Source organism: Eschscholzia californica, unplaced genomic scaffold (genome assembly GCF_041429995.1).
Source record: "Eschscholzia californica isolate CP2 unplaced genomic scaffold, dmEscCali1.0.p SCAF_3, whole genome shotgun sequence".
Classification (NCBI taxonomy): domain Eukaryota; kingdom Viridiplantae; phylum Streptophyta; class Magnoliopsida; order Ranunculales; family Papaveraceae; genus Eschscholzia; species Eschscholzia californica.
The window spans coordinates 52204230-52273878 of NW_028238420.1; the positions used below are offsets into that span (position 1 = coordinate 52204230).

The window sequence follows — 69649 nt, forward strand, 5'->3', positions numbered from 1 at the left end:
TTTTTCTTCAAGAACATCTAGGAGTTACTTATATCTCGGTTTTATATTTTTGAACTTGGAATGGGGACTTGAATTCTTACTAAGATGGGCGACACTGAGACTACCACAATGCATAAATATTGTCTTATTTCATACTAAGTTCTTTTAACAGTGAGTCTCTTCTTTCATCAAAAGAAAAAACAGTCAGTCTCTTCTTCATTCATTCTTAAGACACCTCTTAGATACTTACGAACAGGGGTGGGGCTAGTAAGGGTAAGGGGCTTGTGGGGGCGCGTGGCCCCACAAGCCCCAATACCTCCCCTTAACACTAATCCAAAATAAAGACCTCTGTATTTTATTTTATTTTGCAAGAAGTCCACTTTAATCAAATAGATTTATAGTCCATGGAAAAATAGTAATCCACTTCACAAAAAAGTCTTTCTTCATACGTGAAATGATATGGGACAAGAAATTTCGAGCTTATAGTCCAAAAACCGGACCCTAAACACACATTTAGTCCTCTCTAATCCTAAAAAAGGTTTGTAAACCAAAATATTACTGTAAATAGATATCTAGTCCATTTGTATCCATCTCGAGAGAAAACACAACTTCCTAGAATACATATTCAATCATAATACCTAAACTAACTTTCCTTATATATATAAACTGATTTTCCTTCAAAATCCTTAAATATCCGTTTTCATTTTTATCTTCCACCTTCTCTCTCCAATCACGATTCTATAAAACGCAACCATTATCTTAATTCTTCTCCAAAACGGAAACCTGTTATTTTTCTCTCTCTAAACGAATCATTTATTCAACCTCCAGTTTTTAGTCTCGAAATCTGCTTCATCTTAATTAGACCAGCTGAAAACTCTATCGTTTATTTGATTTCCATCATCTAAGATTCAAACATGTGTTGTTTGTTTGCTTTACTTTGTTTTTATATTTGTATCTGAAATTGTGGAATTCTTTTTCTTCAAAAGTTTGAACTAAATTACTTTAGAAATATAATTAAGAACATAATGAAATTTATCTATGTATTCTTATGATCATTCAACAAATTTCGTCCAAGATTGTAATTTTCAAAATGTGATATGTAAACTATAGTGTATGACGAACCGTTTTTTCATTAAGTCGATTTAGAAGGAATATGATACAGTAAATTAAAACATAATGTGTTAATAGATATTGTTTGATTTATTTACTTATGTGAGTTTCTCCTATTTAAAAGTGCCCTCAGAGAAGAAAATTTATGGCTTCCGCTGCAGCCCTTTTATATAGCATTAAGGATTTCCTAAACCTAAACAAACGCTAATTAACAACTTCTAATAAATAATATACTAGTTTCCTAAAAGTATAAAACTGCTAAAACTAATAATTCTTTACTAAAAAAAATAGGAAGCTACTAAAATAACTTGATTTGATGATTCTTTTGAAAAATCTCTCTGCATCAGTTTCCTCCACTTAAAAAATATTCGTCTCGAGTTTACTAATTGACTTGAACATTATCTTCATTGGTACTCCCTTGATATATCTTTTTCGTAAATTATGCATAGGAATCACCAAACTTTCAGATTTGACTAAAGACTTTACTAGGTCACAAAATATTTTCTATTTATAATTGTGTTGTGACTCAAACTCTCTTTTCAACTTGTGTTGATGATGAGGATATTCATTAAAAACTACAAACTTCGATGAAGACTTTTCAATAAAAATACTTATCAGCCCATGTGAGAAACAACCTGAGATTCACAAAACATTGAAAACGGGTCTTCATGTGAAGGAGATTCAATTAGACTGAAGTCTGACTTGCAGAGTTTCTCACCTTCCTTTGATTCAACTTCCTGAACGACTTTCTTTCACTCAATTTTCTGAACCACTTCCTCTAACTCAATTTCTTGAATAACTTCTTCAAAAACAAATCCCTTATCATGTAAATTGATATCAGGAGACTTTTTTGTATTGAAGCGAGGTTGCTCTTCTCTTTGAAATTCAGAGTTCTTATAGTCTCGCTCCCAATTAGCTTCAACTTTTAAAGTCAAGTTGTATGCGCCTTGAATTGTCCACATGGTTACTAACCCCACATTTTCTCCCAAACTATATCTCAAGTTTAATATCAACCCGTTCAAAAATCGATCTATTAAAACATTACCAGGTTCAGTAAGTTTTTTATATTGTTTCTTTGAGTCACCTTTGAAACTCCTCATAATATTCGTCCACTGAATGCAACCTTTACAGTTTTGGTATATCTTTAACAAGTGTGGTTGATAATCAGGAGGTAAGAACCACTCCTTTAAGTTCTCTTTCATAGAGGGTCAACTTTGATTGGAGTCTTTCTTTGTCTCATCCTTAGAAGTTGTAATTGATCTCACCAATCTGCGACACTCTCTGTAAGTCTATAAGCAATGAAATAACTAATTGCTCACTGGAAATAGTAACTGAGATAATGACTTATCGTTCAACCTTATCTAGCCAATCGAAGAACTCTTCCATAGTTAAATACCCATCCAAAATTAGTATCTTTTCATTTCTTATACTCATTATACGTGGGTCCCCTTGAACTGAAAAATTGTTACCATGATAGTATTTTTTCCATATTAATTGATTGATAACAAAATAAGAAAAATAATGTGATTCTTTTTTTTTAACCAACTTTAGATGAATCTTTGGCAAATCAATCGATGATTTCTAAAGTGAAATTCGTGTAGATGATATCGAACTAGGCAAACCCTCACTCTTGATGCCAAGAGAGGAACGAAAAACTCTGAAAAAAATTAGATCTTCGTCAAAAACTTATGAAACTTTGAAAAGCCTTGAGATCTTCGTTTAAGACTTATAAAACCCGAAACTAACAAGAACAAATCAAATACTTAATTTTCTTAATCAAAGTTATAAACTAAACAACCACTGAAAGGCCATTAAAGGTTTTCTAAACCTAAATGAATTCTAATTAAGAACTTCTAATAAATAAAATACTAATTTTCTAAGAATATAAAACTGCTAAAACTAATGATTCTCTACTAAAGAAATAGGTAGAAATAGGTAGTTACCAACTAAGGAAGGTGCAACAACACTTACGAAGATGTATAAATCCGCCAAAGAGGAAGTGAAATTTTTAGTTGAATAATGTAGAGATGTTTTTAGCAAAAAAAAGGGAAGTACATACGAATGACTTGTAACACTTCAGAAGAGAGACAAGCATGCCTAATACAATAAATAGGAAAAAGTAGACCGTAAAAGAGAATTCTGACTAACAATCCGACACTAACATGTAAACAGCGAACCAAGACGGATTTGAACCGCCAACCTCTCAAGCCACCAGGGCTCGAGCGCTCTTCCTATTTTGAGCTATTGGTCCATCACAGTATATAGATACCTTTCCTTGGTGCTGGCAATTGACCATTCACCTCTTCGACATCCGCTTGTATCCCCTACTTGCTGACCAACTTGGAATGCAATTTGCATTTAAAATTTAAATTCACAGGTACAGCTGCTAGATTCTCCACAGATAAACATGATATGTGAAACTACAAACCATTACTTCATTAAATATGTCACATGGGCAAGTTCTGTTTTCCCAGTGCAAAATTGTTGTTTCTTTCCCAAAGAGATAAATGAAGTAGTGTTGTTATGAACCCCCAAGGAGGACCTCGGGCCCATCAATAGGTAGAACAATTGAGCTGGGACTGTAATGAAGTTCAGACCAAATAGAGATTTGGCCGATTTGAGAATCCTCAATGCCAACACTGTTGGTCAAACCAAGAGATTTTAATATTAAACTTAGGTTATAACATTTAGTATGATTTGAACATAAAAATAAGGTTATAACATATTTAGTACAATAATATACCAATGTACTTGCAAAAATGAGTTAATGCAATCAGGTGAAGAGAAAATGGAATTACTAAATTAACCAAACTAAATGGCAGTACGCCAATTACTTCCATCAATATCAATGCTGGTTCTAGCATCAAAAGTTGCATCAAAAGTTCCGAATTATACCTACATAAAAACACCACAATCCACAATTGTCGGGTGCGAGGGACAATCTGCTTGATCTCCAGCTGATGCCAACCCTCTTCAAACCAATTCCTGCTTCCACCATAAGACTTCCTAGCAAGGTGAATGGTAACCAGGGTTGAAAGACATGCATAATATAAGACCCCACATCAAAGTTTAATATATCGAAACTAATAACAAGAGGTCATTAGCTGATAATAAGTCCCACTAGAGACAATCCAGACCCTTCTCCAACACAAAAAACCACACCACATTCCGGGTACAAAATATTTCCGCATATGACCACCCAATGGTACAATGACAATCAAGCAGTGTTTCCTTCAGCTGCTACAAATCTTCAAAGCCCTATTATTGGATTATGCTCTACAAATCTTCAAAGCCCTATTATTGGATTATGCAGTTCTTCCATTCAAGAATGCTATATATTGAGTTTCATTCTTGGAGTTTCCCACAAATTGGATAACTTCACAACTTCTCCCTTCAATTAAAAGACTCAACATACTACAAAGAAACCCAGACTCATCTCTCCTTAAAGAACAATAACAACTACCCAATATATACAAACAAGTACATGACAATGTCAACAACATTCTTCTTATCCACCCAAAGATAATAAAATAGTATAATAGAGTTCCAAGTGAAGCAAATAAAATTTAGCAAAATAATGTAAAATGAACAGAAAATAAATAGATGGAATATAAATGGGAGAAGAATTGGCAATAGTTCTTCGAAGTAATTTTAATCTTTCTTAAATAGACTTTCGAGTGATAGTGCATGGATTGAATAATTAGATACTAGGTTGTGTGAACCCAAAATTTGAAGCAACAATCAAAATGAAAGCCAAGTGCGAGGCCAAGTTATGAATTTAAATAAGAAACATGTGGCTTACCCATGGTTATTCAGTTAGGCGAGTAAAATTGGTAATAGCATAAGGTTAAATTCGCATATTTGTATAGGGTTAAATAATAAATTAACTACCTTTTGCCCTACTTTGAATTTTGACCCATTAGATCTATCTCCAAATTCTTACTGCCATACTGGTAATGGAAGTTAGGTATCGGGATTAATAACTTTTTTTTTTTTGATGAAGGGGATTAATAACTTGACATGTTGCGTGACTTTAAAAGGACGTAAATAAAGATAGGCTGATTAGTTTTATACCTTTATGGTGGCCGGAGTAGATCGGAATCAGGTAAATCTTGAGAGAACCATTCGCCGGAGGTATTTTGAACCATATCTAATGGAAACGTTGATGTTGTCGTGTGGAGGGTGAAAACTGAAGTAAAGAAGACACACACACAAAGAGAGGAGAGATCCCGGGCAAAAAAAACCCCGTACCATCTCCCCTCTCAAAGAAAAATAGATATTTTTATTATGTATGTGTTTTGACCTGCCAAGCAAGCGCACCTGACATGGCAAAGGTCTCTAATGACAATCAAGAAATACGATCTGAATTTTCTCTTGGAAGCCAAGCCAACCAGATTTCATGTTTGCATCAAGATCTGATAGATCTACCTCGCCAACAAAGATCCAAAGACACAACTTCTTCTCCCAATAAACGGAATAGTTTTGACTCCATCAGATCTGTATCGACCTGCAAAATCAACATCGCCAAACAAAAATCGTGGAAGAAACTAAACGAAAACAAAACCAATGATCAAAGCAAAATAAACAAAAAAAACCTTCAAAATTCGTCTATCAAAAGTGATTAGAATCAGATGGAAAATCGGCAGAAGTTGAACACAGGTTTGCAAACGCAAGAAAATTTAGGATGAAGGCGACGTGAAAAAACTAGTATCAGATTATAGATCGCCGGTTGATTTAGGTGAATAGAAAGAGAAATCGAGAAAAAGATTGAAACGATTCAATAGATCTAAGAAGAACGGAGCAAAGAAGAGGCTGAGGAATAAAAGGTGTGAGATGAAACAAGGAGGGAACCCTAATTTATTGAAGAGGCAAAGTGAAACGACGGATACGATTAAGCGGTGTAGTTCAGAATCGACGGCTAATACCTGACTAACGTGGTTTAGTTTATTCCTTTCTTTTCGTGGAGGCGGTTGAAATAAATCGACGGCTCCTATTATTATCAACATTTCAGAGCAACGGATGCTTGACTCGTAGCTGCGTGGATTTTTTTTTCTTCTTTTTTTAGTTGAACACATCGTAGCTGCGTGGTTGGCAAGCAATTTTGTTTGCTTTATACAAGTGGGGTGAGTGGCCAAAACTAACGGCATTATCTTGGATGCAACATTCAATCTTTAGAAATTCTGACTGTCACGAGATATCTTCGAAAGACCTTAAGGAGGGTAGTGGATTGAGATTTTCATAGACAAAATGTCTCGTAGACATTTCAAGACAATTCGGATGACTTATTATATAGACAACATGTCTTCGTAGACATTTTCAAAACATTGAGTTTGTAGACAAAAAGTCTTTATAGACATTTCAAGATATTTGATCCATACACAAAATGTCCTCGAGACATTTCAAGATCTTGAGTCAATTGACAAATATATGTAATGCATATTATATTTGTACTAATCAAAATATATTTTTCGACTTTCATAGACATCTGTGAATATTTGTGGACATTAATTGACATTTATTATTTTAATATTATTATTATTGTTTAATCACATGAAATAATATATTTATAGAGTTAATTCCTATTTGGCCCCCTACTTTGTGACCAACTTCCTTTATGACCCCTTTTTTTCGTAAATTCAAATATGGCCCCCTATTGTTAACACCGTCAGTTAACTTTAGTGGTTAACTCTTTTGTTTCCATTATTGCCCTTGTTATGAAAGAGATTTGGAAATTCAAATTTAGCCCCTTTTTTAATATGGGTCAATTAAAAAAAATTAATCATTTTGGACAAAGTTAAGGGGCCAAAATGAAATTCGATCTAAAAACACTTAAATACCTCATTTTTCCCTCTCTCTCTCTCATCCACATCACCAAAACTAGACACCTCATCATCTTCTCCGTTGAAGGTCGCCGGTCGGCCAAAATTTCCGGCGACCTTTAAATTAAAAAAAAAATAATAATTTTCTCTATTGTTCTTCCATCTCTCTCTCTTCTTCTTTCCCTCTATCTCTCTCATTCTAAAAAAAAACCAGACCGAGTCTGGTATCAACCAGGCCTTGAAGGTCTGGTTTACCATTACAACCAGACCTTCAAGGTCTGGTTATTCCGACGAAGGGGTTCCTCCCCTTCGCCGGAATATAAAGAGATGAGAGAGAGAGAGTTTTTTTTTTTTTGAAAATGAGAGAGAGAGGGACATAAGAAGAGAGAGAGAGAAATATGAAGGAGAGAGAGATGGAAGACCCCTTCGCCGGAATATAAAGAGATGAGAGAGAGAGAGTTTTTTTTTTTGAAAATGAGAGAGAGAGGGACATAAGAAGAGAGAGAGAGAAATATGAAGGAGAGAGAGATGGAAGAACAAAAGAGATAAAGTTCATTTTTTTTTAATTTTGAAGGTCGCCGGAAATTTTGGCCGGTCGGCGACTTTCAACGGAGAAGATGATGAGGTGTCTGGTTTTGGTGATGTGGATGAGAGAGAGAGGGAAAGATGAGGTATTTAAGTATTTTTAGATCGAATTTCATTTTGGCCCCTTAACTTTGTCCAAAATGATTGATTTTTTTTTTGAATTGACCCATATTAAAAAGGGGGTCAATGAATTTCCAAATCTCTTTTATAACAAGGGCAATAATGGAAACAAAAGAGTTAACCACTAAAGTTAACTGACGGTGTTAACAAAAGGGGGGTCATATTTGAATTTACAAAAAAAAGGGGCCATAAAGGAAGTTGGTCACAAAGTAGGGGGCCAAATAGGAATTAACTCATATTTATACTAACATTTCAAAAATATATTTTTCTACTTTCATAGACATCTGTGAATATTTGTGGACATTGATGGACATTTGGTAGAGATTTACAATTTTAATATTATTTTTATTGAGTTTCTAAATAATTAATTATTTATTTACAAAAATAACTTAGTCACATAAGTAAATAAGATAAGTTTTGAGTTTTGCATAGGAGATACAAAAAAATTGAGGATCTCTATTTTCGACACATAAGAGTGAAAATCTCCATTGAAACTTGACACATAAGATAAATATAAATTTTTTTGAATTTTGCATCGGAGATGCTCTAAGCCTATCAAAATCTCTATAATTTAGTGATGTAACTAGTGACTCTTCAAAATTCACAAATCTCTAAATTATAGAGATTCAGAGATGCTCTTAACGACATCCTAGTCGGGAAATAAAGACAGACTTGTTTGTTTCGTGGGAACGCAAACTTGGAAACTTGATTTTCAGTAAGGATAAAAAGTGAGAAAGTCAATTTTCCATCGTAAAAAGGGCCTACTTTTTGGGAAAACAAAAAAAAACAACCCGCAATACAAAATTTTAGAGGAAAATTTTTAGATTTTGTCAAATTTTATAGAGTACAAAAGTTTAAAAGGACATTCTAATTGTTGTCGAATTTTTCGGGGTAGCAGAACTTTTTCCTCTTTCTCATCTCTTACCATCCATTCCAAGTAATCCATTTCCGACTGACGACACCACCATTTCCCTTCCCCCTTTTTTCTTCCTTTTTTCCTCCCTTACTTGTTTCTCTTTCCTTTTTCCTTTCTTTTCTCCTACTATTCGTTCTAGGTAACGAGTAGGAGAGAAAGAGAGAGGAATGAAGGAGATAGAATATTATGGTGATGGGAGGTGATGGTGGTGGTTAGAGGAGAAAAATCTAAAAACAAAATATTATAGGTTGTCAGCCATGGTTGTTGCTGACAACCATTATGAGAATGGAGAAGAAATGGTGGAATGGTTAGGGGAAAAAAACCACAAAATCCAATTAAAAATTTATACTCCAATAACTTTTTTTGGGTTCGCCGAAGTGCCATGGAAAAAGGTTGTAAAAAAAGTCCATAAATTTTCCCACTAAAATGGGAAAACGAATACCCCATGTTCACAGGAAAAACAATCTTTATCCTCCCGTGCTTTTCTCTCTACTTCGTTTTTATCTCTCTAACACCCAGCTCTCTCAGTATCTAGATTTCCCTTTCTCAATCTCTGATCTTCTTCCTTTCACAATCTCTGATCTTCTTCCTCTTTCAATCTCTGATCTTTTTCCTTTCTCAATCTCAAGATTTCCCTTTCTCAATCTCAAGATTTCCCTTTCTCAACACCCATAGCAATTGTACAATTAATTCTTCAATCGTTCATTGAATGGCATCAGAGATTGAGAGAGAGGAAGAAGATCAGAGATTGAGAGAGGTAATTATTTGTTGAAAGCAGTGATCACATCTAGCCTTCCAGGGATTAGAGGATGAATACTCTGGTTACTTAATCTTATTTATCTATCTCAACGACAACAACAAAAAGTACAATTGCTATGGGTGTTGCTCACAACCTCGACCATAACACTAAACCCATGCATCTTATCAACGAAACATTCGCTTATAATTATTAAAGTCTAGCATGACCAACACTTCGGTAGTTTGGAAAATGATAGACCCTTTGTGGTGGGGGGTCTGTGCGGGAGCACGACCCGCACCCCCACCATAGACCGAACTGCTTGATCCAAGTTGAGAATTATATTTAGAGTCGATTGACAGAAAAAGTCAAACAAGGGCCATATTAGCAATTGGTCATCATTTATTAAACGACTTAATAATTCGTGCACAAAAACAAAAAAGTTGAATTCATTAATTGTACCCCCTTAAATTTCAAAATTTGCTTCTTCCTTGAAATTATCCAAGTAAAAACCCTATGATGAAAGTGAGACTACAGAAATAATCTCTCACTGATTGCGGAAACAATAGGTAGTGAGTTCAAAAGTGAGTGGAGAGCTTGACATTTCTATCGGAGTTAGCTGCTGGGGCGTTATAAGTCCAAGATCACCCGAAAAAGGGTAGCGAGTACACATCATCGAATGTGTCTTTCAATTTCCCAATTAGGTATCGGGCAAAGAAGAAATAAAACAAAAAAGAATTAAAAGAGTAGAAAAAAAGTAAAGGATGAATTTTCTGAATACTGATGGAAGAAGAATGGTGGAAAAAGAGTCTTAGGAAGGAAGTTCTTGAAAATAGTGGCCTTTGCTTAGATTAGAAAAAAAGTCAGGGTACTCATCAACCTGCTACTGAAATGAAATCTAATAGCTGACGTTCACGTCAATCTTTCAGAAAAACATTCAACTCACTTTGACAGACCCATCTCACCTATACTAGATATCAACATTTCTCTTACTCTCTCTCTCTCCCTCTATACCTGTAAATACAATACACAATGAAGAAGAACATATTGAGACAGAGAGAGAGAGAGAGAGAGTTTGTGTTTCAAACCGAACGACGTATATGTCTTTCTGCATGAATAAGAAAGTATAATTTCGAGCGTCGCTGTTTGCTCCTGTTAATATAATCAAAAGCCTGAGTAATCCCATAAAAGTAAATGTGAAGGTAGAGAGAGTTTGCAGATGACGAGAAGATCTGATTTTACAGAGAAGCTGTTAGGTGATCTTCGGCGAAGAAAGGAATGTATGACTACATATCAGGAGTCTAAAGGTTCAAACCAAATATCTGCTGGTAAGTTTAAGAAAAAATACTAATCCGCAGAAAATTGACTTTTGAAATTCATATTTCGTGTTAGTTTGGGCTACTATTTTGTTTAAAGATCTCAGCTTGTTCTTAAACATATATGGCCTTTCTACTGTTAATCGTTATATTGCGGCCTTGTGGGCGTTCATATAATATCCTTGTCTCTGACCCATGAATAATCCGACACTTCTGATACCATCTAACCGCATGAATATATCACACGACTTGGGCCTGTGCAATGGCATGGATGGCGCGACGCCCAGAACAAGTTCCCATTTCGGTCACTTATCAGTGTCATGAATACCTCGAGGGAATAGTATTACAGGGTAATCTAGGAATAACATAATGAATGATAAGTGAGAGAGATCCATTGTTCGCCTTGTCCACTCTTAATGGTTATTTGAAAATTTGGTTGACAGATAAGTATCGAAGCTTCAAGCAGCCTTCTCAAGAATCAAGACAAATAAATTTTCATGAAAATGTAAGTCTTTTTACAATTTTCTACTCTTAACTCATATCTAAAACTACGAGAGGAAATATTGGGTCAAAAAGCTATATACTGACTTGTAATTGTTGCAGAGTGGTTCTAACACACGGTACATGAACAAATGGTCCGGGAAAGGACATAATAGATCATTTTCTATAGATGAATCTTCGAAAGAGATGGTTCTAGCAGGTAGAAGTCATACCTCTGAAAGTATAGCTGATTTGTCCATGGCTGTTGCTTTTGCTCTGAAGAACAACGGGACACACAGGAAGATGGGATCATCAGTTACCTCCATGTCAAGTTTCCTGCAACAAGTTGGAAGATCAGTTGATCTAGCAGAGATGGACAGAAACAGGTCAATTTTGCCTTCAAACAGTCAATTCCCTACCCTTTCAAATCTGCACATTAAGGAGATCTCGAACGGTGCCCAGAAGTTGAATCAGATTCTCAGCGCCTGCTATAATGGCCTCAATTTTGATAAGCAAACGGGACAAGAGCTTCTAAAAGGAGCCATGGATTTGGAAGAATCGTTAAGAATGCTCTTAAACCTGCAAGAAGCTTCTGAGTACATGGTTGGGCATCATCGAAAGCAACGGGCTAAATTGATCGAAGTTGAAGACGACAATAGCGAGGCCATTGAAGAAGTTGACACACAAAAGAAATTTGACCCGCCGGTATTCTCCTTCGACCGACCCTCCAGAATCTCTCTTAAAGATGTCGGAAATGTAAGGAAGACTACTCTCCTTGAGCAAAGAGAGCTAGCATCTTCTCCTTCAGATGGGCCAAAGATCGCTTCTGGAAAACTCGCTCCAAGTCCTTCAAATGTGGGTTCTCATAGGAGGTCAGTTAGCTGCAGTTCAGTTTCTAGTCCTGCTACAATATCTAAAAAGAACTTGGGTTCTGATTGTCGACAAGAAAAGAAGAGAATCCCAAGTGTTATCGCAAAGCTTATGGGACTAGAAGAACTTCCAGCAGTTAAAGAGACTCAAATTGATTCACTTAATGAGGTTAAGAAAGAAACAACTGCAGGCAAGGAATCAAAGAAAATTTCGCACGAAAATAGAAACCAAGCTGAATCTGTTTTAATGAGTTCTGAGACGAAATCCGGCAGGCAGAAAGTGGTAGGCACCAACAACTTCGTAACTATGGATACTACTTACACGGATCATGCAGACACAATCTCGATGACTCAAAATTCCGTCCTCAAGGAAGCTGCTCAAGAAGAAAAACAGCATTTGAATGATAACATTTGTAAACAGGGAAAGAAGATAGCACAGGATAGATCAAATCTGAAGTTACAAAAAGGCGCAGGAACAAATGGTACCAAAAGGAAACAAGAGACACGTATGATTCTGGAAATGCCACTGCCACATACTAAGCAAGGGAAAACATTAATGAAGGAAACTATGCACCAGAAAGAAAAGAGAACTGCAAACGACAATAGGCTTTTAACAGTCAGCAAGGAACAGAAGCTCCCAAATGACAAGCTATATCCACATGATTCGCTTCGAAAATCTGAAAAACGGGATATAAAACTTCAAACAACGAAGAAAGAGCAGCAAAGAGTGAGAAACAAATTCCACATTATAAAACCAAAGGGAATGGATAAAGTGATGTTGAATATAAATTCAACAAAATCTACCCATGATGTCATGAATTTACAGATGAAGACCCCAAATATGAGCCCTACTACGACCAGTAAAAATCCTAAACAAGCTGATGATGCGCTGCCCGAAGTGTTAATTAGCAGTCACCATGAAAATCGAATCAGTCCCGGAAATAGTAACAACCTCAATTTGAACAAGAAAAAATCAGTGAAAGAGAACATAGAAAAGCAGAGACCTACTCCGGAAAACGCCGGAACTGATTTTGAAAGAGTAGCTGGTCCAATCACAAAAGTAGAGATTACAAAGCCAATTCACAACCAATGCTTTTCAAGTAAGGTAGATAACACTGAAACACCTAAAAATGTGATCCCAAGAGAGATAGAGGACGAAGGGAAGCCAGAAAGTTACTCATCAGTTCTGCAAGAAATCAACCGGACAAGGCACAAGAGAAATGACAAAAAAGTAAGCATTACTGTCTCCAAAGAAGAAGCTAGCATGCAACTGGATTTAACACATGATATGCAGAAAAATGTTGAACCCATTACAACTCTGAGCAACTACATGCCAGAAGAAAGAGAAAGGCTGCGAGAACCAGAGATCATCAATTTAAACTCAAATGTAAGCTCCTCGCTATCAAGTAGAAAAGTAGTAACAGATTATACTTCTGTGTCCCTAATTTGCATTGGTCTCTTCCTTAAGCTTTGTCAACTGTTTTGCAGATTCAACAAATGGTCGAAGAAGTTTCTGATTCCCGGGACGCTTCAACGAAGTCTCATTGTGATGATAAAGAATTTAAGAGTTCTGACATTTTAACTCAAATCAAAGGTAATTACAATTTTATCAGTGACACTCAAAAGCATCTAACCCAATTCCTAAAGACTCTTAAAATTTATTTCATTGCTTTAACCAGTTAAAAAAGAGGGATCAAAGAGAGGGGAAAAGGATTTAAGATGCAAAATCAATTAAATAAAAGAATGAAAATATTTCTAACTACTTTAATTTTTCTGAGCTGCAAATCCTCTTCTCCAGTTTAAAATTTAGTTCCAGCTAACCAAAAAAAAAAAATCTAAAAAGGTCTGGCAAGATAAAATGCCTACAACTCTTGCATTTTTGCGCAGTAAAAGCAAAGCAAAAGACTAGGACCATCACTTACTTGCCTTTTCTTATTCTGGGTGTTCAATATCTATAATCGACATTTCGGTGTCAACCTAATCTCAAATAAGAAACCTAATATGGTTATTGGTTATATATAAGTAACTACATATTAAAACAGGAAAAACGAATATAAAAGACATTTTTGTTGATGTTACAGGGCTCAACGAGAATAGCAAGATAGGCGTCTTCGAATCCTCAGGAAAAGAGCAACAGAAAAGTCCAAAATCTGTAGCACCACGTTCACTTACAGAGAATGAAATCCACCTAATGCAGATACTAGTTAAGAGTCAATTATTTCTTAATGCAGCTGAGGCGCTCTTCAAACTTCAGATACCTATCAGTATTCTCCATGCTAGTGCCCAAATTTGTCAAGATGAAGATACTAAGCTCCTTTTAGACTGTGGATATGAAGTGATGAAAAGGAAAGGCCGAAGGAAAGAACTCACTTTATATCCTAGCTCAAGCATCTCTATTAGTTCTAAGAAGGTGGAATGCTTGAACGACTTGGTTATGGAGCTATACGAAGACCTCAAAACATTTAAGTTCTTTGCAGAGAACCTGAACTTTGAATATGATGCTGCAGATTGTATTTATAAGATGCTCCAGAAAGATATCTATAACAACACTCCAGATGTGAACTCTATGTGGGATTTGGGTTGGAATGACACAATGTTTGCATGTATTGAAAAAGAAGAAGTCATACGGGACGTGGAGAAGTATGTGCTCAATGGACTTCTCAACGAAGTCACGAAGGATTTCTTACACATACGCGTCGTTATCTAATAAACGATTACAAATTTGTGAACCATCCAAGTGAGCAGAGTTTTTCATTCCATTTCTCATAAAAACGTTTTTTCCTCGTATTTAGCAATTTTATGAAAGTAGTGCTTCTGCTTTGTTTGGCTTAAGTGAAATGTTAGGTTCCTTGAGCATTTTTAGGGTTTCAAAGGAAATGCATCTACTACTTAGAATTCAATGAAAGCTTACTCCGTTTTATCTACATATAAAGCATGTTTTATTTTGTACAAGCATTACTATGAATCAATAATGAGATTCAAACTTTGATAAATCCTCCAACATTCATACCTTCTCTGAAATCCAAAATTTGACCATAAAATCTTTTCAATCCTCAGTTGAAGAAAAGGGTAAGTCACCTCCCTCCAGATATATATTGAATTATCCTAATCACCTGTAGAGAAACAGAAAACCTTCTCAACATTTTTATAGAAAAAGAGTTTGAAGGATCTAACATAAACCCTAAAATCAAATAAAACGAATGTACTACACCAAATCTATGAAATTGATTGTCTTTCCTAAAATTGAATTTCGTAGAAGATATATCAAGAAAAGAGTGGGGAATAAGCCCACTGGAAATACAACGCCACATCTCTCTCTCTCTCTCTCTCTCTCTCTCTCTCTCTCTCTCTCTCTTCAACTTTCATCTTCTCTCTCTAGTTTCCTCACTCGCGTCGACGAGACTATCGGGAAGACGAAACTGGGTAAGCAGATGGCAAGCATTAGATCTCCCAGATGATAATCCAACGGCAAATATTGACTGTTCTAACTACCTTAAAGTAGTATTTGTTGTACGGTATCATTAGCTAAACCTGTCGAAATCCGAGTTAACACGGGGAAGGAAGCGAGTCATAGTTTCTCTCTTTTTTAGCGCGAAATGGTATTGCTTTTCTTCAGTTAGACGATCATAACGGCCGATATTTACCAGGCTCCAAGCGTATACTTCGTCATTTTCGCAGAGTTAGAGAGAGAGAGAGAGAATTAGAGAGAGAAGAATCGAAATAATGAGAGAGAAAGAGAGGGAGAGAGATCTAGAACTTCTAATTCCGGTTGCTGGTGCGGTTTCTGAATCTTCTTCACCGTTAATATCTTCTTCGCCTTCTTCTCCGTTTCATCATACTGGCAGAGAGGTTACCTCTAATCATTTCATCATTTTTATTATTTTGAGATCTAATGTTGAGATTATTACCGTCTATTACATCAATTTAATAGGTTTTTTTGTTCCGATTCAAGTTTTTTTGTTGGATTCAATTAGGGTTATGTTTTCGATCAGCTTGTTTAGGAAAATTACAAAAATTCATTTTTGAATTCGTTTATCTGATTGAAATACGATGGACTTCAGTCTTCAATCTTAGCTATCTTTAGATGAACTAATTTGGATAATATCTAGTGTAAGATCATCTCAAATCCAGGCTTAATTATGTGGTTAAACACTTACTTTTTAAAGACCCTAATTTTGCCAAAAGGTAAGAATAGCTATCGAACAAGTATAAGTAATCAATCTTTTGGATGATTCTGCTAAATGAGGTGAAGAGATGTTGATGATGCTACACCCAATATTGTTGTTATTCTCGAATCTTTTCTTGAAGTTGAACAGAAAAGATTTGGTTATGTTCTTGTATAGGCGTTTTCTAAAGTGATTAGGAGCTGGACGTGGAAGAAGTTTCTTACAGGATGGTAAATTTCTTTAATACTTCGCTACGTTTTTGTTTTATCTTTATATTTCTAGATCGTATTATAATTCTCTCTGACGAAGATAAATTTTCTGAAGTACTCTAGTTGTAAGTTGTATAATGTGTCTACCTACAAACTATAAGAAAATTAGACCATACATATAGAAGCTTTTACTTCCTCTCTGCTAAGGCATAATGTTTTCTCAAAATAACATGGTAGTGCATTGTGTAGGGAGTTGAAAACCGTAATATGATATTGAATTGGGCTACTCGACTACCCTACGAGAACTCATCTGTTAATACTACGACAGTAGGCCATATGGCACAAGGGTTTAGCAATAGTTCACTTTGTTATAACGTTCCATCTTTTTCAAATCGCTTCACACGTCTGCGAGCCCCCTTATACCTACCAATACTCTGGTAAGTGTTAGATATTTTTATGCAAAAAAAAAGAGAAGTATCTGAAACTTGGTTGTGTAACAGAATATGGGACAGTAAGTCAAAAGTGTGTATGATATCTCGTGATGCCTCCTCTAGTTATGCTTCTCTCAGGTGATAAAGGTGTCAGTTACTAGTCGCAGGGCTCATGACGGAGAAATGCTTTTTCTTTTATTGTTGTTGAGATTATGCAATTAGATGTACTGTGAGGCAAAGAATTACACAAGTAGTGATGCTAAAGCTTCCCATCATACAATTGTTAGAGACCAAACTAAGAACCCTTTTCTTAATCGAAGTTATATCACTTCGATGTTTCATATGTTTGGAATTGTTTTTATATTCTCTTCTTGTATAATTTAATTTTAATCTTGATATGTTTTTGTTGTGTGAGTAGGTCCTCTCTGACCTCTTACAATTAAGAAAAAGAAGTGCTTCACATTTTCTATGTTATCTTTGTCATTGTTTTCCAGTGTCATTCTTCTTCCAATTGCCATCACATTCTACATTACTTGGGGGTTCTTTAACTTTGTGGATGGATTCTTCTCACCAATCTATTCTCACCTTGGGATTAATATATTTGGTATTGATATTCTGCTCTTGACTCTATATTACTTCAGTTTCCAGAGTCAGTATTGGAATTATTGAACTATGTATTTTACTGTGTAAAAGATCTCCCTTAAGTTTCTGTTGATCATTATCAATTTTGCAAACTTAGATTTTTATAATTACTTAATCCGAATTAGATCTGTATGTAAATTAGTGTTTGGCATGGATTTTTTGTGTACTTGTATATCTTTGATTTAGCTAGATTTAAAGCCAGTATTCATCTTCATACACGAGTTTCAGACTGTCGGCTAAAAATTGGGGGAGTCTGAATTAAGAGAAGATGAGTCGTTGTAGAATCTGATTTCGTTACCGAGACAAATGGATGAATTAACAAATGCTACCTATATTATCTCCCATTCTTGAAGAAAAACAATCTCAGTTACAACGGATCTGAACTGAATAAATACCATTAACATGGTTAAACAAGAGATTATCTGAACTGAATAAATACCATTAACATGGTTAAACAAGAGATGGAAATCTCTTGTATGTTGCCTTTTCTAATTAGAAGGAAATTTTATCTTGTATTATATGAATGAATTTCATAGCAATGTAATCATCATTGAAGTTCTTATTTTGTGTTTTGTGTTTTGCGTTCGGGATTTGGTGAAGTGCAGGTCTTGGATTTATCACTTCGGTCACTTTCATCTTCTTAGTTGGTGTTTTCATGTCTTCATGGTGGGGACCTTCTGTTCTTGGTCTTGGGGAACTATTCATTAAAAAGATGCCATTTGTGAGCTACATATACACATCCTCAAAACAAATAAGCTCAGCAATATCACCAGGTTAACACTTTCATTTCATGAACTATAACCACGTTCCTCTATTTTCCCTAGACTCCTTTATGTATTATATGGTATTCTTGCAGATCAGAACTCTCATGCCTTTAAGGAAGTGGCTATCATAAGACATCCACGTATTGGGGAATATGCTTTTGGCTTCATCACATCGACCGTGATTCTTCAGAGGAACGCTATTGAAGAGGAGTTGTGCTGTGTATATATTCCTTCCAACCACCTATATGTAGGAGACATTATACTCATCAGCTCAAATGATATTATAAGGCCGAATTTATCTGTTCGAGAAGGAATCGGTAAGTATTCCGAACTAAACCAGTTTTACATGCATTGATGCAACACGTGTCTCCGTATTATCCACATTTCCCATATTTAACACCACAAGGGTCAACAGAACCCAGTTCTACATGTTACAAGTTTTATCTGACATGGGCCTAGCCTATGGCACAGACCAGTCCATGCTTCTCTACTTTACCCGCCAAGACGTCAAGCCCACCAAAAGGCCTCGCCAGTATGAAAAACTAGACACTACCTTGTAACCCATGTCTGGAAGGTTTTCCAGCTCACATTGCAAGGTTCTAAGTTGACCTGGTTAGGTGGAGAAACCTGGATGGATTAGACCACTCCATGCTTCTCTACTTTATCAGCCAAGGCGTCAAGCCCACCAAAAGGCCTAGCCAATATGAAAAACTAGACACTACCTTGTAAGTTTTAACCCACGTCTGGAAGGTTTTCCAGCTCACATTGTAAGGTTCTAAATTGGCCTGTTTTACAGGCATTTTGATGCAAAAAATGTCTTCAGCCACATTTTTCGATATTTACGCACCACTCAGACCCACTCAATGAAGTTTTATATTATACAAGGTTTTTCTTGACATTGGTCTTTCTTAGGGCCTACACTTCTCCATGCTTCTTGACTTGACCAGATTAGGCCTTAAGCCTCCCAGTAAGGCTTAACCTATATGAATTATGAATAACTATGTGCTACCTTATAACCCATGTCTGGAATGAAAAACATGCACCACTAAGACCTACCCAGTTCCACATGTTACAAAGTTTTTCTTGACATCGGTGTAGCTCTATGGTCTAAACCACCCATGCTTCTCCGCAGGGGCGTCGAGCCATATCAAATGTCCTAATTAATAAGAAAAATTAGGTACTACCTTATAACCCATGTCTGAAAGGCCTTCCGGCTCGCACATTGTATGGTCTCCGTATTCTTTAGGAGTAATCTTCTGTGTTTTCTCAATGTGATGCAGAAATTGTTATTTCAGGAGGCATGTCGATGCCTCAAATATTGACTACAGTGAGATCAAAGGCTCTTCACCCAGGCAGGAGTCCGAAATTTCCAGCCGAACAAGCTTAATGGTAGCTCTGTAAATCTGAACAGATTTATAAGCGATATTGCTCAGTATTCCTTCTTTCTTTTGCTTTATTTCTCGTGTAAAATTGTGAATTACATTCGTATTAAAGCTGTTAAGCACATCCTTGTTTATACAATAAGAACGTTAGTAGAACTCTCGGTTAGTGATCCATATCCAATCAATGCCCTTGGGAGTTATTCATGTATGCCTTATTGACAGAAACCGAAGAGCTACTTGTTGCACAAATCACAATATGAGGATAAGTTTATTTGCATAGGAAGATACATTAAAATCAAGAAAGGAGCATAAGCCCATTTGTTCTCTCTGCTCTAGTGATACAGCAGGGCTTGAATGTCCCTAGTGATCTTTTTTTGTCCGAACTCTTGTCCTTGCTTTGGGAAATAAGCTTGATCCCATTGTGAGAAGGCGTCATGAGTCCTCTAGGGAGCACTCCACGAGATATCAAAACTTGCTGAGAGAAATGACACACAAAGGAATAAGTGTGGTCCATCCTCAACCTCAATTTTGCATAGGCACCATCTATAAGGTTCGTAAGACTGTAAGAGCCCTTTTTAATATATAATAACAGTTAATGGGAGATGTAAAATATAAATCAGCTATTTAACAAGGATATTTTGTTGGAAACAGAGCCAATTGAATCATCAACTCATAAATCGAGCATGTCATTGCGTTCGTCTCATCGAACTCTTAAATATATAGCTAAGACTCGCTCAGGTCAAGTTTTTTTGCAAAATCTTCATCAAAACCCTAAGTTTTTTTCGTTATTTTTTATGTGTATCACCTATATTTCGTTCATTGAAGAACAAGATTAAAGAAAAACTTCAAGAAAAATCTCTATTTCTTATTAGAAACTGGTTCTAGAACTCCTACTCTTTTTTTATGATTTTATCTTTTAATCTAGTGTTTGAAACATTTTTGACATGATTAAATCATTGACCTTAAGGAAGGTCTCGGACTAGACAACTCAAAACCACATGCAAAGTCGCGGAGTAGACAGTCAGGGACCTTAAGAAAGGTCTAGAACTGTCTAATTCGAGAGTCTAGTCAGGCCTCGTAAGGAAACCTTCCAGACAAAATGGAGCGGAGCCCCCAAGAGTGAAAAAGGCTGGGCGCCGATAGAGGCTCGTTTTGACCCAAACCAAGACCTGAAATGAAAAATGGCGGGAACTTTGGCGCCAATTCCTCCTTCGATCATTTTGTGAATCTTTCCCCATTTAAAGCAATTTTTATTTCCCATTTTACTGTTTTTCTCTTCCCAAAACTGCTCTCTCTCTCTATACAAGATGTCTAAACAAGACTCGCAAATCGACATTGTTCCAGAAATCAAAGAACCAGCGCTCAAGATTCATGAAAATGGTGTTTCAAACGTTCTTCCTTACTTGAGAGTGAAAAAACTCTCAGAAAAAGCCATCATCCCTTCAAGAGCTTCAGCACTTTCAGCCGGTTACGACCTCTCCAGGTAAAAAAACCCTAGAAATAAAAACCTCTTTTTTCTTTTTTGAACCAATGCCCTAATCCCACACGGGTACTGACACGTTCTTCTGTTTTAAATCCTTTTAGTGCTACTGAAGCTAAAGTTCCTGCCAGAGGAAAAGCCCTAATTCCAACTGACTTAAGTATCGCAATTCCTGAAGGAACTTATGCTCGTATTGGTATTCATCTTTTCCCTCTTTTCGAGTTCTTGATCTTGTCTTGTAATTTTGTTCGATTTTATGAAATGGGTTGTGCTTAATTTGTAGCACCAAGATCTGGATTAGCATGGAAGCATTCAATTGATGTAGGTGCTGGTGTTATTGATGCTGATTACAGAGGATCAATTGGGGTTATATTATTCAACCATTCTGATGTTGATTTTGAAGTGAAATTGGGTGATAGGATTGCACAATTGATCATTGAGAAGATTATGACTCCTGAGGTTTTAGAGGTTGAAGATTTGGATGCAACAGTGAGAGGTTCCGGTGGTTTTGGATCAAGTGGGGTTTAAATTTCTTTGTTTGTGTTCTTTACTAAATATATTTTGTCGAAACCGTTTATCACCAAGATTTATCCCATGTAATTTAGGCACTAAATAAAGTAGATATTGTCAGGTTTTAGGCTCTTTGTTGTCGGGCTTTAAGCCTCTTCAGTTATTGGTTAAACTTAGACTGTTATCGTGCTCATCACATCTTAATGATGTATCAATGCCTTGTAATGACTAACGTAGATCATAGTCGATTTCTCAAAAGAAAAAATGTTTTTCTTTCCTAAGCCACACGTAAAATCTAACTACAGGTCTGAATTGATTCGAGTAAAGTTTCAGAATATTTTTCTTTCAGGTCCTTTCTATGATTGTGTTTTCCTTCATTTTTGCTTCCCTCGTCCTTGTAAGGACAATAAGAAGTTTTGATGGAGTTTTTTTTTGCATTTTACCTCAAGAAAATATGTACTTATCAACAATGATTGGACCTAGGTTTAGCTACACATTAGAGTATATGCCAATATAAAAATATCCCATATACCAAAGTACTAACCCCGCCTTAATTCCATCTTAGTTAAATAGGAAAACGAAAAACAAACAATAAAAGTCATTCTTTTCTCAAATTTTTGGAGTGGGAAGCAGGATTAAAAGAGTCTCGAACTAATAAAACAAATCAAACATTACATCTGGAAACTATATAAGTTGATAGATTAAGGGGCGATAATATGGTGTGGGCGAGGACTTGGTGCGCTACTACTTGATGATTGGTGCTGGCCTGAATCACTTGTGTGTGCAAATTCAGGACTTCCTAGATCTCGACTGGACAAAGTTGTTTTCCTCGTGCTCTTCGTGTCTGAATTATGAAAGCTTGAATCGTAATCTGAGCTACCATTTGAACCAAACATTGAACTATGTCCAGGCCTTACTCCCTCATTCAAATCTTCCAGTGATACATCTCCTTCTAGTGCTCGGACAATCTGTTCCACATCAAATTATATTCTAAGTTTATTCATGTATATCATTGCTCTCTCTTTTTCTTAATGGCAACAATTTTCGACCTCACAATATAAGAAGATCGATTAAAGTTGGGTTGATTTAGCATTCTGATAAGCCAGATCGTGTTGATGACGAATTACAGGATTGTGCTAGTCCAACTGTTGGCCTACTAGTGGTGATGGCTTTTCTGACACCTCGGCTTCACGGATATAAAGTCTGGGTTTGTGTGAGATGCATATTGAGATGATTATTAACTTACCTGGCTCATTTTGGGGCGTCTTTTAGCAGAATGACGAATAGAGGCAGCAGCACAAGCTACCATACGTGCCATCTCGCTAGGGTTATAATTATCTTCCAAACGTTGGTCAACCAACATCTCGTAGTTACCATCCTCAAGGGCCTGAGTCAATATAGGTCTTGCCTGTTGTCAAACAAATATACATGCTTGCATAAGATTGAGAAAAGTAGAAGTAAAAATAATGATTAAGAGATAATTTTACCATCTCCTAAATACGGATAAATACGACGAAACTTAAAAAAGAAGACTAACCCAGTCTACTAAGCTATCTTCCAAATACGTATTAGAAGTATCCACAGGGCGTTTTCCAGTTATTAATTCCAAGAGCATAACACCGTACGAGAAAACATCTGACTTCTCGGTTAGCTTTCCGCTGGATGCATATTCAGGAGCCAAATACCTGCATTTATACAAAAAGAATACATGTTCGGATGTTCATACTAGTAAGCCCATAGATGCAAATTTATGGCATATCAAATAAGGCCTTAAGAATAGTCTAGCTCATTACGACCCCATGCCTTTTTTCTTACCCAAATGTGCCCATTACACGTGTGGAAACATGAGTATGATTATCAGAAGACAGTTTCGCCAGTCCAAAATCTGCAACCTGCAATTTATTTACCAACAAAATTCAATATATATTGCTCCGATTAGAAATTAAAAAAAAAAAAGAAACATTTAGAGCACAAACCATAGCTTCAAAGTTCTCATCGAGTAGAATATTTGCAGCTTTAATATCACGATGTATGATGCGAGGGTGACCTGCAAATAAATAATTGAAACAACTGACCTTCAGTAACTCTTGGGAACATATACATTTCTGTAGTTCGTTTGAAAGCAATTCTATAAGGTGTTACTTTTTAATTACTTTCCTATATCAAACTGGATAGAATCGTCTATTCTATACGTTTTTTAGTCAAGATATAAGTATCAAAGTTTTTATTACTTACAATCTTCGTGAAGGTATGCCAACCCTTTCGCGGACCCCAATGCAATATTGAGCCTGTTGGACCAAGACATTGTTGGACGATCCTTTCCTGCAATTGTAAATTTGAATATAAAAATTAAATTTTTTGTATTCCTTAAACTAAATAAACAACAAATTATAGCACGCAGAACCCATCACTACCAATCTAATAATCAATATCAAGTCTTATAAAGTTCGGGTTAGAGTGGCCCTATGGTGATGCAGTATGTGCCACTCTTACGGTATTGGGTCGCACAGAATTTGGGTTGCGCACGTCCCACGTGGGTAAAATGGTATTATTTTAAAAGTAATAAAGCTTGAAATATGAGAGAGAGAGACAAAGTTAGAGGCGAACAAACCATAAAGGTGAAACTCCAAATTATTGTTCGGAACGAATTCATAAACCAACATTCTCTGCCCGCCAGCAATACAATACCCAACAAGCGAAACAAGATGACGATGATGAACTCGACTAATGATATCAACTTCTGCCTGAAACTCTCTTTCTCCTTGCCCACTACCTGATTTGAGACTCTTAACAGCAATCACCTTACCATTTGGTAAAACCCCTTTATGTACATACCCGAACCCACCTTGCCCTAACAAGTTAGCCTGAGAGAAGCCACTTGTTGCTGCAGCTAGTTCGTCGTACGTGAAAGTGCTCTTGTTAAACCCTAGTGCAAGGCTTGGAGATGGTGGTGGTAAGACTGGTAGCCTTGGACCTGATGAGAAATTTGAGCCCATTTCATTGCTTTGCATCATGGGTGGTAGTGGCGGTGGCTGCCATCCACCTGGAGGAGCCATCCCTGAACTTGGTGAACTCTTGAAGCCACCAGGTTCTGTTGATTGGTTTTGCTGCCAAGGCTGTTGATGCAATCCACTATTATAATATTCACTTCCTGCAAAACCACGAGGATCAATTCATACGTCGAAACTAGATTTATTATCTTGAGCTTAAGGCATGAATGAATCGAAAGTTAAATAATGCTTTCACTCTCACATCCAATTTAAATCGTGACGTTTTTTTTTTCTTTCATTTTAATGATTCTTCATCAACAATCTCAGACAAATCGATGTTTATGATCTAACAACAAAAATGTTACTTGGCCCCGACAAAAAGTGTCTAAAATGACCCAACAAAGCATACTTCGCACATGAGATCGACATGGTGTCATCGTGACGTCAAAAATTTGCCTTGTTCAGGCCATTCAGGCGAATTGTTGTCGGACCAAATAGCATTTTCCATCTACAAATGCGAATAACGAATTTTCCAGAGCCGAAGAGATGGATAAGTGAGAATAAATAAATACCTGGACGGGAAGGGTCCTTATAGTATTGCATTGGATCATGTCTTCTCTTCTTCTTCTTGGTACAAGAAATAATTACCACAATCATGATTATGAATAATATTATTCCCCCGGCCGTCAATCCAACTATTAGTGGTAATCTATCATTCATATCTGATCCTGAATTCGAGCCCGACTTATGATGAGATGACGAATGGGGTGGGGCTAATGCATTTGAAGATGGTGGTGGAGGTGGTGGTGGTGGAGGTGGTGGTGGCGGAGGTGGTGGAGGTGGTGGTGGTGGGGAATTACCATCGGATGACGACGAGGGTGGTGGGGATTTTTTGTTATTATTATCTGATGAAGGAGATGGTGGTGGTGGGCTTGGTGGTGGACTACTCTTGTCATCTGAAGGAGGTGGTGGTGGAGGAGAAGAATTATCATTAGAAGGTGGTGGTGATGATTTATCTGGTGAAGGTGGTGGTGGTGGTGGTGATGAATCTGGTGGCGGAGAAGGAGGTGATTTATCTGAATCTGGTGGAGGAGGTGGTGATGATTTATCAGACGACGACGAAGAAGAAGATGAAGAATCATCGTTATTTGGAGACTGAGCAGTCACAGAGGAGGAAGACATTTTGTTAATGAATTACTACTCCAATTAATCAACCTTTCCGTAACTGCTCTATCGTCGAAATAACACCTTCTATCTATAAACCCTGAAATTAAAACCATCAAATCAAAAAAACAGAACAAGATTAAAAAAAAATTGGGATTAGTAACTTGGGTTTCACATAATTCTTCTTCTTTTCTTGATTTCAACCGACAAGAATCAAGATCTATCTCTTATTATCTCAAGAATTTTAACATACCCATAAGTTATTTTTGTCTTAATTTCATTGCATGGTATTAAGTTCTACACATGCATATACAAAACAGAGAGACATTTAGAGAGAGAGAGAGAGAGAGAGAGAGAGAGAGGTACCTACCTGTGTAGTATTAGAGAAGGTTGAAAATGAGGGGAGGGGTTAGAGAGGAGGGAGAAAAAATGTTGGAAAGAGAAAGACAAGGAAGGTGACCGCGTCGTTGTGTTTTCCTCAGTCACCTCCTCGATCTTCCACCAAAACAGGAAACATCTAATCTCCAAATGCTATTTTTAATTACATTTTGGGTAGTCATAGTTGTCTTTCTCCCAAAATTAACACTTAATTTGTTATGATCTAATTTACCACTTCCCCTTCTCTCTTTCTTAACATTTCTTTTCTTCTCTTGGCCTTTTGTCTTGGTGTCTTCTTTACCTTTGGTTTTGGGGGGTTTTGTTTGCTTTACTTTGACCTATTCTTATGGCTTACTAATGATACATATCCAACCCCCGTGTTTGTTTGTTTAAACTCACATCTAACTTATCAGAATGGTTAGATGTATAACTCATGTTCATTGCAGAATATGAGTGTTAATGTTTGAATCGTGTGTCTGACTAGTTAAAATAAGCGATTCAATTTGATTTTTTATTTACTAGGCATAACCCGTACCTCCTGCACATATCCTTTCGTTGAGCATTTCGCTTTATAAAGTGGCAGACATTCTGTTATTAAAATTAAAAGCATTTCAAGTCGATTGCTGTAAAAACCTAAACTTAAAGAATTTTTTCTCGGAACAGTAAATGATGAGACATGAAAATAACCCATCTAAGTCGTTTAACTTAATCGAGTAAGTCCCATTTTCGAAATTTTATTATAATAAAATCTTTGTGTTTGCTTTACCAAGTGTCTTTTACGAAATTCAGTGCGGAAAAGGATAAAACGGGATAAAGACACACAAAAGATAATTCAGTCATTTGGTGCCATGAGTATTGTTGTTTGAATGCGATGTTTATGCAACAATTGCCAGTATTAAATTTGTAAAGAAGCAGGTTTCTTCTACGTGAGGAACTATTTACCAGATGCGTTTAGGGTTGTGATGCGTTAGAGTTGTGATGATTTTCAAGAATAACGTTAATAAAACAATGTGAATGATGCATTTAGTTATAATGTAAATGAAAACTATTAATGGAAAAATGTTAATAATGCGTTTAGAGTTGCAATCTCTTCTTCACCGAATACCCAACTTCTTAAATCACACATTATCAACCCATGGTTGCACCCGCTAAGCGTCACCAAGTGATATCCGGCCAAATTACATCAATCTTTTGGGTTGATGAAGTCCAACAATCCATGTTCACAGGCCTAGTTGAGATTGTGTTTGGCTTGAACATAGCAAGGAGTGAAATAAGTTTATATTACTACAATCTCATGAAAGCCTTCATAGGTTTCATTGTGGGATTAAATTCTCAAAATGACCAACACAAATAACTTATGATTTTAATCTCACATTGGCTCTTTGGAGTTAGGAAATATGTTTAGACCAAACTTTATAAAATGAGAAGAAGAACTGAGCTTTTTCAAGTTATGAGCTTCCCGTCACTCATCCGCCTATACCTGGATTAATCGAACTCCTTAATGGGTTTGGGCGGACAATAGACAAGGTAAATTTCAAAATTGCCCCATTAGCCCACTTTCCCTAATAGCTATTGAAATTTAATGTTCGACCCGCCCAACCCGATGCTTCAAGTGTCCATGAACGTCCATCCTGCCCGATTCTCGACCGATTCCTTCCCTAGCCATGCTATGTAACCTCATGTGGACGACCATGTTAGCTCTCGCCCTGACACGGGCCGGCCGAACCCCTCCAAATAGCATTTCTCTCTAAACAACCCTATGTTAATTGGACTCAAATTAATGGGTTGAAATATCGGTATGTCTCAAATCCCCTTGGGCTGCAATATCGGTATGTCTTGAGATCTGGTTGGCTATTGCAAGTACTTTTTTACCCTCAGCCATCAGTCAGCAACCAGCAGGTCTATGATCCAGTATATCTCGTCCCACTAAGTTCTAGTCTACACAGAAAAAAACTTTTCAATCTGACCATTCATTTCACATTACAATATACGGTAATCTTGATTCTTACTTATCTAACGGTTGGTAACCTATCAGATCTGATGAACGCATCATCTGTCCGATGTTTGTTTAAACACTAAATCGATACTAATAATTAGACCGGCAAAGAAGTTCGACCGACCCGCAAACTCTCCTCGCCGAAGAACACAAAGTAGTAGACTCTCTTTCTCTCTCTAGACTTCCCCTCTCTCTCTCTCTCTCTCTCTAGATTCGAAGTTTGAACAGAGGAGAAGTCGTACAAAATGCCGGCAAGAAGAAGAACGCTCTTAAAGGTCATAATACTTGGCGACAGCGGGTTAGTTCTCATCTTCTAATCTTTTTTTTAATAATTTTGCTTTAATCTTTCAAATCATCTATATATTCAATCTCGAATTACAGAAAAGTCATTCGGATCTTACGAGATATCTCTTTCTTTTGCATGATTGTAAACCCTAGAAATTGTTTTATTACTATTCCTTTGAATTTGTTCGTAATTACATACTGATATAGTTTAGTTAGTTTCAAAAAATTGACTTTAACTTGTTAATTAGATGATAGATCGAAGAGAGAATTAGTTCATACTATTAGTTAGAACAATTGAAGATGTACTTCACTGTTTTGTTTTCTTTGATCTTCTATTAGTTAGTATTTTAAAGTGATTTTGATTTCTTTTTGATTTGCAGGGTTGGAAAGACCTCTTTGATGAATCAGTATCCTTATGCAATTGTTATTCAAATAGAATTTTTCCCCTTCTCTTTATGTATCTTTAAGGAAGGTCAAATCAATCACCCAGAACGCCAATCGCTCATTGTACTTGATACCGGTACCAGTACGCACGCGAGTCTCCGGTAGACCGGTATACCTCTTTAGTGTGTTTCATGCCGGATGCGTTTTGGACTTGTTTCCTTGACCAATATATACTCCTTGTGATGCACATAGAATTGGAAACTCACTTCAAGTCATTCTATCTCCTTAAAACGTTAATTCTTAACTAGTTATTTAAGAAAGGTTGTAGTTAACTAGTCAACTGGTTGAGCTTGTACACTTTTACAAATTTGGTTAATTATGGCTGAGATTTTGGTATACTAAATTTTGGGTACGGGATCGTGGTTCCAACCAAATAGGGTACAGGGAGTCCGATATGCGGTTCCAAGGAAGAGTAGAATGTCGGGTAACATTTGGTTGAATTATGTTCTAGTTGATGTTTTTGTCTTTGGTGTTGTCAACCTTGAGAATTTTCATTCAGATATGTGAATAAGAAGTTCAGTAATCAATACAAAGCAACAATTGGAGCTGATTTCTTGACTAAGGAAGTGCAATTCGAAGATAGGCTCTTTACCTTGCAGGTTAGTGATCTTTGTAAAAGTTCATGAGATTCAGAACCATTCCTTGTATTTTTCGTTTGAATGTTAGAGCTATCTTTCGATTCGATCTTCGATAGTAGATGTTCTTTCTCTGCATAAACACCGATTCTTAGTTGTAAAGGCTAGGTCATATAATTCGTAATCATACCATTACCGTGTGGCTTTTGGTATGTAATAACTGCGCTGTCACATAGCCACGTGGGTAGAGAGTGTACTTTATGTATTTTCAGAATACTCGATGAGATGGTTGAATACTGAAACTTAATTGTGATACTGAGTCACATTCTAAGTTGCTACGCTTCTTCATGGTGCCATGTTCTACTTAGTGTACTTTGTTTTTATCTGGACGAATGCCAAATAGACGATTCAGTCACTATTTAGAAGGCTCAGTATCACTTTCAGGTGCCTCAGATGGTCACTCATGTTATCACCATGTGCTTGAATTGGCTCAGCTACGGGCGAACATAGGGGAAAGATATTGTTTCAGTTAGCATGGTTTTATCACTTCTTTCATTTATTTATTTCGGCATACGTCTTAGTGAAGAAATTCGAACAGCCTATAATGATTTGGTTTTTGTAAGTTACACATTAGATTGGTTACCAGTGCGATCCACTCCAATTACTATGTGTACTGCACCTATAGACCACATAGTTATTCGTTTTAGAACTCTCATATCCTGAAATACGGATATAGCTGAGTGACGGAGTGCCCCACCAAACACGCTAAGATATCATTCTAGTTACGGGTCCTGCAATCTGATGGTGTGTGTAGACATGTATTTGGTTAACATGATGTTGGTTTGACAGATTTGGGATACAGCTGGACAAGAAAGGTTCCAAAGCCTAGGTGTTGCTTTTTACCGAGGTGCAGACTGCTGTGTTCTGGTATATGATGTTAATGTGGCGAAGTCATTTGAGAATTTAAACAACTGGAGAGAAGAATTTCTAATTCAGGTATATGATGTTAATGTGGCGTCTCAAAATATGGAGTAAGGCATACAAATTCTACAAACTACAAAATGTACATGTCTGGTTGTAGTTACATCTCTGAAACTCTATAAGCTTCAGCCAAATTTCACATTTTTGAAAATCTTGCATTCTTGCTTTGTACGTAAGAGAATGTGCTGACAGAAGAATTTTGATTTTGCAGGCTAGCCCTTCGGACCCAGAAAATTTCCCATTTGTTGTTTTGGGGAATAAGGTTGATGTAGATGGTGGAAATAGCAGAGTGGTAGGTCAATAAGCTCCCTTGATTTTGTATTCTATGGTTCTGTTTGCATTCTCCCCAATATATTTCATTCGTTGTTTGGCATGGATTAAAACAGGTGTCAGAGAAAAAGGCACGAGCATGGTGTGCCTCAAAGGGTAATATCCCGTACTTTGAGACATCAGCAAAAGAAGGCCTCAACGTGGAAGAAGCATTTCAGGTCATAGCTAAGAATGCTCTGAAGAGCGAGGATGATGAAGAGATGTAAGTGAAAGATCAACAATGCACTCTATAACCTATTGAGTTAGTCCGTTATTTTTATTTGACCATTGAAGAGGAAATATTTCGATTATGTTCCTTTCTCGACCAGCGAGTTAGCCACTTGAACTTATCTAATTCCATGATCCCAACCAGATATACCAGATATAGAGAACCATTACCGCCTATTTTATAGCTTGCTGTTTTTCTTGCCCTCCTATTAACAGTTTCAGCCATATAGTCACTCTATTTCTTAAGTTATCTTTAAGCTAAGAAAACACCCATAACTAATAATAATCGGATCAACGGAATTCCAAGTATGGTAGTTGGAAGATGATAATTACATATTTAAATGATGAGACCAAATTCGTAGAAGTAGGGCAATTACATAATTTTTCTTTGGGTATTATGAAAAATATTAACTGTACTTTATCTCTTTCTTGCTGGTGCCGCTGCTGCTTAAAATTATTGCTACCAAAAAGTTACTTGCCAGACACCATTGATGTAGCGAGTGGAAGTCAACAACGTTCCTCGGGATGCGAATGCTAATCCTTTGCTGTAAACGGTTTCTCTTCTTTCTCATTCCCGATATATCAATTGGAGAACTGAGTGCTTCTGATGGAACTTGATGTTTTCTGTTTTCCTTTGAAAGTGCAAAATTTTATTAGGAAGTCCTTCGGGTATATTTTTTTAAATTTCTAGCAGTCCTCAACTCGATGTTTGTTAGTATTGGCTTGAATATGATTGTTTTCGACTTCAAATACTTATTTACCTGGGAAATGTTTCTGTTTGCTTTTATTATTTTATTAGAGTACCTCCAGGCTCCAAGTATCACATAAATAAAGATTTATCTGATTTCAGTTCTATAAAGAAAGTTCACTTGTGTTTATCATACTTCTATATGTTCACCTCCTTTTCATTGGGCAAGAGATCCCCTAACCCTTAAGTTCTTACGTAGGTCGAAGATATAGTGCTTGGTGAAACATGTGTCAATTTTGTCGAACATGTTAAGAACTCTTTGTATTTGATTTGAGATGCAGAAATATTTCGAACAAATGTACGACCTATGCAGTACGACTCGGCCGAGTCAGCCGAGTGACTCGGGACTCGGCAGTACACCGAGCCGAGTCCCACCGAGTCAGCCGAGTCTAGGGTTAGCTCGAGTGACTCGGCTGACTCGGGCCTGACTCGGCTGACTTGGTAGAGATTGTATTTCTATTTATTTTTATAGTAAGTCTACTAGTTTTTTTTATTCTAGTTATTAGTTATTACTATTAGAGTATGAGTCTACTAGAGTGATTATTTAGTTCTACTTGTTCCTAACTCTACTAGTAATTTAATTTTGAAGTTTGAACTTGATTTTATTAAATATTATCATGTTATCTTAACAAAAAAAAGTGTTATCATGTTATTATTTTATGTACATACACTACTAACAACTTCATAATATTCAGAGTGACTCGGCCCTTGGCCGAGCCGAGTCCGAGTCCGAGTCCGAGTCGTACTGTTTAGTGTACGACATAATTTACCAAGAATGGATTCAGAACAGAGGAGATTTGTATTTGATTTTGAAAACAACACGACATTGATGGTAATCAGATATAAGATAGAATATGATTTGAAAGTAGAATGGAAAATTCATGAACCCATTTTCTCATCTAATTGCAAATTACAGTACTTTAATGGGCACAAGTTGAAGAGGAGATTTCTTGTGAACAGTTATGCCAGTTGATTCATCCATGTTTATGTCTTCTTTCTTCATTCCTTTGGGCAGTTCCCAATCAAAACTGTACAATAGATTCGCGAGCCCGAGTTCTACCATTGCCATACCCAGATTAATACCAGGACACCCTCTTCGACCTCCTCCGAACGGTAAGAAATTAAAATCCTGTCCTCTAATATCAATGGAGCTATTGATGAACCTTTCAGGAAAGAACTCATCTGGTTTCTCCCAGTAATCAGGATTCCTTCCAATTGCCCATACATTTATAAATACTCTTGTTTTCGGGTATATGTCGTACCCTTGGATCTTACTATGTTTTATAGTTTCTCTTGGAATCAACAATGGTCCTGATGGGTGAAGCCTTAGAGTCTCCTTTATCACCATTTTGAGGTACTGAAAATGATCAAGATCTCCATCTTCTACCTTCCATTTCTTCATCCCCACATAACTCCTAATTTCTTCTTGTACTTTCTTCATCGATTCGGGTCTCCTTACCAGTTCTGTCAATGCCCAAGTCATTGTAACAGCAGAAGAGTCCACTCCAGCAAGGAAAACATTCTGGAAATATTTTAATTAGTTTACATACCAGCCCGATACTAGCAAAATGTATTAATTGGTTGTTAGGCAAAGAATAAGAACGATGAAAGTATCGTGCCTCTGAAACTCCTATTGTCTGTGAGAATAATCCCATGCAGACAAAGGGAAGTCTCATTACCAACCAATTTATATTAGGCTTCTTCAGTTATTGCTAATTGGTTCTTCGTTGGATGATAAATTTCATACAATACTAGAGCGAGGGCCGCCACAAGTGATGGATCTTGAGGTTAAATGTTGTCTACATCACCAAATAAAAGGACATGTCTTAGGTAAAAAGAAAAATGCACACGTGAGGAGGCTTACGAGAATAGTTCTGTGTAGACAAAAAATTGTGATTGACTAAACAATATATATGAGATGTATAATCCAAGTCCTGGTAGCCTTATCGATCTTGTCCGTGCTTTTGATATTCAGGCTGAAGCGGAACAAGTCAGAGCTTTTGTTTGTGACAAATGCTCCACAAATCTACCTAAAATGTCTCGACACTTATCAAGCTTAAGCTAATATCTCTAGCCAAAGCTCAAGATGCTCTGCCTAAGCAATGGCAGACTATCAAATAAGGTCTCTACCATCATTATCAATTGACTACGAGTTAGGATGTGTACAACCTAAAAATTGTCAACTCCTTAGGGTAGTCACAGTTGACAAAGTTAGAGTCAAATTTGGCTGCTATTTCTAGGAATAGTACTTTAATGAATCATTGAATGATTGAATCGGTGGCTGTGAGTATTCCATTTTACCCTTATCCTACACAAATATGATATTATAGTCCTTTCTTGAGGTGTATAATGTGTGTAAGAAAATCCAAAAAGATCAATAGAAAGAACAATGCATGTGTGAAGAAGATGATTAATCACTAACCATGAGAATTGCCTTGATATGATCTTTAGTAAGATGAATTTCACTAAGTTGATCCTTTTCTAACTTCAATAAGACATCTATAATATCTTCATGCTCCATCTTCGACCTCTCTGGGTCTAGATGTTCGTCGATAATTCCTTCGTAGAAATCATCGAAATCATGGAAGCTCTTCTCAAGCCTCCTATGAAGTCCAGAGAGGATATCGATAATCCACCCGACTTTATTCGGATATATATCTGATGCAGAAATACTACCTAACATAGCCATAGCTTCATTAACAATTTCTTCAAATCTACTAGCATTACCAAACTCTCCCTTTTGATAACTCTTTCCAAAAGCAATTCTGCAAACAATTTGACTAGTAAGAGTGAGAAACTTTTGAGAGATATCAATAGGAGAAATACTAGATAGAGAATCAACCATAGATGAAACTTCTTCCTCTATTATAAACCCAAAAGATTGAACTCTTTTTACACTGAAAAGTTCAAGAACACATAATTTTCTCATCTCTCTCCAATACTCTCCATACGGGGCGAAAGCAACATCTAGAAAATTATAAGAAAGACGTTTCGGGCCAAACAGAGGTGCTCTACTACAAAATTCAAGATCTTGTGTTTTCAGAACTTCTTTTGCAGTTTCAGCTGAGGAGATTACTAGTGTGGGTACTTGACCAAGTTGAAGAAGCATAACAGGACCGTACTTTTGAGAGAGTTTCCATAGTGAACGATGGGGTAACGATCCGAGTTGGTGCAAATTACCTATGATAGGAAGCTTAGGAGGGCTAGGAGGAAAGTTGATTAAGCTCAAATCGTGTTTGCTTTTACGTCGAAGAACATAGAGAGGGAGAAGTATAAGAGGAAGAAGTAGAAGGAAATGCAACAAGGAAGAAGGACTTGGCAAGAGATTTTCCATATTAAGAGTGTTTATTTGCTATGCTTCTCAGCTTACTACTATATATAGATATATGTCAGGATCTGGCACCCAAGTTGTTAAAACTTATGTTTTAAAGCAAGTGGGCAAGTTGTGAACGGCAAAGCATTCTTATCTTGTAATTTGCCTTTGGGTTAAGCCTTTCAAAGTACTGTCTACATATGGAGCTCGAAAATGAGAGAATGCTGATCAATAACGCGACCAACTTTTTCGAGGAAAAACTATCGTAAGCGGAAATACTAACAACAGGGCCATGCATTCATTTATTAAATTACATTTACAGGCGGTACTAAGAAACACTAAAAAGTACAGAAGGATTCATCAAGCCATCTCTTCTTTACTCGGAAACAGTAAGACTACAATCCTGGTTTCTTCAGTAGATATACATACGTGTTGTCGCTGAACCAAGGTGAGCTTCACGAGCCATCTCTTTCGAAGTTGCCAATTATACTACTTTGATAGGTACAAGTAAAAGAGGAATTTTCTTGTGGACAGTTAGTCCACTTGATTCATCCATATTTATATCTTCTATCTTCATCCCTCTTGGCAATTCCCAATCAAAATTGTACAGTAAATTTGCCAATGCTAGCTCTACCATTGTGATCCCCATAAACATACCAGGACAACCCCTTCGACCTCCACCGAACGGTAAGAGCTCAAAATGTTGTCCTTTAAAATCGATGGAGTTATCAATGAATCTCTCAGGCAAGAACTCATCTGGTCTCTCCCAATAATCAGGATTCCTGCCAATTGCATATACATTAATAAGTACCCTAGTTTTTGGGTTCACATCAAAGCCCATGATCTTACTATTCTTCATACTTTCATGTGGAATCATCATTGTGCCAGGTGGGTGAAGTCTTAGAGTTTCCTTCACTACCATCTTGAGGTAATGAAAATGATCAAGATCTGCTTCTTCAACCTTCCCTTTCTTCATCCCAACATAATTCCTAATTTCTTCTTGTACTTTATTCATTGATTCAGGCCTTCTAACCAGTTCTGCCATTGCCCAAGTCATAGTGATAGAAGATGTGTCTACTCCAGCAAGAAATATATTCTGGAAATTAAGTTACAAACAGAATAAGCATTAAGAGACTGCGGTTCAAATCAGTCATTCATACGAGTCAAACAAACATCGAGAAGTTAGCTAGAAATAGCAATTTGGACCATTAGTTAAATCTAAATTAATGAAAAACAAAACCCACCCTAGTCTAATTTTGTAGTTTAGAATAAGAATGACTAACCATAAGAACTGCCTTGATATGATCTTTAGTAAGACGAATTGTGCCGAATTGATCCTCCTCAAGTTTCAACATCACATCTATGATGTCTTCATATTTGGATTTCTTCCTATTCGGATCAAGATGTTCGTCGATAACACCTTGATAGAACTCATCAAAATCATGAAAAGTTTTCTCAAGTCTTCCATGTAGTCCAGACAACATGTCAATAAATCTACCTACCTTATTAGGGAAAAAATCTGATGCAGAAAAACTACCCAACATAGCCATAGCTTCATACAAAATTTCTTGAAACCTACCCATTTCAGATCCTCTTTGATAAGTCTTTCCAAAAGCAATTCTACAAACAATATTATCAGTTAGAGAGAAAAGCTTTTGAGAGAGATCAACAGGACTAGTACTCAAACTAGTACTACTTCCAGCTGAGAGAGAATCAATCATAGATCCAACTTCTTCTTCTCTAATAACTCCAAAAGATTGAACTCTTTTCACACTAAAAAGCTCAAGTACACATAACTTTCTCATCTCTCTCCAATACTCACCATAAGGGGCAAAAGCAATATCCAAGTAGTTATATGAAAGTCTTTTAGGACCAGCCAAAGGTGGTCTACTACAAAAATCAAGATCATGGGTTTTCAATACTTCTTTTGCTGCTTCAGCTGATGAGATTATAATTGTGGGTATTTGACCTAGTTGAAGAAGCATTACAGGACCATATTTCTGAGACAGTGTCAATAGTGAACGGTGAGGTAACGGTCCGAGTTGGTGTAAGTTACCTATGATAGGAAGCTTTGGAGGAGAAGGAGGAAGGTTGAGTTTCTTCTTCTCATCTTTATTAGTTTTATGAGTTAGAAAAAGAATGAGAGAAAGAAGAAGAATTAGAGGAAGAAGAAGGAAACCATAAGAGTTGTCTTGGATAAACTCCATTAGAGATAACTACTTTACTGGTTTTGACATCTAGTTATAGCTCTTAAAAGGGTACATCTATTTTTCACGCCCTCCTAGTCAGGTTTCCCTCTTGGGTGCCCTCGTTGATTAGGTGGCTAATAAAATAAGGTGTATTTTAGTTTTTTTCACAGTGTAAAAAAAAATAAACTGTCCCTTGACTCACCAGAGTAGTGTACCGAGGTCTACTCGTATTCATTAAAAAATAGGTGTTGAAACCAAACGTGCTTACTTAATTTATATATAGGGGTTCGATATTTGGAGAATTAATTTCGAGCACAAATAATTTTAAATGAAAAAAATATATTCATTTTTGTTTTTTGACTTCAAAATTTCTGTATACTGTCAAAAACTCTATGAATTGTGTTAAAGTGTTTGAATTAAGCTCCTTAAAGTCATTGGGAGCTTCACAAAATTATGTAACTTGTGAGAACTCTAAATAAATTGAGTTCCTGAGACTATAACAACAAACTAAAAATAAATTTCGATTTCGATCACTCTTTTTTTTTGTAGAAAAGTAATTTTGTTTTGGAAAAAAACCAATTACTAGAAGAGGAGAAGTAAAACACTGAAATATCACAAATGAAATTATTTGCTTTTCCAACAATAAAGATTCGTAAGAGGTAAAAGATTGAGTAACACAAATTAGATTGCTTAATTAAGACAAAGTTTGTTCTCCAAATATGAGAAATGGTTTTCCAAATATTAGCTGCTATATTGTTTTCTTTCCCTTAATTTTAGTTCGGGTCCGTGGGTATATGGCCCAAAATAATATTCAAAAAGGGTTTAGGGTCCAATCTTCCCAAAAAATGGATTTTTAGTCCTTTTGCTCTTGGGACTAAAAACCCTTAATATATATTACATAATTCCTTCCATGTCCCAGTCGTTTTTCACGGGATTTTAATGTGTGGGGCCGCACAAAAATTTCAAACGGTTTAATGTACCTTGATTTTAGGATAAATTTAGGAAAAAACGGTTAGATTCTCACGAAAGTTTCTCTCTCTTCTATAATCTCTTTAGAAACAAAATCTAAACTTTCCCAAATCAATTTTCTCTCTCTTCTTTACAGATTTAATATGGAGATTTATTAGCAAAAAATATGGAGATTTATTAGAAAAAAATAGATAGAAACAAATCATAATTTCTCTCTCCTCTAAACAGATTTGGAAATCAAATCTTCTCTTTCCTATTATCCGAATCAATCTAGGATCAATTTAGCGTGATTTGGGGGTTAATATACAAAACATATATATCACTTTCTCTCACTTAACTTTCAGTTTTGGAAATAGTATATTTTTCTGGGAACATTAAAGCAGCATTTGTTTTCGTTTTTACTCATACATAAATACACATCGAATACAAATTGTGAAACAAATACGTAAATTATGTATTATTTATGACGAATAAACCATCATTAGTCAAGTATACAACGTAATTTATCAAATGTATTTGGGTCTTGTTCAGTAAATTACACATAATTTCTATTACATTACACATAATTTCTTTTACATTACACATCGTTTACATTCTGTTACAAAAAAATCGTTCCCACTATATTGTCGAAGAGCATATGTAGTCTTGAGCAGGACAAACAACATTTACACTATATTGTCGAAGAGCATATCCAAATGATTTTGCACCACCAGGAAACAAATGACCAACTTCAGTAGGAAATTCCATAAGTAACAACAAAACTGCAAAAAGAAAACATATACATTTGTTAACAAAACATATAATTTACTAGAAACGACATGTATAATGGAATAAATTATGCATACTGTTTGTTAAACTTCATAATGTGTTAGGAGACAAACATAACGTTAATTCGAATCACAAGGTCACTGTTATGTGAAAAAATATGTATAATGTGCAATAAATTACATATAATTTTTGGAACATTTATTGTACTATAAACGGCAACTGTTTTGGGAAAAAAGTACGCGTAATGTTGAACAAATTATATTTAATTTATGCAGATTTATAAGATGTTTTTGATATTATTTATAAAGTATGAATAATTTGTAACAAAATACATATATTTTACATTCTGTTATAAAAACATCGTACAAAAGACGTCTGCGTTATGTATGTGTTATGTTCTGTAAACATCATGTAATGTCGTGTAAATTATATATCGTTTACATTCTGTTACAACCAAATCGTACTAGATCTACTCTGGATAAAAAATGATATGTAATTTATTGTAAACGATCCGTAATTTATGTTAAATTATATATCGTTTGCATTCAGTTATAACAAATCTTACGAGATCTTCTCTGCATCAAAAATTGTACGGAAACCTTGATGAAGATTTGAAGAAATAATCTAAAAATCTGTAACCTAAAACTACTAAAAAGTAACAAAATACATAGATACAAACACTTCTTAATCGCATTATCTTCAGTAAAGACGGATTTAACATTAACATAATAAAATCGGTTATGAATCTTAGAGAGAGAAAATACTGAATAATGATGAAGATTTGATTAGATGATACAGAGAGAAATTCGATTATAATGAAATTCATGAACAAAGTTCAAGATGAAGATGAAAAATATTAAACAGAAAAGAAGAAATCAAAACCTTTAACATTACTTGAAAAGCAATATTAAATCTGATTCAGAATTTGTTTCAATGGAACGAAAAATGATTTCTGTAATGTGTCTTACCTGATAAACGACGAAGAAGATGATTTCAGCTGCTTTAATGAAGAAGAAACAATATTTCTGAGATTAATGGATGATTATCAAACGATTCTGATTTAGAGAGAGAGAGAAGATAAGCAGGTTTCGATTACTGAAGATAATGAAGATCACGGTTACTATGTTTATAAACGTGATTGGAGAGAGAAAGGTGGGAGATAAAATGGAAAAAGATATTTTCCATTTTAGAATGTAAATCAGATTTTATATATAAAGAAGGTTAGTATAGGTATTATAAATTAATATGTATTCTAGGGATTTGTGTTTTCTCTCTAGATGACACCAAATGGACTAGATATCCATTTGTATTATTTTTTTGGTTTTGAAACCTTTTATAGGATTAGAGAGGACTAAATGTCCTATTAGGACCCGTTTTTTGGACTATAAGCCCAAAAATTCTTTTAGTTCTTCAAAACTGGTCCAATTTGTCCACCACCCTTAACTTTAGCAAGTCCTACAACTTTTAATAAGAAAAATACAATACTGATAAGATTCTATTTAATTTACTTTTTCACCCCCACTCTGTTCTACAAAAATAATGTTTTTGTGTTTCCACCCCAACACTAATGAGTAATTCACTAATGGAGTGTTTACACCCTAACACTAGGGAGTTAAACTCAATTACCAATGTGGGATTGTGGGTGGCAATTTAAATTATTGCACACATTCAACCACTTTTACTATGGTCCCTTTTTAGTTTTTTTTGTTAGAAACCCCTTTTTAGGTTCGGGGGTGAATCATAGATAATTCTTACTGATTTTTCCTCGTCTATCTGACAGAAATTCGTGAGAAGCTTGTTTAAATTGCCCAACTTTCATAACCAAACTTCGTCTATTAAGATATCAATTTTATCCTTCAGCAAAAAAAAAAAAAATACCAATTTTATCAAGTTAATAGTTGAGAACGTTGTTTCCTAGCTTTAATCGAGTTCGTCACTTTCGCTAGTTTACAATATCAAACAAAGTCTCATGTTTATATAGAAACATAGTAACCTTTCTTTCTTTGTTAAGAGAGATAAGCGGGTTTTTAATTTCTACGGATATAACCAAGTTGGATTGAAAACATTAAGTTGAGTGCGAGATTAAATCTTCTTCACTAAGATATTTTACACTCCCATAACAGTTGCACAAAATTGAACGACTCTCTTTCAAGGTTATGATGGTAATTGATAGTGCTGAAAGCGTTTCAACCTTCGGATGTATAATGAACATCAGACTACTTCTGACTTGATTGCTTATATAACTAGTATACTCATCCTGTAATGATAGACAATCTTGTTTCTTCGTACTTCAGATTCTAGACACAATAGAATGTACTTTTGAATTCAGATTAGTATTCCACACACACTTGAAATGTTTCAAACTTTAGAAGGGAAGAGGAGAACAAATTGCTGATTAAACTTTTGAAATTCGGTGGATATATATAGGTACTTATATGTGGATATTTTTGTTACAGGTGGTGGAGGCATTCGATCTAGAACACTGTTCGTAACCTGAATTTCGTATATTGAATGTGATTTACAGGTCTTTGTATAATCCTAGATGATGTAAAAATGAATATTGAGGTACATGTATGTCTAGGTGTATGCACGACTCTGACAGAAACATACGACTAAGACATGTTCCACCGCGACAGATACGCTGCTACACCACATATTCTATTTCGTAGCAGCGTGTAATTGTACCGGTGTTAATCAAAAGAGATATACCGCGTCCGTAGGACAGTTATTTGGAAAGATATACCCATTTTACTTTAGCAAAAAGTGGTAGAAATATAATGTAATATTTTTTGAACTAAAAAACACATGTGTTCCCCTTAACTTCCATGTGAAATAGAAATTAGATGATATGCTTAAAAGTAGGCCAGCGCTTTGGGGAAAGTTAAATAATTTTCGGGGTGTGAAATTTTAAAGGGAATATGCGAAATTTTGAAAAGTTTCCGGAGAAACATATTTTATGGGGAATATGGTTCAAAATAAAAAACCCTCCACCTCACTTCACCTCCCTCCACCTCTCCTCTCTCTCTCTCCACCTCACTTCTCTCTCTATCTCTTCTCCGACTAGGTCACCGGTCGAAAATTTTTCCGGCCGGCGACCTAATCGGAGAAGAGAGAGAGAGAAAATGGTAGGGAGAGAGAAGATGAGGTGGAGAGAGAGAGAGAGAGAGGTGAGGTGGGTTTTTTTTTTCCCTCTAACAACTTATAAAATAAAATTGTCAAACAAAATTGACCAATTTTGACCAAGTCTTCACACCCCGGTAACTATTTTGCTTTCCCCAAAGCACTAGCCTAAAAGTATATATGACAGTATATTATCATTACGGAGTGCTACAATGACAAAATTCTTGACAAGATCCTTGACATGATGAGTCATTTTCACTAAAAGACAAAAGTTTTTCAAAGTTTGACTTTGATCTGAACCGTTCTTTTACCCGTGTGACTCATCGTGTCAAGAATTTTGTCAAACATTCTATATACACTTAGCATTTCACTTATTATTATTCTTTTGCTTCTGGAACTATTTGTTCTAGATTCAATGACATGCGAAAATTTGATCACCTGAAATAAAGAAGTAGACACATAAAATATAGAGTGGCAAATGTGAAACAAATTCAAAATAAAATTCATAATGCCGTTGCTGATATAAACAAATTCAAAATAGACACTATTAGGTATCATATAAAGAAACTTGTGATATAAACGTGAAAAACTTGTGATATAAACGTCATAAACAATTGCAAATGACTACCTCAAAAAGTCTTTCAACAAAAAAAAAAAAAAAAAAAAAAAAGACTACCTCAAAAAGTCGAAAATAATGTGTCATAGTTGAATAAAGAAAAGTTCATTAAATAATAAGAAACCCCATCAAACAAAGACAACTTATTTTTATAAAAGTACCTACAATCGATTAAAAATTGCAAATAGAAAAGACCTTCATGGGAATTAACACTAAGGTGCTGTTTGTTTTTTTTTGTACGTGTGAATCTGAATTGGCTGAATCTAAATTGGCTGAACTGAATTGGCTGAATTTGAATTGGCTGAAATATTTCGTAAGTTAGGTGTTTGTTTTTTGAATCTGAATTTTTATATCTGAATTAACACTTTTACTTTTATACCCTTATTTAATATTTGTCCCAAACAAACCTTTACAAAACCATATATTTCTCTCTAACAGAAAAGTAAAACCCTAAAATCCTCCTCAATCTCCCCGTCTCCATCTTCAACATAAAAAACCTCTCGGTCTCCCTCTCACCCTCCCGGCAAGATCTCTCACCGGCGGAACGTGTCTCTTCTGGCCAGATCTCTCTCTCTCAGCCAGATCTCTCAGAGTCTCCGGCAGGTTGAGTCTATCTCTCTCTGTCAGTTCCTCTCTATGCCCCGAAAAGATCTCTCTGTTCCCCTTTATCTCAGTTTCTCTCTCTAACAGATCGGATCTACTGGGGTGTCATTTGTTTTGGTTTATTTTGTGGTCGCGCTCGATTTTCTGGTGGTGGTGATTCTCGGTTTGTAGTGGTGGTGGTTCTCGATTTGTGGTAGTGGTGGTGGTCTGTCCAAAAATCGAGAACCACCACCACTACCACAAATTGAGAACCACCACCACTACAAACCGAGAATCACCACCACCAGAAAATCGAGCGCGACCACAAAATAAACTAAAACAAATGACACCCCAGTAGATCCGATCTGTTAGAAAGAGAAACTGAGATAAAGGGGAACAGAGAGATCTTTTCGGGCATAGAGAGGAACTGACAGAGAGAGATAGACTCAACCTGCCGGAGACTCTGAGAGATCTGGCTGAGAGAGAGAGAGATCTGGCCAGAAGAGACACGTTCCGCCGGTGAGAGATCTTGCCGGGAGGGTGAGAGGGAGACCGAGAGGTTTTTTTTATGTTGAAGTTGGAGACGGGGAGATTGAGGAGGATTTTAGGGTTTTACTTTTCTGTTAGAGAGAAATATATGGTTTTGTAAAGGTTTGTTTGGGACAAATATTAAATATGGGTATAAAAGTAAAAGTGTTAATTCAGATATAAAAATTCAGATTCAAAAAACAAACACCTAACTTACGAAATATTTCAGCCAATTCAGATTCAGCCAATTCAGTTCAGCCAATTCAGATTCAGCCAATTCAGATTCACACGTACAAAAAAAAAAACAAACAGCACCTGAAAGAAATGGGACATTAATCAGCCAATTCAGACGTCTGAGTCTTTCAGACAAAGTTTCAGATTTTGCTAAAATAAAAAAACAAACGTCTGAAAAATCAAAAAAACAAACAGCACCTAAAACTTATTTTGAAGAGAAACTCAAGCTAATGGGTCATATGATGCTTATCAGAGAAAGTCAGCTCATAAGAACTCAAGCTAATGGGTGCCTGTATAAGTTGGTGTAACTTTGGTGTCAAAATCTCAAGCCAATAGGTGCCTATATAAATTCCGTTAAGAATTAGTTAGTTAATAACAGATTTTCAAGTCTGTTATTTTCTGTTACTATCTCTCTCTAAAGAAACGACTTCTCTCTCTATATATAATAAGGATCAACTATAAAAGGTGATCTAAGAACTCGTGTAATCACTTTTGAAAGATCAAATAAATTTTTTCATGGTATCAGATTTACAGAGTTATAAGATTTACAGAGTTATAAGATTTTTCATGGTATCAGATTTCAGATGATGAATCACACTTCGAATTCCGCTTCTCCGTCTCATCACCATAACCAGTCAATCTCAAACATAGCAAATTTTGTTTCTGATAAGTTAGATGGATCTAACTATTTGGTTTGGAAGGATCAAGTAGAGACAATTCGATATGGAGCCGACTTAATTTCATATGTTGATGGTTCGATTGAAGTACCACATATGTTCATTATAGAAGATGATAAAGAATTTCTCAACCTTGAGTATCTATTATGGAGGAAACAACCTAGTTTCATCAAATCTTGCTTGAAAGCAACTTATTCACAAGAAGTTAAGTGGCAATCCGGGCATCTTCGTGGTGATAGTCTCGTTTGACCTCTCTTATAATTGTTCTTCTTGCTCGGGTGTTGGGTTGAATTCATGTGGAAGAAGAACTTGTAAAAAAGGGTGAAGCCACTCCAACCCCTAAAGTCAGTATGATATTTTTGCACTATAACGAAATAATTGGACGAGCGAGAGTGAACAAGATGAGCTATGATTCTTTTTATAGAGCAAACCTAATACGCCTATACTCTCAAAAAAAAAAAAACCCTGATACGCCTATATAGGTCAGAGGAGATGTGGCGAAGCACAACTAGAATGATGCGGTTGTAAGGTACCAACTTAATGATGACCAAGTGTGTATGATGTTGGACACGTCTCTTGTTAGAGACTAAGGGTGGCCCACATTCCTAATTTCCCTCTATCTTGGCTTTGACCAATTTACTGATTTGAATTCAGTAAATTGCTTATGTGGGTATTAGGAATATTTGGGAGATAAAGTTGGTTACAATAACCAACCCACTACCCCTTCTTCGATGGAAAAGAAGTGGGAGTAGTTACCATAACTGAAGGTCCCTAACCCCTCCTATATTAATGCTTGTGTCTCTCCATCAAAACATGTTGGAAGGTCCACTCCACTCGGCCAAACCGAGTGGACTTGGTCCAAATAGGAATCCTACTACAACTAGAATTCCTTAGGTATTAGGATTGTAGTTTAGATTAGTTTAGGATTAGATAAGTTTTGATAACTTAAAACTCTTCATCATGTAAACCTATATAAGGAGATCCATTCATAATGTAATGTACAAGTTGTAAGTGAATAACAAAACCAAGGTATTTACCTAAACTATTATCTCTCGTCACCATCAACTATTCTCCTTCTCGGCTTTCACCCGAAGCTCCCTTCATCTTCTCGATTATCTATTCAAGATCATCATCACTCTCTCTCGGTCTCTCGGCTATCATAACCGAGACATAGTCACCTTCACTCTCGGTTATACCCGAGCTTCACCACTCTCGGTTTTCACCAAGAGTCGTCACATACCTCTCGGTTATAACCGAGACACTGTCTCTCTCTCGGTCATCAACCGAGAGCATCACCTTCTTCATCTCCACTCGTTATACTCGAGTGTGTTTTATTCAAAGGTTTAAACCTTTTCACATGGTATAAGAGCCTTCAATTTTTTTTTGAATCATGACTACTCCCGAAACTTCGGAAACTTCTCAAATTCACACTAATCTCAATAGTGGGCCGTTTGATGTTCACCATTCGGATTCTCCTACTACTATTCTTATTACACCACTTCTAACCGGTGATAATTACTCCTCATGGTCTCGAGGAATGTCAAAAGCTTTAAGGGCAAAGGGCAAACTAGGTTTCGTGGATGGAAGCCAGGGGCGTGGGTAAGGGGGTGCGAGCGGTGCAACGGCACCGGGCCCCCCTCTCCCTAAGGGCCCCATTTCTGAAAAATTTATAGAGGGATAACTTTATAGACATTTGAAAGCCACTCTAAGACATATAAACGAGATAGCTCAGCTGGTTTGCTGTTGGGAATTAGCCTCAGGCTATGGAGGTCGCGGGTTCAAAACCAGTGAGGGACTTCCAATTTTTTTTTTTTTTTTTGCGTTTTTTATAGCATGTACCTGATGTTATTTTCTTTATAGGCACTTTAAGGCCCAATGTTATTTTTTCTTGTAGGCAGATCTGATTTAGGATAAATGGTTGGTAGTCTAATATTATTTTTTTGTTGGTCGCTACGAGAGGTTTTTAAGTAAGGGGCCCCGATTAAAATTTCGCACCGGGCCCCTAAATTCTCAGCCACGCCACTGATGGAAGCATCGATAAACCCACCGATCCTAATGAATTAGAACAATGGGGACGATGTAACGATCTCGTTTCTAGTTGGCTTATTAATTCGGTAGATCCACCCCTTCGATCATCTATCTTATATGATGAGACAACATCCGATATATGGAAGAATCTCTTTGATAGGTTTCATCAAACCAATGCTCCTAAAATCTTTCAATTAAAGAGAGCTATTTCTTGTCTCAAACAAGAGAATTTAGACGTTTCTACATATTTTACACATCTCAAGGCTCTTCAAGATGAACTCAATTCCTTGCTAATCACCGAGCCACCCATCTTTTTCACGTTTTCAATATTTTAATTCTAGACTTCCATGTATGAAGTTTAATTTTTTATCAAATAAAGTACCGTGCGAATTATGTCCTCTTTCTAAACAAAGTCGCTTACCTTTTCCTAATAGTACTACTACTTCTTCAAGTATATTTGATATAGTACATATGGATTTATGGGGTCCCTTTCCGGTCCCCTCCACCTCCGGGTGTCGTTATTTTCTAACCCTTGTTGACGATTTCTCACGTTGTACTTGGATATTTCTCATGAATTCCAAATCGGACTCAAATACGTTAATTATGAATTTCTCTAATTACGTTCACACACAATTCAATTGTAACATTAAAACAATTCGAACGGACAACGGATCCGAGTTTATGAATAATTCTCTACAACGTTGGTTTCTTGAAAAGGGAATTTCCCACCAACGTAGTTGTACCTATACACCTCAACAAAACGGTGTTGTTGAGCGCAAACACCGTCACATTCTTGAAGTTGCACGATCTTTACGTCTTCAAGCTCATCTCCCTCTCTCTTTTTGGGGAGAATGCGTTCTAACCGCCGTCTATCTCATTAACAAGTTACCTACACCTATTCTTGATGGAAAATCACCTCATGAAGTCCTCATGGGTTCTCCTCCAAATCTTTCACACTTACGTGTATTCGGATGTCTTTGTTATGCCCGAATTCCTTTGGTCAAAACTAAGATGGATGCTCGTTCTTCTGCCGGCATCTTCCTTGGTTATCCAAACGGACAAAAGGGTTATCGAATCTATGATATCTCCACCCGACGTATTTATACCTCACGTGATGTGACTTTTATTGAAAACCGATTCCCGATGTCACCCACACCGATGGAACAACCCTCTCTCTCGCGTCCGGAACCCTTCATCACCATCGACGACGACGATACGTTTGTCTTTCCGACAAACGATAAAATTCGATCCATCCCACCGGCGGACAGCAGCAGATTCACTGATGAATCTGCTGTTCCTGTCCCCGGGAGTCTGGATTCAGCGACAGGGGTGCCTTCAGACACCCCTGCTGACCCGACTTCAGGTCCACCTGACAGTGGACCGCCCACCCCATCAGGGGTGCCTCCAGCAAATTGTAATGAGGACCCGGGTCCTGGTGTGCCTCCAGAAAGTTTTATTCCACCACCGAGCAGTGACTCTTCATTGCCAATTCCTCCATCCGACGTCCGGAGCTCCGACTCCGTCGTTGCCGATTCCGGCCGACCGGTTCGGTCTCGCCGCCCGCCTAGTCATCTAGATGACTATGTGTGTTCAAATACTAACATTATTAAATATCCTCTTGAAAACTATTTTTCCATTAACTCGTTTTCAAATTCTCATCAACAATTTCTCTCTTCGGTTTTATCATCTACCGAACCAACCTCTTTCACTCAAGCAATGAAGTCCCCTCATTGGAAGGAGGCCATGGCCAAGGAAATCTCAGCCTTGGAAGAAAATAAAACCTGGACAATCACTGGTTTACCACCCGACAAAAAGCCCATCGGTTGCAAATGGGTGTATAAAATTAAATTCAAATCCGATGGATCTATAGAGCGATATAAAGCCCGCCTAGTAGCCAAAGGCTACACCCAAATCGAGGGGTTGGACTATAATGACACTTTTGCTCCAGTTGCTAAATTAGTAACCGTTCGTGTCCTTCTTTCTCTTGCCGCCATTAAAGGGTGGACTCTCCATCAATTGGATGTCAATAACGCCTTTCTTCAAGGCGACCTTCATGAAGAAGTTTACATGAAATTACCCCCCGGTTTTTCATCTCAGGGGGAGTCTAAAGTATGTCGTCTCCATAAATCTCTCTATGGTCTCAAACAGGCCTCTCGACAATGGTTTTCAAAATTTTCCTCCGTTCTCATCGAACGTGGCTTTTCTCAGTCTAAAAGTGACTATTCTCTTTTTACTTTTAGATCTCACTCCACTCAAATCTATGTCCTTGTCTACGTAGACGACATAATTATCACGGGAAATAATGATCATGCTATCTCCCAGTTAAAAATATTTCTGAATAAAGCTTTTTCACTAAAGGATCTGGGCCGCCTACAGTACTTCCTTGGTATCGAAGTATCTCGCTCATCACAAGGCATATTTCTATGTCAAAGGAAATATGCTCTTGATATTTTAAAAGATTCTGGACTCACCGCTGCACGTCCTTCTGAGTTTCCCATGGAACAAAAACTACGTCTCAGTCCCACCGACGGTACACCTTTACCAGATCCGTCGGTTTACCGTCGTCTCATAGGAAGATTACTTTACTTAACGGTTACACGGCCGGATATCACCTTTGCCGTAAACAACCTCAGCCAGTTCATGCAAACACCTAGCCAAGTACACTTAGACGCAGCTCATCGCGTTCTACGATACTTGAAGGGTACTCTTGATAAAGGAGTCTTCTTATCCGCAGACAGCTCTCTCCATATTACAGGATACTGTGATTCGGATTGGGCTGGCTGCCCTTCAACCCGTAGATCTACTACTGGGTATTTCACAATGTTGGGATCCAGCCCTCTCTCCTGGAAATCAAAGAAGCAACCCACAGTTGCAAAATCTTCGGCAGAAGCAGAATATCGAGCTTTAGCCATCCTCACATGCGAATTACAATGGCTCAAGTATTTACTACTTGATTTTGGAATCGACCACTCTGACCCGATGACAGTTTACTGTGATAATCGGGCCGCTCTCCACATTGCTGATAATCCCGTCTTCCACGAACGTACAAAACACATTGAGATAGATTGCCACATCGTTCGTGAAAAGATTAAAGACAACGTCATTGCCACACGCTTCACCAGTACAGAAAATCAGTTAGCGGATATCTTCACAAAGCCACTTGGGGCAGAACCGTTCAAGAACATTATTGGCAAGTTAGGCGTTACTTCCATTCCCGCTCTAACTTGAGGGGGAGTGTTGGAAGGTCCACTCCACTCGGCCAAACCGAGTGGACTTGGTCCAAATAGGAATCCTACTACAACTAGAATTCCTTAGGTATTAGGATTGTAGTTTAGATTAGTTTAGGATTAGATAAGTTTTGATAACTTAAAACTCTTCATCATGTAAACCTATATAAGGAGATCCATTCATAATGTAATGTACAAGTTGTAAGTGAATAACAAAACCAAGGTATTTACCTAAACTATTATCTCTCGTCACCATCAACTATTCTCCTTCTCGGCTTTCACCCGAAGCTCCCTTCATCTTCTCGATTATCTATTCAAGATCATCATCACTCTCTCTCGGTCTCTCGGCTATCATAACCGAGACATAGTCACCTTCACTCTCGGTTATACCCGAGCTTCACCACTCTCGGTTTTCACCAAGAGTCGTCACATACCTCTCGGTTATAACCGAGACACTGTCTCTCTCTCGGTCATCAACCGAGAGCATCACCTTCTTCATCTCCACTCGTTATACTCGAGTGTGTTTTATTCAAAGGTTTAAACCTTTTCACAAAACACAACAACAAACTTACGGAGAGGATTGGGGTTAGAAGAACTTCAGTATTCTGTGATTATCTTTGGGTTTCTAGTTTATCACTTAATCAACAATGGCTGAAGGTATGTAACTTCCGCATTTAATTAGAATTTAATTTTCAACATTTGGTATCAGAGCCTTCCTTTGGCTTTGTTGATTAGTATTTAAGCATGATCAATTATTTGTTAAGATATCTAAACTATGTGATTTAATCTCATCTTCAGGAAGTTTAGGTATAAATATTAGTTGATATTTTATGTGAAACAAATCTTTCCATTTAAGATATGTATTCTTGTTAAGAGTTAAATTGGAATTGATTAAATTTGTTTCACCGTATACAAACTTGACATGAATTCGGTTGGGATTTTGAATTTTTTTCTTTCATCCCTGTATATTGAATAGATTGTTTCATATTTATCTCTTTATTGTTAGACATCTCTGTTATTGTATTATATCTCTTTATTGTTAGAAATATCTTTGACTAAGTAAAGAGAAATATTAGATAACAGATTTTGATTGAGATTTTAGTAATATATTTTGAGTAAATAAAAAGATGAATATATATTAGTTTCTGAATTCGTGAAAAACTGGAACTAATTTCAGTAATTGATTTCAAAATAACTTTTAAAGGTTTGCACGTTTGAAGAAGATATTTTAGGATCAAAAATAGTTTCAATATAATATCTCGTTTAATCTCTTAATTAGTTTGACTTAGTAAAGGAAAAACCAATTTGGATTTTGGAAAACAAATTTAGTTACAATTTTATCTCTATTGTTTCGAAGTTTTGGTTATTGGTTATTTCCAGTCAGTCAAAATTACTTAATTTTGAGACCTTGAGAAATGTACACTGTTTTATAATACTAACAGAGAACATTTATTACTAGTTTTTTCTCAATCTCTCTGTTGGATAAAGAAGAAATTCTAACTAATATATCTAGAGAGAGAAACTATAAGTTACTTTTATTAGTAGTAGTTGTCTCTTCTTCGTGTGAATCTCTTATATTGAGATAAATTTGATAGTGTCCTTGACAGGATTATAGTGCTTTTTAGGAAGACAATTTACTGTACTTGTTAATACCCATTTGACATATCACGTTTCTGCCAACATTAAGGGATTATTGAGTATGGTTTTGACTGTTAAATGTTGCTTTAATGTGATGGTACTTCAATTTTTGGACCAACAATACAATTGAGGATCTTATGCCCACTGTATAACAAATAAGCAATTGTGATTGACATACAACTATGTAAACGTCCTATAGACCATTAACTCTAATTGTATTGTTGTATGCAATTGTATTTACCATTTGATATGAAATGTGTTTATGTGAAGGCATAAAATAATGTTTGTCAAATTACATGAACATAAAGGAATCGTTCATATATAACCGAAGGGTGCTTCTAAAGGCACCGGGCCAAAAGGCTGTTAGCATCCGGAAATTTTGTTGACTCGGGTCAATAGTCATTGACCCGAGTTCTCTATAAGCACCAGTTTTTAATGTGGGTGACATTCACCTTCATTTGCTTCTTCCATCTTCTTCTTCCACAATAAAAAGAATACCGATTCATTTTTTTTCCAAAACAAAAATCATGTGTGCTCATCTAGATAGTGTAAGTAAAAAAAAATTCATTTTTTCTTATTTACTTTATATTCCTGTTAGTAAATACACAAAATTGAAAAGAATGGGTCCACTCTCTTCTTCCTTCTTCACCAAATTTCATCCACAAAATAAACTCATTTTCTCTCCTCTTCCTTCTCATGTTCATCTTCATTCCTTCTATATCCCCTTTGTAAATGTAGAAGAAAGATTGCAGATTCAGAAAGGTAGAGAGAGAGAGATGAGAATAAGGGTTTTTAGAGAGAGAAAGATGAAGAAAACCTTGCGAGAAGTAGCAGAGGAGCTGGTCATGGTCGAGTTCAGGAGAAAGAGAGTGAGGATTGGGATGTTTTTTAAGCCCCGGATCAGCTGATCCGTTTGGCCCTCTTAGGTCCCGGATCAGCTGATCCGTTTGGTCCTCCTAAGTCCCGGATCAGCTGATCCGTTTGGGCCTCTTAAGTCCCGGATCACCTGATCCGTTTGGTCCTCTTAAGTCCCGGATCAACGGATCTGTTTGGTCCTCTTAAGGCTCGGACTGGTTCAGTCCGTCCGATAGATTTTGTTTGATTTTGTGATAAACGAATGGAGGTGTTAGGGTTAAGTTGGCTTTGACTGGTGCCTACATAGTTGAACGGTGCTAACAGAAAAATGAGCAGTTGGGCCTGGTGCTAATAGAGATGGATGCTAACAGCCTTTTGACTTGGTGCCTTTAGAAGCACCCATAACCGAATATGGAAGAAGTCATTTATTTTGAACATTGCATATTTTTCTAGAGTAGCCATAGCATCTAGAAATATGTAGATGTGCGATAATAAAATGTTATTTGTTTTATCGCATCAAGTATAAAATGACATTCCAATTGCAATGTAATTTTTGATAAATAATTATTTTGCCCCACAGGGAGATAATTATTTTGTAAAATTATATTGGAATAGGATAGTACAATAAAATATTAAAAGTGAATTTTCTATGCCCACAGGTACGAAAATTTTACGGTTTGATATTTTATTTGTACTAGTCTTATTAATAAAATATAGTAAATTCTTATGCGGTTGTAACCTCTGTCCACAGGAAGGTTAGAATTTACTACTAAATTGACATTGGTTGATTTAGAATAAAGTTACATATTTCATAGCTTGAATGTTTCTTTGCAGCTATTTCTACTGCTTTTATGAATGATACTTCCCGTATTCCTATTTTATGTGGTGATAATTTCTCGGATTGGAAAGACAGTGTTCTCTTCACTTTGGGGTGTATGGACTTGGATTTGGCGCTTCGTGTGGATGCACCACCCGTCCCCACGGAATCAAGTACGCCTCAGGAAAGGTTGGACTATGAGCGGTGGGAGCGATCTAATCGCCTAAGTTTGATGCTCATTAAGTCCCGCGTGAATAAGAGTATTCGGGGTTCTATACCTGATTGCCCTCACGCAAAAGACTTTCTCAAGGCAGTTGAGGAACAATTTGTTCGCTCAGATAAGGCACAAGCCAGCACCCTAATGAAGAGACTTTCAGACAAAACTTTTGACTATTCTAAAGGAGTGCGTGAGCACATTATGGGGATGAGGGACATTGCTGCTCAGCTGAAACCCCTTAAAGTTGAGATTCCTGAGTCATTTTTAGTTCATTTGGTACTTAACTCTCTTCCTAAGGAATATGGGCCTTTCAAAATCTCCTACAACACACATAAGGAAAATTGGTCAATCAATGAACTTCTGACCATGTGTGTTCAAGAGGAAGAGAGGATGAAACATGAGAAACTTGAAAGTGCCCATTTTGTTTCTCATGCAAAAGGAAGTACCAAGAAGGGCAAACGTGTCAAGAATGTGCAGAACAAAGAAACTATGCCATTAAAGCATCATGGCAAACGGGTGAAATGTTTCTTCTGCAGAAAGGTTGGACACGAAAAGAAAGATTGCCTAAAGTATAAGAACTGGCTCGAAAAGAAAGGTAATCTCATATCTTGTGTATGTCATGAATCGTTTTTTGTTGATGCCCCAACTAATACTTGGTGGATTGACTCTGGTTCTACGATTCATATTGTTAATACCATGCAGGGCTTTCTGGACCTAAGGAAGCCGAAAGGAAATGAGGTTGGCATCTATTCCGGAAACCGGATGCGGTCTCAAGTCGAAGCTGTGGGGACTTTTAGATTAATTTTGAAAACCGGCTTTGTTTTAGATTTAAACAATGTTTTCTATGTTCCATCTTTTTCTAGAAACTTGATTTCTGTTTCAAAACTTGCGGATGTTGATTATGAATTTTTATTTAAGAAACCATGTTTTCGTATTTTGAAAAATAATTTTTCTGTTGGTGGTGGAACTTTAATTGATGGTTTGTACAAAATTGATCTAGACCCCACTTTCGAGCATAATTATTTAAATATGCATGCAGATATTAGTATTAAACGTAATAGGATTGATGAGAACTCCTCTACTTTATGGCACAGGAGATTAGGTCATATCTCCATTGAGCGTGTAAAGAGATTAGTGAAAGATGGAGTTTTAAAAACTCTTGATTTTACTGATTTTGGTACTTGTGTGGACTGCATAAAGGGAAAGCAGACAAACAAGACCTCTAAGGGTGCCAAAAGGAGCTCTCAGATCCTAGAGATCATACACACTGACATATGTGGACCATTTCCTACCCCATGCCTCAATGGTCAGAGATATTTTATCTCCTTCATTGACGACCATACAAGATTCATGTATCTTTATCTTCTGTTTGATAAGGTTGAAGCTTTTGATGCCTTCAAAAGCTTTAAAGCAGAAGTAGAGAAACAAAAGGACATCAAGATAAAGATTGTAAGATCTGATAGAGGCGGGGAGTACTATGGAAGGTACACAGAAAAGGGTCAGATGCCTGGTCCATTTGCTAAGTTCCTTGAGGAAGAGGGCATTGTTGCTCAATATACAATGCCTGACACACCTCAACAAAATGGTGTAGCCGAAAGGAGGAACCGAACTCTTATGGACATGGTGAGGAGCATGATTAGTAACACTAATCTTCCTTTATCCTTATGGAGTGAAGCCTTGAAAACCGCAGTGTACATCTTAAACAGAGTTCCATCTAAGGCCATTCCTAAGACACCATTTGAATTATGGAACGGATGGAAACCGAGTTTAAGTCATTTGCACATATGGGGTTGTCCTGCAGAAGTGAGAATTTACAATCCTCACATAAAGAAGTTAGATCCAAGGACAACCAGTGGGTATTTCATTGGCTATGCAGTTAACTCTAAGGGATTTAGGTTTTATTGTCCTTCACATTCCCAAAGAATAGTTGAGGCTAGAAATGCTAAGTTCTTTGAGGATTTTGATTCAAGTGGGAGTGATATTCCTCGACTGATAGAATTTGAGGAAACACGAGAGGAACCTGAGTTGCCTGTGGATACTAGAGATTTGGTCATTGTGCAAAGAAGTCAACCTGACATAATTGCACAACAACCAACTTTAGAGCAACCGGTTCATGAAGAACAAATCCCACAAGAACCTGTTCCACAAATTGAGCATGAAGATGTGGTTCTAAGGAGATCCTCAAGAACAAGAAAACCAGCTATTTCTAGCGATTATCTGGTATATCTCCAAGAGTCTGATTTTGACATTGGGCCTAAACGTGACCCAAATTCATTTTCAGAAGCCATAAATGGAGAAAAATCTGCACTTTGGTATGATGCCATGAAGGAAGAGATGGAATCTATGGCTAAAAATCAAGTCTGGGATCTCGTTGAGTTACCGAAAGGGTCTAAGGCCATTGGCTGTAGATGGGTTTATAAAACCAAAAGAGACTCTTCCGGAAACGTCGAACGATATAAAGCTAGACTTGTAGCTAAAGGTTACACTCAAAAGGAAGGCATAGACTACCATGAAACCTTCTCTCCGGTTTCTAAGAAGGATTCATTGCGGATTATTATGGCTTTAGTAGCTCATTTCGATCTAGAGCTACACCAAATGGACGTTAAGACAGCATTCCTTAATGGTCATTTGGGAGAGGAGGTATACATGGTTCAACCCGAGGGTTTTCGTGACGAAAACGATCACCATTTAGTTTGCAAGCTCAGAAAATCTATTTATGGACTAAAACAGGCATCCCGCCAATGGTATTTAAAGTTTCACAATGTTATAACCTCTTTTGGTTTTACAGAAAACATTGTCGATCAATGTATATACCTTAAGGTCAGTGGGAGCAAATACATATTTTTAGTCCTATATGTAGATGATATTTTACTTGCAACTAGTGATTTGGGATTGCTACATGAGACTAAGGAATTTCTTTCTCAGAATTTTGAGATGAAGGATTTAGGTGAAGCCTCTTATGTCATAGGCATAGAGATTCACAGAGATAGATCTAAAAGATCCTTAGGATTATCTCAGAAAGCCTACATCGAAAGAATTTTGGAAAGATTCAGGATGCATAACTGTGCATCACTTGTAGCGCCAATCGCTAAAGGGGAAAAATTGACTTTAAGTCAATGTCCACAGAATGCATTGGAACAGGGGGAGATGAAAGACATTCCATATGCATCAGCAGTAGGCAGCCTTTTATATGCACAGGTCTGCACAAGACCTGATCTTGCTTTCGTGGTGGGACTGCTAGGAAGATACCAAAGCAATCCCGGGAAAGAACATTGGGAGGCTGTGAAAAGAGTTATGAGATATCTGCAAGGAACTAAGGACTACAGACTGACCTACGGATATACTGACCATCTGGAGCTGGTTGGATATTCGGATTCAGATTTTGCGGGATGCGTGGATTCAAGAAAATCTACCTCGGGATATATCTTTCTTCTTGCTGGAGGAGCTATATCTTGGAGAAGTACCAAACAGACCATCCTCGCAACATCTACTATGGAGGCAGAGTTCATTGCATGCTATGAAGCAACGACACAAGCAATATGGTTGAGAAACTTTGTTTCAGGTCTCAAAATTGTCGATACTATAGAGAGACCATTAAAGATCCTTTGTGATAATTCTGCTGCGGTTTTCTTCTCTAAAAACAATAAGAGTGGAAGCAGAAGTAAGCATATCGACATAAAGTACCTTCTTGTCAGAGATAAAGTTAAGGAACATGTGGTGGCCATTGAGCATATTAGTACTAAGTTAATGATTGCGGATCCCATGACTAAGGCGTTGCCGGCACAAGTGTTCTTAGATCATGTGGAGCGTATGGGTCTTTGTTAACTTATGTAATGCTTGACATGTACTTTCTTTGACTACTTAAGGTGTTCGGTTATTTTGAATAAATAGTTTATTCGTGCACATAAAGAATAACCATCTTATATCCATTGTGATATTAAAGGAGGACCTGAGTAATTTTGTCAGAAATTACTCATTCGGAAGTTATGCTCATCAAGTGCTTAGTTAGAGAGCATAATGCATTGTAATACATGGAAGGAAGCATTCACTTATCAGAATGTGACCGCTATGATTCGTGTGATATGTTCTTTAATTAAGAGTGAGTGATATCCCAATCTAAGTGTTTGTTTGGCCATACAGTCCATCACCCATGTACTTATGAAATATAGCATGTGGGCCAAGTGGGAGAATGTTGGACACGTCTCTTGTTAGAGACTAAGGGTGGCCCACATTCCTAATTTCCCTCTATCTTGGCTTTGACCAATTTACTGATTTGAATTCAGTAAATTGCTTACGTGGGTATTAGGAATATTTGGGAGATAAAGTTGGTTACAATAACCAACCCACTACCCCTTCTTCGATGGAAAAGAAGTGGGAGTAGTTACCATAACTGAAGGTCCCTAACCCCTCCTATATTAATGCTTGTGTCTCTCCATCAAAACACAACAACAAACTTACGGAGAGGATTGGGGTTAGAAGAACTTCAGTATTCTGTGATTATCTTTGGGTTTCTAGTTTATCACTTAATCAACAATGGCTGAAGGTATGTAACTTCCGCATTTAATTAGAATTTAATTTTCAACATATGACCGTTTTTTGAAGATAATATCTATTGAATGCATCTTTGCCGACACTTACAAATCTTTTGACCATTTGTTGAAAAAACCTCTAAATTTGCACCATGCACAAATGAATCCCAATATTCATTTCAATAAAACCAAAAAATTTATTCATTTTTCTTAAGTGATACGTCGCCACATGAGCGGAGGGCTGGGGGACGGACCAAAATGGAAGAATGAATAAAAAATTTCTATATTTTTTCCTTACTCAGGCTAAAAATCTGGGATATACACATGTGAATATGTGATCACTGATTACAGAGTCAATGATGTCAACCCAGAAAGAGTGTGAACAAATAGAATAGTCAGGTCAGTAGAAGATGCTTAACTGGACATAAAATATAAATAATCTATTCAAACAAGAGTCCACTAGCAATATTAAGAGGTAAAGCTAGCTAGAAACCTAAACCAATAAAAATAATACTCCTCTAATGGAGTTTTTCTTAGACAACTCTTATGGTTTCCTTCTTCTTCCTCTAATTCTTCTTTCTCTTTTTCTTCTTCTCACTCACAAACCTAGTAAAGGTAAGAAAGAACTCAACCTTCCTCCTTCTCCTCCAAAGCTTCCTATCATAGGTAACTTACACCAACTCGGACCGTTACCTCATCGTTCACTATTGACACTCTCTCAGAAATATGGTCCTGTAATGCTTCTTCAACTAGGTCAAATACCCAGTCATAATCTCATCAGCTGAAGCAGCAAAAGAAGTATTGAAAACCCATGATCTTGATTTTTGTAGTAGACCACCTTTGGCTGGTCCTAGAAGACTTTCATATAACTACTTGGATATTGCTTTCGCCCCGTATGGAGAGTATTGGAGAGAGATGAGAAAGTTATGTGTTCATGAACTTTTTAGTGTAAATAGAGTTCAATCTTTTGGAGTTATTAGGGAAGAAGAAGTTGGTTCTATGATTGATTCTCTCTCAGATGGAAGTACATGTCCTATTGATCTCTCTCAAAAGCTTTTCTCTCTAACTGATAATATTGTTTGTAGAATCGCTTTCGGAAAGACTTATCTAAGAGGATCTGAAATGGGTAAACTTCAAGAAATTTTATATGAAGCTGTGGCTTTGTTGGGTAGTTTTTCTGCATCAGATTTTTTTCCTAATAAGATAGGTAGGTTTATTGACATGTTGTCTGGACTACATGGGAGACTTGAGAAAACTTTCCATGACTTTGATGAGCTCTATCAAGGTGTTATCGACGAACATCTTGATCCGAATAGGAAGAAATCCAAATATGAAGACATCATAGATGTGATGTTGAAACTAGAGGAGGATCAATTCGGCACAATTCGTCTTACGAAAGATCATATCAAGGCAGTTCTTATGGTTGTCATTCTTATTTTAAACTATAAAATTAGACCAAATGGCCCAAATTGCTATTTCTAGCTAACTTCTTGATGCTTGTCTGACTTGAATGAATGACTGACCTGAAACCACTGTTGTACCCCAAATAGACTCATGGTATTTCAATTCAGACAAGTCAAACGAGTCTAATTTACAATTGAAAAAAACGAACACGACGGTATCTTGTTAGCATCATAATTTTAGTGTTTATTTTGTTTATAACTTAATTTTCAGAATATATTTCTTGCTGGAGTAGACACATCTTCTATCACTATGAATTGGGCAATAACAGAACTGGTTAGAAGGCCTGAGTCAATGAAGAAAGTACAAGAAGAAATTAGGAATTATGTTGGGATGAAGAAAGGGAAGGTTGAAGAAGCAGATCTTGATCATTTTCATTACCTCAAGATGGTGGTGAAGGAAACTCTAAGACTTCACCCACCTGGTCCAGTGATGATTCCACATGAAAGTATGAAGAGTAGCAAGATCATGGGCTTTGATGTGAACCCAAAAACTAGGGTTCTTATTAATGTATGGGCAATTGAATCCTGATTATTGGGAGAGACCAGATGAGTTCTTGCCTGAGAGATTCATTGATAACTCCATCGATTTTAAAGGACAACATTTTGAGTTCTTACCGTTCGGTGGAGGTCGAAGGGGTTGTCCTGGTATGTTTATGGGGATGTCAATGGTAGAGCTAGCATTGGCGAATTTACTATACAATTTTGATTGGGAATTGCCAAGAGGGATGAAGATAGAAGAAATAAATATGGATGAATCAAGTGGGCATACTGTCCATAAAAAAACTCCTCTTTTACTTGTACCTATCAAAGGAGTATAATTGGCAACCTCGAAAGAGATGTGAAAAACTAAGTTTCTTGAAGATCAATTCGATTACTTCTCAACTTAACTGGTTGTTCAATTACACAAGACCTTCTTATATAATGAAGGTTTAGAGAGAGAGATAAACGGAACTTAACCAACTCTTAACTAACACTAACAGACTTCTTAACTAACACTAAACAAAACTACTACTATACGCGCACACTTCCAGGCTGCCTCGTTGTAATAATGTGGGCGCTCCATTTTAAGAGCAGGGGCGCGCATATCCCTGAAGCCGTTAATTCAGTTGAGCTGCTCTTCTTCGTCCTTAAGGTGTTCGACCAAATGCCTAGAGGGTGACTCTCTCTTACAACCCCCCTGATGAGACATGAAAATGTCCCATCTGTATCTCTTAATTTGGGCTAGTTAGTCTATTTCGAGCAGTTACTCTGATGAATTGTTTATTTCTCTTTCCCAGGTGTCTTTTACGGTGTCCAGTGTGAAAAACGGATGAAATCGAGATGTTGGGGTATTTTGGTGAAACAACCAATATTTGACGAAAGTCATGTGCAAGTTGGTACCCAAAAAGTTTAATTTGGTTCAACTCAAGTTAGTTCGGGGCTGATTTGCAACACGGGTTTTTAGAGGGGCATTTAATAATGGGCTGAAAACCAAGGACCAGAAACGTGATTCATTTGTTGCCCAAATTCCTTCAGTACGAGAAGGAATTAAAGCACCACACGGAGGCTTTCAAATTGGATTTCCTTTAGGGTCCCACCATTGATTTTAAATAAGATTTCCTGTGACATGCCTCCACCAGCTCCACTCAATTTAGAATTTCCAATCAAATTTCCAATTTGATTCCAATTTGAAATTCAAATTGGAAACTCTATTATATCCTACCCATGAAGCCAGAAGCCGTGAGTAATTATAGTAAAGAGGGAAAACGGCGTGATGAAATCAGGAAACTTTTGAGAAGGGATGGCTGGAGATTTTTTTGAAAATAGAAAGAGATATTCAGTAGCATACAGTTGGGCTATGAAATTATTCTCTTATTTTCAGTCATAGACAGGAAGATATTCAAGGAGAGATTGATTTGCTAAGGGTGCTTCTAAAGGCACCGGGCCAAAAAGCTGTTAGCATCCATTTCTGTTAGCACCAGACCCAACCGCTCTTTTCTCTATTAGCACCAACCAACTATGTAGGCACCGGTCCTTTCTCTGTTAACCCTATCCAACACCTTCTTCAGAACAACTTTTTTTCCTCTGTCTAAAATAAAAAAAATTCCTCTCTACTCTCTCTCTAACGGGAGCAGACCTCTGTCTCTCTCTCTAACCTCTCTCTTTACAACTCCGACGAAGGGGGAGAGAGAGAGAGAAAGAGATATAGAGAGAGAAAGGGGGAGAGAGAGAAGATGAGGGTTTCTTGTATGAACAAAACTTGCTTCGATTTCCACACTAATTTCCTTCAATATCAATCTCATCTTAGAAGACTTACGAATACCACCAACAGTTCAAAATCAAAATTGTCAAAGTTTCGTCAAAGAACGAAAGTAGAGATTTAAATTAGGGTATGTGTCAATAGGAGTTGTAGTAGACAAGGATCAAGAGCAACCCTAGAAACTGTATCTAACATCTCACCTCCTGGGTAGTTTAAACCAGATTCGGTCTGGTTTCAAACTAGACCGAATCTGGTTTGACTTTGAAAGCCACTAAAACTAGCTAAAAAGTATCCAACAGTAAAGAATGTTGCTTCAATTCCTCTAATTATTAATCAAATCCCAAATTAAGTACCCACCCAATTAATCATGTTTTCTATCCAGCTTGTTTGATTTCTTTGTGATTAGAACGTGATGATGTAGAGAGAGTGAGGGGAGAGAAAGGAAGAGAGGGGAAATAGGTGCTCATAGATAACTCGGGTCAATGGCCATTGACCCGAGTCAACAAAATTTCTGGATGCTAATAGCCTTTTGGCCCGGTGCCTTTAAAAGCACCCATTTGCTAATGCTGTATTTAGAAGATTGAGAGAGGAGGATTCAAATATTTTACAGGAGAGAGAGAGAAGGTTTGAAGATATTCGATAGAGATTATAGAAAGAATTGAAGATTTGTAGTAAGAGAGAGGTCTGGAGATTGATCTCATAGCTGTTTCTTTAGGCTATAAAGGAGGAGAAACAGAGAGCAATACATCATCTTTTGGGGGGGTCATCAGCTCAACTAAACTAAAAAAAATCAGAGAAAAAGAGAGAAGGAAAAACAGAGAAAACTCGTACCATCATCATCATCATCTATTATCATCTTCTTCAGTATCTCTTTTAGTGAGAGAAAGAGATTAAATCAGAGAAGAAGAAATTAGGAGAGATTATCATCTAATTGTCTTCATCATCTCATTCTTTAAACTAATATTCAATCGTTTTATTTTCTTTGTGAGAGAGAAATAGAGTGATTGTAGGGAGATATAGAGATAAACAGAAAGAGTTGTTGAAGAGAGAAAGAGAAATTCAATAAAATCAGAAGTATTATCATTGTCTTCTTTTCTATTGTGTTTCTGATTTTTGTGAGAGAAATCAAGAAACAGAGAGTTATAGAGAGAGACAGGAACTGTTTAGAAGGAGATAAAAGAGATCTTTCAGAAAGTAGAGAGAGAAAAATAGTTGGAGAAGACGAGAAAATCTGTGGGAAAATAATTTTCCCACAGAGAAATTATTTCCGAGAAGACGAGAAAATCGTTTTCCCTCAGGGGTGCGTTTGGCTGCCAGGGGAAAATCAGAAGGAAATTGTTTCCAGCTAGAAAAAGTTATGTTTTCTCCTTTTACTTCTTACTTAATTTTCCGAGTTTTGTTATAATTTCATGAATAGCTAACTCTCTCCATCTAGGGTTTTAGGATGAAACTCATACTTGAACCTTTAGAGACATATTTTTATTTTTTTAATTCTCTTGATTGTGATTCAAAGTTAAAATTGTTTTAATTTGTAGAATTGATTTTCTTTTCATTGTTTATACTTTTAAATTTGATATATCATGCTTAGATTAGATTCTTTGATGATATATGCTTATTGATTGATAAACAATAGTTTAGAGATTTATTTAAAATAAAATGATTACATTGTTATGTTTTATTCGGTTTTAACGAAAACATCTCCCGGAATTAGGATAGTTCATTATCCGAAATTCTGAGTTATAAAAAAAAGAGAGAATTAACCATTTTAAGTATTTGTTTCTAAAGGTGATTTTATGTGGTGAATTTCTAAAATCCTAGGTCCTCTCCCCCATTTAAGTTCGTTGTATCATAATTTGTTTTATTAATCTGTTTGTTATTATTTTATCACCAAAACCATTATCAAAACCGTCTTACTTCCAAGTCTTAGAATAGGTTTCACTTAGTCTCTGAGGAACGAACCGGTCTTACCAGAATTTTACAACTTGACACCCGTGCACTTGCGGGTGTAGACCTATTTAGGGTAACCTTTCTAGGCCCATCACCCCCTCAAACGCATGATCCGAAGTGGAGAGAATCATGAGTTTGCTTCGAATGAAATCAAACTGCGAGAAGATGATACCCTTAGTGAATATGTCTGCCAAATTCTCTTCAGAAGACACAAACTTGATGTTCAAAGTAGAGTTCATAACCAAGTCTCGGATGAAATGATAATCTATCTCGATGTACTTAGTCCTAGCATGAAAGACCGGATTGGAGGCCAACAATTTTGCACCCATATTGTCACAGGACAGACTAAGTGGAGTAACAATTGAAACACCAAGTTCTTCCAACAAGTAAGATAACCATAATAACTCAGAGGTTGCCATTGACAAAGCCCGATACTCAGCCTCAGTTGAGGACCTAGAAACAGTAGCCTGCTTCTTAGAAGACCAGGACACTAAGGAAGAACTTAGAAAGACACAGTATCCACTTGTGGATCTTCTAGTATCCGGACATCCTGCCCAATCTGAGTCAGAAAACCCTTTGAGAATGGACACATCTCCTGACTTTATGATTATACCTGCACCAATAGTCCCTTTCAAGTACCTTAACACCTTCTTAAGAAGAATCAAGTGAGCAGTCCTTGGCTCATGCATAAATTGGGACAGGTAGTTGACACTATAAGTCAAGTCAGGCCTAGTCATGGTGGCATATTGCAACCCACCAACCATGCTCCTGTAGAATATAGGATTATCAATGAGATCACCATCAAATTTTGAAAACCTCTTTCCTGCTGAAATAGGAACCAGGCTAGGCTTAGAATCAGAAAGTCCTGACTTGTCCAACAGCTCAAGAGTGTACTTAGTTTGAGTAAGAAGCAATGAGGAGGGAGTTCTCTGAACTTCAATACCCAAGAAATAGTTGATGTTGCCAAGTCTTTTCATAGCAAATTCCTCAGCCAAAGCAGCAAACAACTGATCTAAGAGAGAGGCTGAGGTACCAGTAAGGATGATATCATCCACATATAGAAGAAGAACCATCATTTGGCCAGCAGAGATGAAAACAAACATTGAAGTGTCAGAAGCACTTCTAATAAAACCCCAATTTTGAAGATAAGTAGAGAATCTTGTAAACCAAGCCCTTGGGGCTTGTTTCAGGCCATAGAGAGCCTTATGAAGGTGGCACACAGAAGTAGGAGATTGAGGGTCAGCAAAGCCTGGTGGCTGTTTCATATAAACAGTCTCAGTAAGATGCCCATGAAGAAAGGCATTTGACACATCAAGCTGCTGAATAGGCCAATGATGGGAGATTGCCACAGTAAGAATCACCCTAATTGTTTGAATCTTGACTACTGGACTGAAAGTCTCAACATAGTCAATTCCTTCTTGCTGAGAGTACCCTTGAGCTACAAGCCTAGCCTTGTATCTCTCAACAGTCCCATTTGAATTATACTTAACCTTGAATACCCACTTACAACCAAGTATATTCATATTTGAAGTTTTGGGTATGAGAGACCAAGTTTTATTTCTCATCAAAGCTTGAAATTCATCTTCCATTGCCTTCTTCCAATTAGGATCCTTAATAGCACTCTTATAACTTGTAGGTTCTGGGATAGAAGGTAATGGACCCTTTTGAACAGAAGCAAGAGCATGAGGGACAGAGAAGTGGGCCACATGATCAGGGATGGACTTGGGTTTAACAATACCACTTTTCAACCTTGTCTGCATAGGATGAGTGTTGAATTCACTGGGTACTTCTTCTTGAGGTGGATCAGGTATAGTAGGACTATGTGATGAATGAAGAGAGGGGTCATTAGCTTCTGAGGTTGCAGTGGAAGGAGAAAATGGAAATGCTTGATCATCTAGAGAGTATGTGGAATGGTAAGATGGAGCAGACATGTCCACATTTGATGGAAGTGAAGGGAGCTGGAAAATTTGATAGGTAGGAGTGGTAGTGGTTGGTTGCTCCTGTATCAGCTATCCACTTTTTATCTTTTTCATTCAAGGATAGATAACTCTTCTCATCTTTTTGAACCTCAACTTCTTTCTCAGCCCCAAAATGGGCTTGTTCCTCTTCTTCCTCTTGTAAATTTGAGTTATCTTCCTCCTCTTCTTCATCTTCATCTATTTCTTGAAGGTGAAGATTAGCAAAATTCCTGCTAGCTGATTTTGAATTCTCAGAGGAGAAGTCCTTAAATCTTAACCTGCATTGTCTAGCTGTGTGACCCCACTTGTAACATATCCCACAAGGAACTGTGGTGAAATCAAAGAAATTATTTCTTGGCTGAGAAGGAGCTCTCATATTTGACCTAAATGATGGTTTTTGACCATTTTCAAGACTTTGGGTCTGGTTTGAAAACCTCATAGGTGATGATCTAGTGTTACTTCTGTTTTGAAATTTCTTAACAAAATATGACTCACTTGGATCCTCACTTGTTTCTTGCTCTTTTAACCACTGTTCATGGTGAATTAACCTACTCCTTAATTCCCCAAAGCTAAGTACACCATCTCTATTCTGAATGGTGATAACAAATTGGGAGTATTCTTTCCCTAGACCTTGAAGAGCTATCCTAGTTAATTCATTATCACTGACTTTGTCATTGACTGCTACAAGGGAGTCGGCCAAATTTTTGATCTTACTCAAGAATTCAGAAATGGAGGAAGACCCTTTCTTTAAATTTTGGAGTTTATTTCTTAAAGAAGATTTTTGAGCTTCAAATTCTTGAAGAAATACCATTTCCAAATAACACCAAATTTCTCTTGAGGTCTTTAACCCTAAAATGTCAGAAGCAATTGAATGGGTAATGGTTGCTTTTACGCAAGACTTAACGAAACTATCTGTTTTCCTCCATTGAAGATAGGCTGGATTTACCACCTCTCTTCCATCCTCTACAACTAACTGAGAGGGTTCACTCAAGGTGCCATCAATGTAGCACACTAAATCGTTTCCAATCAGGGCATTTTCTACCTGATCTTTCCAAACCAGAAAATTTGTTCCATCTAATCTAGCAGATATTAAATTTGTAAGATTCGGATTATAGGTTTCCTGATTTTGATTTGGATTCATCTTTTCAATGGTTGAAGTTTGATTTGCTTAATGGTGATGGTGAAGAAGAAGACTGTATCTCTGATTCCTTGATGACAGAAGATCAGCTCCCTTTGTTGTTCCTTGATTTCAATCTTTCTTTGAAAATCGATTTCTAGGGTTTCTTTTCTGGCTCTGATACCATGAAAAACTAAGTTTCTTGAAGATTAATTCGATTACTTCTCAACTTAACTGGTTGTTCAATTACACAAGACCTTCTTATATAATGAAGGTTTAGAGAGAGAGATAAACGGAACTTAACCAACTCTTAACTAACACTAACAGACTTCTTAACTAACACTAAACAAAACTACTACTATACGCGCACACTTCCAGGCTGCCTCGTTGTAATAATGTGGGCGCTCCATTTTAAGAGCAGGGGCGCGCATATCCCTGAAGCCGTTAATTCAGTTGAGCTGCTCTTCTTCGTCCTTAAGGTGTTCGACCAAATGCCTAGAGGGTGACTCTCTCTTACAAGATGCATGGCTCGGCAAACTCACTTTGGTTTAGAGACAACATGTATGTATCTCCACTGCAGAAACCAGAGTTCGAATATTACTGTTTCCGTGAAACAAAAAAGATAGCTTAATGAGTGTTTTCGTACTTTGTGTTTCTTATTACCACCTAAAAGTGTAATTTAATAAATGAAGTTATGGTCATGTTGTTAGTATTTTTGTTCCAGATATTTTTTTTTAAAGTCATAGCTTGATTTGATAAATCTTGCCATGTTTTTCTTATAAAAGTCATTTTCTTTATCAGTCGAAATACTTCAATAGAAAAGAATGTCCATAACAATTTTTTAAGTCTACCAATTTGACATTATTTCGCATTTTCTGTAGTAATCAGGTTCATGGATGTGGGGTAACTATGACGAAGTGTACACCTAACGACTTTTTTTTTCTGTCAAAATATAACTTGGAAAACTAAAGAAAATATACTTTAATGTCTTCGATCATATTTCTAACTACTACCGTACTTTAATGTCTTGAACCCAATTTAAGATTGGGATGAGGAAATATTTTGTTAAGTATTTATAATAGAGGCGACTATTCTCTTTCCCTAAGGTATCACATGCTCATACTGCATCAAACGATGTCAGGCTTGTTGATGTGACACTAAAATGTCACATTTGGAGAGCCTAACTTAGACTAATTAGTCATTTTCGAGTGTTATCAATAATATTTTATGTGTTTTTCTTGTTTAGGTACCATATTTGGAGCTAAACATGGAATTAGGAATAAAGGAGGCGAATTATCACTATCATTTCATGTGCCCAAAATGAGAGAAAAAGACTTCAAGCAAATCATATGAGAAGAGGAGTCAAAGACGAGCCCAACGGTGAAAACGGAAGTCAATTCCGAGTTCGGACGGGGAATTTGTGAAAGAAAGAAGTCGAGGTTCGGTCTTAAAACAAAAATTCTATGAAGGCACCCCCCCTTGATTTCCAAGTGAAGATTAAAGCCCAAGTCTAAAACCCAAGAGCCTAGATATGAAGGAACAAAACCCAAGCCCAAAGAAGATGAAAGAAGGAAGAGATTTTGGAGGCACCCTCTTTATGGACTCAAGTTTGAGTCAAAGTCAAGTCTTGACTAAGTCTAGGGTTTGAGTAAAAAGAGAGGGTCAAGACACTATTCATCTTCTTCATCATTCAACAACCAAGGAAGGGAAAGAGGCAAGGAGAGGTGGCTAGGGTTTGAGTGTTCATCACCAAAAACCTAGAGAAGCAAGAAGGGTTTGAGAGTTTGAGTTAGAGAGGAAGAGAGGAGGGGTGCCGGCCAACTTGGCCGGCACCACACAAGGAGCGGACAGCAGCTGCTCCGGCATAGGAGCAGCTCGGGAATTGCACGGGAGCAGCCGAGCTGCTGCTCGGGAAGCTTCCCGAGCTCGGACGGAAGCTTCCAGCAGCAGCAGCAGCTGCTAAGGCCTTCACGGGAGCAACAGACCGGCAGAAACGCGACCGGCAGCTGCTGCAAACGCGACCAGAGCTGCTCCGAGCAGCACCTTCCTCACGGGATGCGGCTGCAGCAGCTTCTTCGCACGGGACAGCACCTATGTGGCCGGAACCTTCATGTTTCTTGGCCGGATTTTTTGTTTCTTTGGCCGGTATTATCTAGGGTTTCCGGTCACTTTCTTGGCCGGAAACCTTAGGGCTTTTGCTCCCCATGTCTTGATCTTGCTTCCCATGTAGTTTGATTTGATTTTGGGTTAGAAATTAGTAGAGAGAGAAAGCTAGGGTTTAGCTTTAATGGAGGTTTGTGATAAATGGAGAAGATGATGGTGGTCGCTATGGGGAACCCAGAAATTTGCTAAGGGGAGATCGGCTGCACCTTAAAGACTCATATTTTCCGACGATCTTAGCCTCGAACCAACATCGAAAAAGGGGGATTCTCTCACCATTTCCTTTCCATTTCTTATTGAATCACCATGTTTAGCTAACTTTAGTTTGTCGATTATATGAGATGAAATGTGATGAATTCGTGACTATGTTTAATATGATTTGATGTTTTGATTATAAATTGATGTTCATTTATTTCGATTATCGTTTTGATCGTATTTTCATGTGTCTTGTCAAGCACTTCGCATAGTTAATAGACGAAACGAAGTATTCGATATCGATAGTAGTCTAAGTCATAATTTCATGTGTCTTGTCATGCACTTCACATAGTTAGGCGACTAGACGACACTTTCGATGACTCGGGATTAACCGATTATGATGTTTGTTTGACTAAGTATGATCTCCGGATATACATAGTACTTAGAGACATCTACTTTAGGAGTCGAATATCGATTGTACCTCGACACACCAAATCGGACTACATATAGTCGTAGGTTTATCATTATGGATTCCCGGACTTCGACACCTCTCTCACTTATTTATTGCCCGAATCGAGTCTTACCGTCTCCCGACTCTTGTTCCTCCGACTCTTCTCTCGAATCTCTCTCGCCCGTTTACTTTCTCGTTTA

General features: G+C 37.0%; 7 protein-coding genes, 2 long non-coding RNA genes and 1 pseudogene across 16 annotated transcripts; 5 read left to right on the forward strand and 5 right to left on the reverse strand.

The window, feature by feature from the left end:
• Nucleotides 1–3748: 3748 nt before the first annotated feature.
• Nucleotides 3749–5922, reverse strand: LOC147551673 (uncharacterized). Its single transcript, XR_015237094.1, has 2 exons — nt 5685–5922; nt 3749–5596 (listed from the first exon to the last, which is right to left on the reverse strand). It is a non-coding gene; the product is annotated as an uncharacterized LOC147551673 (long non-coding RNA).
• Nucleotides 5923–10147: 4225 nt separating this feature from the next.
• Nucleotides 10148–14923, forward strand: LOC147551674 (uncharacterized). 6 transcript variants are annotated; one of them, XR_015237099.1, is made up of 6 exons: nt 10148–10593; nt 11025–11086; nt 11185–13317; nt 13419–13899; nt 13973–14808; nt 14884–14923. XR_015237099.1 is itself a non-coding variant. In XM_086666813.1 (5 exons), the coding sequence occupies exons 1-5, from the start codon at nt 10485–10487 to the stop codon at nt 14635–14637; spliced, it is 3036 nt and encodes a 1011-aa protein (XP_086522939.1). In that variant the 5' UTR covers nt 10148–10484; the 3' UTR covers nt 14638–14923. The 6 variants fall into 6 exon arrangements, 2 of the variants coding, with proteins under 2 accessions (XP_086522939.1, XP_086522938.1); XR_015237097.1 differs by having other exon boundaries at nt 13419–13524; nt 14012–14808; XR_015237096.1 differs by having other exon boundaries at nt 10201–10593; nt 11185–13347; nt 13419–13524; nt 14012–14808.
• Nucleotides 11050–15325, reverse strand: LOC147551675 (uncharacterized). 2 transcript variants are annotated; one of them, XR_015237100.1, is made up of 6 exons: nt 15142–15320; nt 14941–15043; nt 12939–13116; nt 12417–12607; nt 11481–12304; nt 11050–11397 (listed from the first exon to the last, which is right to left on the reverse strand). It is a non-coding gene; the product is annotated as an uncharacterized LOC147551675 (long non-coding RNA). The 2 variants fall into 2 exon arrangements; XR_015237101.1 differs by lacking the exons at nt 12417–12607; nt 12939–13116 and having other exon boundaries at nt 15142–15325.
• A 193-nt stretch (nt 15326–15518) lies between these two features.
• Nucleotides 15519–19698, forward strand: LOC147551676 (protein LIKE COV 1-like). The gene is made up of 6 exons (XM_086666814.1): nt 15519–15779; nt 16274–16326; nt 17231–17340; nt 17984–18151; nt 18235–18459; nt 19423–19698. Exons 1-6 carry the CDS (start codon nt 15654–15656, stop codon nt 19527–19529), a joined length of 789 nt encoding a protein of 262 aa, XP_086522940.1. The 5' UTR covers nt 15519–15653; the 3' UTR covers nt 19530–19698.
• A 1096-nt stretch (nt 19699–20794) lies between these two features.
• LOC147551677 (deoxyuridine 5'-triphosphate nucleotidohydrolase-like) lies at nt 20795–21862 on the forward strand. The gene is made up of 3 exons (XM_086669318.1): nt 20795–21007; nt 21109–21200; nt 21288–21862. The coding sequence occupies exons 1-3, from the start codon at nt 20832–20834 to the stop codon at nt 21530–21532; spliced, it is 513 nt and encodes a 170-aa protein (XP_086525444.1). The 5' UTR covers nt 20795–20831; the 3' UTR covers nt 21533–21862.
• A 181-nt stretch (nt 21863–22043) lies between these two features.
• Nucleotides 22044–26371, reverse strand: LOC147551678 (proline-rich receptor-like protein kinase PERK15). Its single transcript, XM_086669319.1, has 9 exons — nt 26039–26371; nt 25077–25768; nt 24126–24665; nt 23750–23836; nt 23491–23561; nt 23330–23406; nt 23052–23199; nt 22761–22922; nt 22044–22482 (listed from the first exon to the last, which is right to left on the reverse strand). Exons 2-9 carry the CDS (start codon nt 25684–25686, stop codon nt 22216–22218), a joined length of 1962 nt encoding a protein of 653 aa, XP_086525445.1. The 5' UTR covers nt 25687–25768; nt 26039–26371; the 3' UTR covers nt 22044–22215.
• A 1760-nt stretch (nt 26372–28131) lies between these two features.
• On the forward strand, nt 28132–31727 carry LOC147551679 (ras-related protein Rab7). Its single transcript, XM_086666328.1, has 7 exons — nt 28132–28340; nt 28708–28734; nt 29271–29370; nt 30196–30342; nt 30539–30619; nt 30714–30859; nt 31336–31727. The coding sequence occupies exons 1-7, from the start codon at nt 28288–28290 to the stop codon at nt 31400–31402; spliced, it is 621 nt and encodes a 206-aa protein (XP_086522454.1). The 5' UTR covers nt 28132–28287; the 3' UTR covers nt 31403–31727.
• Nucleotides 31728–32242: 515 nt separating this feature from the next.
• LOC147551680 (cytochrome P450 71B36-like) lies at nt 32243–34946 on the reverse strand. The gene is made up of 2 exons (XM_086666327.1): nt 34035–34946; nt 32243–33134 (listed from the first exon to the last, which is right to left on the reverse strand). The coding sequence occupies exons 1-2, from the start codon at nt 34944–34946 to the stop codon at nt 32523–32525; spliced, it is 1524 nt and encodes a 507-aa protein (XP_086522453.1). The 3' UTR covers nt 32243–32522.
• Nucleotides 34947–35201: 255 nt separating this feature from the next.
• LOC147551681 (cytochrome P450 71B34-like) lies at nt 35202–37233 on the reverse strand. Its single transcript, XM_086666329.1, has 2 exons — nt 36209–37233; nt 35202–36021 (listed from the first exon to the last, which is right to left on the reverse strand). The coding sequence occupies exons 1-2, from the start codon at nt 37130–37132 to the stop codon at nt 35410–35412; spliced, it is 1536 nt and encodes a 511-aa protein (XP_086522455.1). The 5' UTR covers nt 37133–37233; the 3' UTR covers nt 35202–35409.
• Nucleotides 37234–58417: 21184 nt separating this feature from the next.
• LOC147551682 (cytochrome P450 71B36-like) lies at nt 58418–60269 on the forward strand (annotated as a pseudogene). Its single transcript, XR_015236991.1, has 2 exons — nt 58418–59341; nt 59594–60269. The product of XR_015236991.1 is annotated as a cytochrome P450 71B36-like (transcript).
• The last annotated feature ends 9380 nt before the right edge of the window (nt 60270–69649 follow it).

Bases quoted from the DNA above. Each gene is read 5' to 3' on its own strand.
- LOC147551678 (XM_086669319.1), bottom strand. From the start codon at position 25,686: ATGTCTTCCTCCTCTGTGACTGCTCAGTCTCCAAATAACGATGATTCT. The intron at 23,837-24,125 runs GTTTGTTCGCCT...TTACAATTGCAG, and splicing joins TTTGGAGTTTCACCTTTATG to GAAAGGATCGTCCAACAATG. The intron at 23,407-23,490 runs GTTTGTGCTCTA...AATAAATTGCAG, and splicing joins ATGAGAACTTTGAAGCTATG to GTTGCAGATTTTGGACTGGC.
- LOC147551677 (XM_086669318.1), top strand. From the start codon at position 20,832: ATGTCTAAACAAGACTCGCAAATCGACATTGTTCCAGAAATCAAAGAA. The intron at 21,008-21,108 runs GTAAAAAAACCC...AAATCCTTTTAG, and splicing joins GCCGGTTACGACCTCTCCAG to TGCTACTGAAGCTAAAGTTC. The intron at 21,201-21,287 runs GTATTCATCTTT...CTTAATTTGTAG, and splicing joins AGGAACTTATGCTCGTATTG to CACCAAGATCTGGATTAGCA.
- LOC147551676 (XM_086666814.1), top strand. From the start codon at position 15,654: ATGAGAGAGAAAGAGAGGGAGAGAGATCTAGAACTTCTAATTCCGGTT. The intron at 16,327-17,230 runs GTAAATTTCTTT...ATTGTTTTCCAG, and splicing joins AAGAAGTTTCTTACAGGATG to TGTCATTCTTCTTCCAATTG. The intron at 17,341-17,983 runs GTATTGATATTC...GGTGAAGTGCAG, and splicing joins CCTTGGGATTAATATATTTG to GTCTTGGATTTATCACTTCG.
- LOC147551674 (XM_086666812.1), top strand. From the start codon at position 10,485: ATGACGAGAAGATCTGATTTTACAGAGAAGCTGTTAGGTGATCTTCGG. The intron at 11,087-11,184 runs GTAAGTCTTTTT...TAATTGTTGCAG, and splicing joins AAATAAATTTTCATGAAAAT to AGTGGTTCTAACACACGGTA. The intron at 13,525-14,011 runs GTAATTACAATT...TTGATGTTACAG, and splicing joins CATTTTAACTCAAATCAAAG to GGCTCAACGAGAATAGCAAG.
- LOC147551680 (XM_086666327.1), bottom strand. From the start codon at position 34,946: ATGGAAAATCTCTTGCCAAGTCCTTCTTCCTTGTTGCATTTCCTTCTA. The intron at 33,135-34,034 runs GTTAGTGATTAA...AAATATTTCCAG, and splicing joins ATATCAAGGCAATTCTCATG to AATGTTTTCCTTGCTGGAGT.
- LOC147551679 (XM_086666328.1), top strand. From the start codon at position 28,288: ATGCCGGCAAGAAGAAGAACGCTCTTAAAGGTCATAATACTTGGCGAC. The intron at 28,735-29,270 runs GTATCCTTATGC...ATTTTCATTCAG, and splicing joins AAGACCTCTTTGATGAATCA to ATATGTGAATAAGAAGTTCA. The intron at 30,860-31,335 runs GTAAGTGAAAGA...GCTACCAAAAAG, and splicing joins AGCGAGGATGATGAAGAGAT to TTACTTGCCAGACACCATTG.
- LOC147551681 (XM_086666329.1), bottom strand. From the start codon at position 37,132: ATGGAGTTTATCCAAGACAACTCTTATGGTTTCCTTCTTCTTCCTCTA. The intron at 36,022-36,208 runs GTTAGTCATTCT...CTTAATTTCCAG, and splicing joins ATATCAAGGCAGTTCTTATG to AATATATTTCTTGCTGGAGT.